The sequence below is a fragment of the Porites lutea genome, chromosome 13, assembly GCF_958299795.1.
Source record: "Porites lutea chromosome 13, jaPorLute2.1, whole genome shotgun sequence".
In the NCBI taxonomy this organism is placed as follows: Eukaryota; Metazoa; Cnidaria; class Anthozoa; order Scleractinia; family Poritidae; genus Porites; species Porites lutea.
In genome coordinates, this window is record NC_133213.1 from 15,884,764 (window position 1) to 15,956,145 (window position 71,382).

At 39.6% G+C, this 71,382-nt stretch overlaps 5 protein-coding genes across 8 annotated transcripts; 2 read left to right on the top strand and 3 right to left on the bottom strand.

Annotated features, from left to right (window-relative positions):
- Nucleotides 1-12,244: 12,244 nt before the first annotated feature.
- Nucleotides 12,245-19,422, top strand: LOC140922454 (uncharacterized). The gene is made up of 3 exons (XM_073372438.1): nucleotides 12,245-12,390; nucleotides 12,508-19,220; nucleotides 19,338-19,422. The coding sequence occupies exon 2, from the start codon at nucleotides 12,688-12,690 to the stop codon at nucleotides 18,949-18,951; it is 6,264 nt and encodes a 2,087-aa protein (XP_073228539.1). The 5' UTR covers nucleotides 12,245-12,390; nucleotides 12,508-12,687; the 3' UTR covers nucleotides 18,952-19,220; nucleotides 19,338-19,422.
- Nucleotides 19,423-24,104: 4,682 nt separating this feature from the next.
- Nucleotides 24,105-26,425, bottom strand: LOC140923474 (beta-2 adrenergic receptor-like). The gene is made up of 2 exons (XM_073373563.1): nucleotides 26,030-26,425; nucleotides 24,105-24,817 (listed from the first exon to the last, which is right to left on the bottom strand). Exons 1-2 carry the CDS (start codon nucleotides 26,386-26,388, stop codon nucleotides 24,202-24,204), a joined length of 975 nt encoding a protein of 324 aa, XP_073229664.1. The 5' UTR covers nucleotides 26,389-26,425; the 3' UTR covers nucleotides 24,105-24,201.
- Nucleotides 26,426-36,303: 9,878 nt separating this feature from the next.
- On the bottom strand, nucleotides 36,304-38,649 carry LOC140922455 (histamine H2 receptor-like). Its single transcript, XM_073372439.1, has 2 exons — nucleotides 38,285-38,649; nucleotides 36,304-37,058 (listed from the first exon to the last, which is right to left on the bottom strand). The coding sequence occupies exons 1-2, from the start codon at nucleotides 38,647-38,649 to the stop codon at nucleotides 36,377-36,379; spliced, it is 1,047 nt and encodes a 348-aa protein (XP_073228540.1). The 3' UTR covers nucleotides 36,304-36,376.
- A 2,068-nt stretch (nucleotides 38,650-40,717) lies between these two features.
- Nucleotides 40,718-52,009, bottom strand: LOC140922847 (adenosine receptor A3-like). Of its 4 annotated transcripts, none has more exons than XM_073372880.1 (2): nucleotides 51,891-52,009; nucleotides 40,718-43,322 (listed from the first exon to the last, which is right to left on the bottom strand). In XM_073372880.1, the coding sequence occupies exon 2, from the start codon at nucleotides 43,305-43,307 to the stop codon at nucleotides 42,303-42,305; it is 1,005 nt and encodes a 334-aa protein (XP_073228981.1). In that variant the 5' UTR covers nucleotides 43,308-43,322; nucleotides 51,891-52,009; the 3' UTR covers nucleotides 40,718-42,302. The 4 variants fall into 4 exon arrangements, with proteins under 4 accessions (XP_073228981.1, XP_073228979.1, XP_073228982.1 ...); XM_073372878.1 differs by lacking the exon at nucleotides 51,891-52,009 and adding an exon at nucleotides 48,197-48,308; XM_073372881.1 differs by lacking the exon at nucleotides 51,891-52,009 and adding an exon at nucleotides 46,280-46,515.
- A 6,104-nt stretch (nucleotides 52,010-58,113) lies between these two features.
- LOC140923139 (monocarboxylate transporter 4-like) lies at nucleotides 58,114-68,867 on the top strand. The gene is made up of 5 exons (XM_073373210.1): nucleotides 58,114-58,481; nucleotides 61,201-61,447; nucleotides 63,077-63,648; nucleotides 64,931-65,300; nucleotides 66,643-68,867. Exons 1-5 carry the CDS (start codon nucleotides 58,422-58,424, stop codon nucleotides 66,825-66,827), a joined length of 1,434 nt encoding a protein of 477 aa, XP_073229311.1. The 5' UTR covers nucleotides 58,114-58,421; the 3' UTR covers nucleotides 66,828-68,867.
- The last annotated feature ends 2,515 nt before the right edge of the window (nucleotides 68,868-71,382 follow it).

Consider the following 71,382-nt stretch of genomic DNA (forward strand, 5'->3'; position numbering starts at 1 on the left):
ATCCATTTGTTGCTAACCAGCCAATTAGCATCAGGAATCTGGAATGACACAACTTTACCAGAATACAAATCAGACAGGAATTCAAGCTTATCATGGGGATCAATCGGAATATCTTTGTATTCTTCTACGTTTCTGCAGGTTGGACTGACGTAAGAAGCCAAGCTTGCAATATTAGTGTCCAGGCCTTCGCAGACACTGGGAAGAACTCCTCCTTCTTTGTACTCCAAGATGCTGCAGAAGTCATCTGTACTCTTCCATAGAGCAGTTTTGTAAACGACAAGAGAAGCTAACGTGGGTATTTTTACATCGTTTTGATCCACCACAGAGGGAAGCTGTTCGTAATTACCAACGATACTGTTAGCTGCTTCCACCGCAGTGGTGGCTCTCATGTAGCTTGCCATGGCCTCAATGAGTTCAAACTGAAAGTCATACACTTCTACATATGATTCAATCATTTTCTGCGCAAGAACTTTTGTTTTGGGGCATGCACGTTCCATCTGAATGTGTGCAATCATTGTCGCAGCAAGGGCTGTATCTTGCCCGAGTATAGTATCACATGTATCGTCAATCATAGTTTCCCACAATGATGTGAGGGCTGTCAACTCTGGTTTCCCCACTTTTGGATCGTACTTATTATAAAGACATAAAAATTTCCGCTTTTTTTCTTCAAAATTGTCCGTGGATGCTCCACTAGCGATACCCTGAACCAAACTGCGGACAACTTCAAGGAATTCAGAATTTTCGTTGAACTTGGCTTTGATACTTTGACTTTGGGTAAAGAGATTGTCCAGAGAATCCTTCATATAAAGCATCTCTCCCAATTCACTGAGAGTGTGAGCCAATTTATTAACACGATCTGCGAACTCATTCAAAGAAGAACTCACAAATACGGCTTCAACAGGATTCAAATAAGCAAAAGTGCTAACTGTTGATTGAACCAAGTCTTCAGCAGCTTCTGCCGAAACCGCCGCAATTGCCCAATTTATAAGTCTCTCTAAACTACTTCCTAATTCGTCGGTTAAAGAGGCGACTTCAGAGGCATAATGTTCCAGTTTTGTACTTGCATAAGCAACATCAGAGTCAGCTTTGGCGCGATTGAAACTTTCTACCTTTTGAAAGTACGTTTTAAGACCATGGAATCTGTCATTAACTTCCTTTTTCAACTCTCCACTCAGCCAATCTGTGAGGATATTCTGAGCATTTGCCTGATTTTCAACTGCTGTAAGGATGTTATTCATCTCATTCAAACTCAAAAAATTTGGATAGTCAATGTTGGTATTGAGAACTTTAGTAACTTTCCCATTTGCAGGAGGCGTACTGGAAATGGCGTAAATTTTCATTTGTATAATAGCTTTCCAGAACACACAAACACTCTTCTTACTGTTTCTCGGAAGGTTCCATGTCGTGTGACAACCGGATTTAATAGTCTTTAAATCGGGTACCAAAGACAACAAATCACGTAGTCGATCTGTTTGCTTGTTGCTAGTGACTTCAAAAAACACCTCCAGGTTTTTTATCATGAGGTCATTTGCTTCGTTGACTTGAGGGTATTGAACTTGTTGAAACTCAGATGGAAAGTTGTACTTAAGCATTAGAAAATGTAGGAGATATGCATTCCATTGAGGACTCGAGTCGCCACTACCTTTCGCAGTTTGGTACGAGTCAACCAGTTGAACAAGTTCTGGCAAAGATGAACAAAATACTTGGTCAGACGATTTCGGCTTTTCGCAAGATCTTCTAATCTCATCTCTAAGAACCTTTCCGCTATTTCCGACTAGAACTTTTATAAACTTTTCAGAAGGCAGAATCGTAGCCGCAGCCGAAGACAATGGTTTCCGTGCATCGAGTAATCCTTCAACTAATTTCACCTTCGCATTAATACTTTTCAAGTCTTTCTTCACATAAGGGAGACATCGTCGCATGAGCGGGTGTAATAACCAAAGTTCCACATAAACCTCTCGAACGTCATCATAGTAGACAGAATTGAAAAACTCATTTCCCATCGGTGACAACCTTTTATAGAAGAGGTAAGCACAAATATTCGGGTCTCTGCAATCTTCTAGTTTAGGAGCCTGAAAAACATTAAATCCTGGGATTTCCATCTCTAGTCTTCTTCCCATTTGAAAAATGGCTTTAAGGATTTCTTGATGAATAACTGCGTCAAGGTTATTCCCTTGATTTATAGAACGTAGATGGTAAAAATATTTACAGAAATGTTCATAAGGGTCGGGTAGGTAGAGACTAGTGTAAGGCTGACTGATGTATTGGTTTCCATTACCGCTGAGACCAGACAACTGACCACCAATACCATGATAAAAGTTTCCTTGGTTTCCACCAAAACCGAGATTCCCGTTTGTAAGCTCAGGTAGCAGAAATGCACACGCCAGTGCGATGAAAATCTTCATAGTTGGGGTATGACCTTTAATTGAATAATAAACAAATTATATAAAGCTCATAGTGGAGCTAAATAGTCTGTGAATAAAATCCTGAAGTTTGACCTTTCAAGTGAAAGCTACTGAACAGTAATTTCCTGTGTTACGGCTGTTTATTATGCTGTACAAGGTGCTTCTTTGTACGTTATTGATCTTCGATACTGATACCAATCGATACATTAATTTAGAAATGAAAAATTATGTTAAATATTGGCATTTTGATTGACAAAAAATCTCTCGTCGAAAATAAACATTGACATTATGTAACTACTAAATTAAAACGGTTGGTTTAATCGCTAAATTGAAGCACCATACCTCGTAAAATATTTACCGTGCGTCAATCTTGCCTTATTTATCCTTATGGTCTGATAGTTTGGGGACACTGGGCGTCAAAAACACATTTAACAAAATTAAATTACAATCTTATTGCTTCAGAAAAAGGTTTGTTTCATATTTTTTTGCCAACAGGAATGTTCATGCCATTCCTCTTTTTATTGACGCAAATATCCTGCCAATTAGCTCAGTCTCTATTATAAGATAGATGGCAAATTAAATCTCCGAAAATAGGTAACGTTTTTAACCCATGAGAGCTTTCCTGACCGTCAGCTAAAATGCTGCATCACGCAAAAGCCTGGAAATTCAAGCGTCGTCTATCGCAAAACGAAAAACTCTTTGGAACCTTTGTTTTGTTTTGTTTTTGTTTTTTTGTTTTTTTTTCACGTAAAGGTTTTTAGGTGCTGTAATACTTCACGAATGTAGAACTTTAGAAGAATCTATTAAATATAGTTTCTTAGTTTGAATTTTGGTGACGTCATGTGAAAACCGAGAAAAACATATTTTTCTCGAAAATAACCCACTACTTCCACAGTAACCGTTGGAATTGTCGAAGTTTTCCTTTTTTCCCCTAATCTTTATTGCCTTTCTCTTTTTCTGAGTAAAAGCAGTAAATACTACTTATTAACCGAGAATGCATGAGGTCCTTACAGAGAAATCTGGAACGCGCGAACTTAATTGTAGTCATATAACAATGGACCTTAAAGCCTAGTAGTCGTTATTTCAGAAATCATAAGTTACAAACTGAAAAAAATAAAAAATTCTGTAAACCAGTTAATTGACTAAATTACTACATGTAGTAATGTTAGATGTGTTAATTTGTTGTTCAGATTTTATTTTGATCAGTAAACTGAATAAAGGCGTGAGCAAAACAGCATTACTTTCCGAAGCTCGATAATTTTCATTGATTTGAAAAATTCCGAAAACCGTGATATAACATTGATCAAAACTTACCCACTCCTTGAGATGATCCACAACTGATTTAAAGAAGTTCGAACGTCTCGCTAAAATGTACAACGTTATTTACTCAGCGGATAAAGTCATGTTACAATTGCTCTGTTGTCTTCCCGAGTGAAGCGTTATCTACCTGCCCCAATGTAAACTGACTTTGTTCCCTGAGTTGTGGAATATGTTAAAAATTTAACATTTTGCAACTATTGTCACTGTTTCATAGACCTTTTTTGCAGAAAATAGACTAACTCCCATTTTTGCTTAAGAATGGCTTGATCTCTTAGCTTGTCACTTATGAAGCCTTGTCAGAGGAGTTTTTAGGATAAGGGATCACTGGAGAAATAATTGAACAGAAAGGAATAATTGACAAAATAAGTTTGGGGATAAAGGCGGATAATTGAAATATTTTTAAACATAATGAATTTAAATTTTGGTTCCACATTAATCATGATCAGATGGGGTCCTATGATGATTTTTCTTTTTCTTTTCCTTTTTTTTTTCACCTCCCGGGTGATTCAGTCTCTCACCTCTCACTCCCCCCCCCCTCCCCCTCCCGCTTGAACACACGCGCATTGTTCGGTTCTCAATCGCTTTCATCATCATATTTCAATTTAACTCACGCCACGTAATTTAAAGCAGCCTATTAGGCCATAGGGCACCGCATTTGGCTACGGGAGCCCGTGTGCTGACACTGATTAATCACGCGCTTTTTATTCTCATCAAACTTATGGACTATTGTGGCTTCTTTGACTTAACATGAAAGTCCTTTACGTTTGGCTTTGGTAAGTGCATCTTTTGTGTGAAATGAGTTGATTTTTCTACTAGGTGAAACTGCGTGAGTACTTTTCTTGATGCGCTCACTCGCTCCTGTACTGATCTTGCTGAAAAACGATTTTTCAAGGAAGTGGTGTGGTGTGTGAAGTGGTGGAGAATTTTTCGGAGCCTGTTCACAGACCTTCTATTTTCTCTTCAAAGTCCGTCAAGCGCGGGTGATAAAATATAAACCGCAGGGGATTTATTGACCGCAGTGCAAGGGGGTAGTGGTGGGGGAAGAAGAAAATAGAAGCGCTTCGCGTTTGTTCTCGCGCGCTCGCTTCGCTTGCGAGCTCGCTGAATGCACAGTGTGTCCAATTCTCACATTGAAAGATTCTCTCGATTGGTCCCGTTCTAACAGGTCGCTTGACCTTTCTGTCCTCACTTCCGCACAGCTGGCTGTGACAAAAAATTCCTAAAGGAGGATAATTTCTCAATCGCTGTATTTTTTTATGCATTCTTTTCTTTTACTAGCCGTATGCAGGCGCTCGCGATTGCCACATGTTCCTTTATTTTGTTTCACGGTCAATTCGCAAATGTCAATCTGCCGAGCTGTCAACGTGGGTAAAATTCGCAACTTATGATTGGTTATTACTCACTCTTTTGGAAATCAGGGTTCTCAGAGTTGATCTAAAAATAACCGTCTAGAGAGATTACGATGGGGATAGGGCCTATAGGGGGAATAACTCTCCGTTCCTTCATCACCTTTTAGATGTAATTTCATTGCTTGGTAAGTATATTTCTGTGGTTGAGCCTTGCTTACTTCTCGGATCACGTCTTGACTGTACCCACGGTATAGTCTTGGATTAAACCTCTAAGCGTTGGAGCCAAGTTCTGTGTGAAATTATTAACTGTTAAAGAGCAAGTTTTAAACAGCTGTAATAGATATCCACTCTCCCGCAGCAAGCGAGTATTCACCAGGATAAAGGCCTTTACCAACGACGTCACTTCATTGAAGGTTTCCTCCGTTTGTTCCATATCTGTTTCTGAAGGCAAAATTTCTTTCCACACTGGTGATGATTAAGTTAAATACCTGTTTCACAGTCGAGTCGTTTTCGGGTTACGGCCCGTGCAAAAATTTAACCGAGATCTTGGCAAGATCTCTGAGATCGGTACGAGCTAGATGAAAGATATTTTGGCCAGACAGATCACTGCGAGGTGATAGAGATCTCGGTGAGAACTCGTCCTCGTCGAACCCAAGGGCCTGTTTACATGGAGGTGGGGGGCCCCAGGTAGGTGAGGTAACCCCCTTAGGTGGGGTAACCCGCCTGTCCATTTAATCTCTCAGTTTAATGTGATCACGTTTACATGTTAGGCGGGGTGACCGTATAGCCGTATTTGGTTAGTGAATGCGTGATATACATACGTGCACTGCGGACATGATTTGTTCTTTGGATAAAAATCCTTTTAGCCACTGATCAGTTGCACATTGGCTTACTCCTTTTTAAGCTGATGTAAAAATGATGAGTACTGGACAAAGATCCCACAAAAATGACATACCGGCACTGAAATTGTACCAGTTATTGGTCTAACTTTAGGCAAAAAAAGGAGAAAGACTTCTGAAATGTACACTAGTCAAATCAAAGCAGATGCATGGACATTTGAAGACTGAGACCAATAATGAGTCATGTAAGGGTAAAACTGAGCTGTGACAACTACCGACAAGGAAAATTTGGTAAGTTCATTAAATCGAAATTCAAAATTCTCACTTGTGTTGTTTTACTGGGACGGTTAAACACAATGAGGGGAATATCAGCAGGGGAATAATGGCAAGGGGAATATGAACATTACGATGAGGGGAATATGAGAAGGGGAAATATATACTGCTATCAACTATATATCTATTGTCTCTGCCTCGTATTCCCCTGTTACAATCAAAACCACCACCAACTTTTCAGACATTTCATATTTGCTTTTAAAATCTGTTTTGATCAGATTTTTGTAGTGGAAATTTTTTTGGGAGCTAGCTTTTAACAGGAGATGCAGTTATGACCAGGCTGTTTTTTCAAAATTTATGCCATGCATTTTCTTATGTGGCTGCCCTTATGATATAACAGCAAGCTGGCAAAAAGCATTCCATTGTTTTAAATCCTTGTAAAACCCATTCAATCAAAAATCACCCTTTAAGTACTTCATCATGCTCTTACTTAAATCTGTGATTTTCTCAACAATTATTCGTATCTACAAATTTGCATAATGTCATTTTTAATTGGCAATCACTGGTCTCCCTTGTCGAGACTAAAATCTTTAAACAATTGATCAGTGTCCTGGAAAATGATACCCGATTCTAGACCCAAGCCCTCTGATCTATATACCCTATCCCAGAGTAAACTGCTTGAAAACCATACCCTGCACAGGGGCATATACATGTACCTTAGCATAAATGGCAGTACCCTCCCCCCTCCCCTGGGGGAAATATGTACTTTTGTATGTGAGATACCTATTTTTAGAATACAGCTGTAGTTCATAAATATCATCAGTGTTACAAAATGATTCGTACCTGCACTGTCAATCATCAGTGTTACTTGCTTTTAAAATCTGTTTTGATCAGATTTTTGCAGTGGAAATTTTTGCGGGAGCTATAGGTTTCAACAGGAGATGCAATATGACCAGGCTGTTTTTTTTTTCCAAAGTTTATGCCATGCAGTTCTTACGTGGCTGCCCTTACGATATAACAGCAAGCTGGCTAAAAGCATTTCACTGTTCTTAAATCCTTACCCATTCATTCAAAAATCACTTAAATCTGTGGTTATACATATTTTGTATCTCAGGAATTATTTTTATCCAAAAATTTGCATAAATGATACTTGTATGTAGTATGTTACTTTGGTTTGTGAGATGCACTAATTTCTAGTAAATAGTTCATAAACATCACCAGTGTTTCAAAATCATTCCTATCTGCACCATCAATCATCAGTGTTGTTTCCTTTTAAAATCAATGTGTTTCGATCAGATTTTTGTAGTGGGAATTTTTTTAGAGGTTTCAACAGGAGATGCAGTTATGACCAGGCTGTTTTTTCAAAGTTTATGCCATGCATTTTCTCATGTGGCCACCCTTTTGATGTAACAGCAAGGGGGTTAAAAGCATTCCATTGTTTTTAATCCTTGCCCATTCATTCAAAAATCATTCTAACTATTATTTTCATCATGATCTAACTTAAATCTGTGGTTATCTCAAGAATATTATTTTTATCCACAAATTTGCATAATGTTATATGTGTGTATATTTTACTTTTTCCCAGGTGTACTTTAGGAATTTTTGGGTAGGTACATGTATGTATGTACCGCTGGGACCCTAGAACCCTTAGCCTATACCAGAGCTAGTTTAAGTGAATTTTTTCTACCCTATACTAGACTAATTAATTCCCCAATGCCCCCTATTTGAGAGTAGCTGTTTTCCAGGAAGTAAAGAGGTCACTAGCACATTCCAGCCAAAACAAAACTGATTCATTCGTAAATCACCCTGATTACTTCATCATAATCTAACTGATTATCTGTGCATGGCTATCCCAATTTACTCTTACCCAAAAATTTACATAAATTATGTTATTTGTTCATATATATTACTTTGGTTTGTGAGATACCTGTTCCTAGTAAATAGTTTCTAAACATTACCAGTGTTACAAAATAATTCGTACCTGCACCGTCGATCATCAGTGTTATTTTCCTTTAAAATCTGTTTTGATCAGATTTTTGTAGTTTCATTGTCAGTTATGGGAGGTTTCAACAGGAGATGTGCCAAGAGTTTTCTATATGTGGCCGCCATCATGATATCACGACAAGCTGAAAAAAAAAATTCCACTTTGTTTTCAAATCCTTACATATTTAATAGACAGATGTGATGTCTTGTTTTACAGCTATTTGAAAGCAGGGGAAATTTTTCACTTTGGTAGCAATCTCTTGCACGTAAGAGAGTACCTTCTTGAGTTTACCCAGTCTTCACCAGGCGAGTTCCTTGCCCTGGGGGGGGGGGGGGGGGGGAGTTCCTTATTTGGCCTATAAGCGTGTGTGCCGCTTTACAAGGTATGGTTTTCAAGGTCTTGAGTCTTACACAGGATATACAATTTTTACTGTTTTGAATAGGATGTTGTTTTGGACTGAAAGCCTTTAAAAGAGTGTGAAGGCTTGCAATGGGCATCCAGTGTCTTATTTTATACCCATCCAAACTTTAACAAGAAAACAGAATTGTTTAGCCAGTACTTTGCTAATGCTACACACACGTGTTAAAAGGTTACTATTAATAATCAGTTAGAAAACTTAACAACTATCAATAGTATGCTAAATTTGCTTTGGTGGCCATTGTAGATGAGACATGGTCATGCAGTATTGCGGGATAGATGGACTGACTTGTGAGACACCATTTTTGGGGAATAGAACATGTTTGGCTATATAAAATGCTTTTTCTAGCACCTTGACAAGCAACACCATGAAAAGAAATTGAAAAGCAGACAACAAACAAAATATTGGACCACCACTGCTATATAAAAAGGTGGTCATTAGTGGAGGTTTGACTATGGTAGCAGTTTCCTTTAACTCAATCTGATAGGGAACAGGGATTTCAGACAAATTATACCTTCAACGAGTTTATAAAAAATTCTTGCTCAAATTACACCCCCCCCCCCCCCCACCCCAAAGTATGTCGCAATCCGGCATATGATATAGTGGATTGTTCGAGAGACGCCAGTACTACATCAGTGCCACAATCATAGAATTAACTTGACTCTTTATTCATAGATTCATTACATTGACTTTTATGGCACGTGGTGAAAAAACTACAACAAAATGGAAGACTACAATAAAAATACAGCTTGAATTCAAAAACTGAGAGGAATAAAACATTGAAATCACAATCACTTATGCTGTCCAACTCCTAGCGATGCGTAAAAGAAGTGATAAAGTGAAAAGAAAAGGCTACTCCAACAAAAGATGAACTCCACATAGATCTCTTAACTCCAAGAGCCTAACCCGTGTGAAATACCTCCATGGAAAATTCTCCATGGAATTCCATGGAGGATTAGGACATCAATTTCCATGGAATTCCGTGGAAATTTCTCCATAGATTTCCATGGAAGATATTTGCATGGAGGATTAGGACATTTCCCATGGAATTCCATGGAAAACATTAGGGCACCAATTTCCATGGGATTCCATGGAAATTTGTGCATCGACATTTTCCATGGAGGATTAGGACATTTTCTATGGAATTCCATGGAAAAGTTCCATGCAATTCCATAGAAACTACTCCACCGATTATTCCATGCATCTCCAGGGAGTTTCATGGAATTCACAGGAATTAGACATGTAAAATATCCAGTGAATCAAATGGAATACATAACAGATTTTGGTCCACTGCAATTTATTTAATCAATTTAAAGACATCAATCAAAACTTAACATGCTTTTGGAGGAAAATTTGACATACTGTAGCTTAACAAATTAATGTTTACTTGTGACTATATACATTGCAGTTTAGAATGCAGCAATCATATTGAAGTAGCTTAAATGAAAAATTTAGATTTAATATAAAGCAAGGAATCTTGGCCTGGTGTTTAAGAAAAGTAACAGGCGAACAGATGCATAATTGAGAGAAAAAAATAAGCTAATACTTGAATGCATAAACCGTCAGTATGTAAGACTTAAACACGGCTTTATTTAATGCGACGAAAAAGGGAACCGCTACTTATTTCCTCGATCAGAACCATGGTATTTAGTTATAGCAAAGTCCTACCTAATCCTTGGGAAAAAACGGCGACAACCACAATTATAATTTATCAGTCTCTTGCATAGTTTTTACGTAGCAGGCATGAAAATTCTAAATATGATATTTCCTCTTATGCATCGAAGCAGTCCATCGAAGTACAGTCTTCGATTTCTAATTCTGCCAGAAGTAGTAATTATTCCAAAGGATTCCAAAGGCAATTTGCAGGAAAGACCACATTCATATCTGTATAAACAAAAGATGGAAACTTCATATTAAAACCGATAAACAGTACCCGAAAACTCACCCTTCTAAATCTAGCAGAGACATAAATCGAGCGGACGAATTCAGTAGAGCAACCAAACACGAGTTGTGTACATATTAAGCTTACCTTCCTCTTTAACGTGCGATCCTGCTGAGTCATTGTTTAATCGAAGTCGATTTGAAAGAAGCCAAATGTAAGCAACCTCACAAATGATATTTCGCGTTGAAAATGACATCTTTTTCGGATGCATTTCATCGCAAAGACAATCCGTTTACACAACACTGTCGTACTGCTCAGAAGTCCGCCTAAAGATTCGAACCAAGAAACTGATCTTCTACGCATTTCTATTGGTTCAAAAGCTCCACGTGATCGCGTAAGTCATTAAGCGGGGAGGCTTGGACGCCAGTTCAAGCACCAAATATGGCGTCAAATCACGGCTCGATCGTGGAGATGTCTGTCTTTAAAGGCTTTAAATTGTGGTCCCTTTCAGAGTTAATTGTACTATTCCGAAGCTGTAGAAGAGTAAAGCAGTGAGAGGAAAATATTGCATTGTTCTCCCAGGTGAGGGAACCTTTTAAAAAGGCAGCAGGCCTATTCATAGTCTGATCTTAGTGTCGTCACGCAACGCTCCCCCCCCACTAAAAACGGCTGTGTAGCACTGACTAGCCTATCCACGGATGCGGCAAAAAACTCTAATATTGCTTGTGTAGGTTCGCCGAAATACTACATACAAAGCAATCTCATCAATCAGGTTCGAGTAATAGGGAAAATCTTAGCTCTCAACCAAAACACACTTCGATACCGAGAAGAGTTATGTGCCTAAGTGGGATCATTTCCAGTACTGGCTATTTAAGTACGGGATCCGTACATCGTCTTGTGTTTGCTATTTATACGGGATTCCGACTAAACTGATTAGATCTATTTAAGCACTGACTCGAAACGGTTAGCCTCTTATTAGGGTAACGGTTGTTGTTATATGAATAAAATCAAACTCCAACTAGCAGCGAGTTACTACTCCGTGGTAGAGTGGTTAGGCTACGAATTATGGATTCTACGCCCCTGGATCGGTTCTCAATCTTGCCACATCGAATTTTTCTTCTTTTCAAAATTTAACACTGAAATTTTTTCCTTAAAAATGGAACAGTGGTTGAAGAGACTTACACTTTCATGGAAATTTGTTGATCAGAAATTTCAAGAGACTTAGAAATTTCATATAAATTTCAAGTAGAGACTTGATCCCGTATGTCATAGCAAATACACGTCGGTGTACGGGTCCTGTACGAATAGGGGCACTGTGCCATTATGAAGCAACTGCATGTTGTTAATAACAGTGATCTTCTCATATTTTAAATGCAACTCTGATTTTAAAAGATAAATGGCAGACAGCCCTACTAAAAAATAATTTTCTATATTTATTTTTTTTCAACAGGATCATTTTTTTATTAAGCACACAAAACATTCCTCTTTATAGTTAGCAATAAAATCTCTTACACTGGGACTTTCAGCGTCGGTGAACAATACTTTTGCATTGTCTGTGTAATTTAAACTAAATGCACTATTTTGCTTTTAGAAAGCTTCCAAATGTTCCCTATTTTTCTATTCAATAAAAAGTGCAGACTTGAACATGTGGTTCACAAGTTGATGAGTTGCTTGATTACTGAATTTCTATGGATTTTCTCATACAAACTGCATGGTATTCTATTGAACTCCATGGACACGCTATGGCATTCCATGGAACTGCATCGGTTGTGACTGCAGCGCTGCGCAGTCAGCGGTATGTTGTAAAAGCTTAGCAGCCGCACCAGATTTTAGTAAGCGGCCGCCATGTTAGCCCTTTCTCGTGTTGTTCAAGTTTTTGGATAGTTATCGCCATCCATCGGACATTATACGGCCTAAACGGTAAGAACTGTTAAAAGAACATTTTACGGAAAATCCCAAGAGAGTATTTCACACGACATTTTGAAGTTTAGTACTTACGAATCACGTATTTAGCCTATCATGTATTTGTCATGTCAGATTGTTATCTCGGGACTCAGGATCCAAGAACTAAGGAGTAAAAAGAATGTGTTGTACCGAGGACCTGTGAATAAACTACGTTTGGGACGTTCGTGTTGATTGTTAGCAACTCCTCTTGTTGTATGTACTACGGGAGGCCAGCCACAATAACAATCGTTTGACGATCTTCGTGTAGCAGTCATGTCCGTCAACAAAGAAGCAAGACCCGAAGACCAGGTCAATGTGGCGCTGGAAGAAGAAACTGATGAATCAAGGAAGCGTTTCCTGACGGAGAAAGGGTATACGTATCAACTCAACTTGAAAACAAGTAACTTGAAAACTAAGAAATGTGAACTGGTGAAGCGAATGAGAGGTACTCTACTGAAGCGAGGTCAGTCAACTAAACTAGTAGAATTTAAGAAAGAATTCAGCGAAGCTCAGATTTTGTATTGCGAATTTCAAGACATGGTTGAAGAGATTAAGGTTTTTGCGAACCCAGATGAGAATGTGGAAAATATTGAAAGAATGGTTGATCAAGTTGGCAGAGAATGGTCAAATTTTGAGTGTGACATTAGATCAGAGATAAAGTTTCTGGAATTTGTCGAACACCACGTGGATGATTCAATCTCTGAAGCATCCAAAAGGTCCAGTCGAGCATCCAAGAAAAGTAGTAGGTCAAAAATAAGTTCCAATGATAATGTTGAAGAAGATAGGTTTCAGTTACAAAAGGAGGAAGCTGCCTTAAAGGCTAAACTGGCCTATATAGAGAAGGAACGGTTGCTGAGATTAGAACACAGAAAGACTGAGTTGACCAAATTAGAACAAGAAAGAAAGTTGGAAGAGCTAAGATTACAAAGTGAACTTGCTCAGAATCAAGCAAAGCTTAATGTATGCATGTCAGCAGATAAAGTAGAACTGTTTGATGATCAGGATCTAAACTCGATTCCCCCCGCTGATAAAGTCAAGGACATGGACAAATTCCTTAATTCAATTCCAGTCACAAGTAAGAGTGATCTCTCTCCTGGTCAGCAAGAACCTATCTACTCTTCAACTCAGTTAAGTGGAGCCCAACCCACTTTCAGTCTTCCGCGTGTAGAAAATGGAGTGCACAGTACGTTAAGCCCCAGTGCCACACCCTTTCAACCACACTCTGTCGTCTTAGAAAAGTGTATGGACAAATTAGTGGAAACAAGTAGTATGTTGGTGGCAGCTACTATGGAGCAGAACCTAGTGAACAGGCAACTAGCAATCTCAGGGCAACTGCCTAAGATTTCAATCCCAGTTTTTAGTGGAGATCCTTTGGAGTATCCTACATGGAACAGTTCCTTCAGTGCCCTTATTGATTCCAAACCAATGGACGCGCAGACAAAATTGAACTTCCTACATCAGTACATCTCAGGAAAGCCCAAACAAGTTGTTGATCAGTATATGTTAATTGGTACTGAAGATGCCTATCAGTCTGCGAGAAAGTTGTTAAAGGAAAGGTATGGTAACTGCAATGTAGTAGGGACAGCCTTTATGAACAAACTGGAGAACTGGCCTAAGATTGGCGTAAGAGATGCGGAGGCCCTAAGAGATCTTTCTGACTTCCTGCAAAAGATAATTGCCGCCAGAGAAACTACTCCTAGTCTTGCTGTCTTAGACTTTGCGAAGGAGAACGTTAAAACTCTAAACAAGTTGCCATTTCAAATTCAGAATAAGTGGAGAGGAATAGTACAACAGTGTAGAGTCTCAAAAGGAAATGGTACTTACCCTACCTTCTCTGAATTTGCTTCATTTGTGAAAGAGTGTGCAGAGAGAGCGAACATTCCCGAACTTGAGGAGCTGTCCAAAACCAAAGAGTTTGTTAGGCCTAGAGGACCATTCAGACGCTCACCAAAAGGCGAGGAGGCCTTTTCCTTCGAAACTCATGTATTGGATCCAAGCAAGAACGTGACTGCCCAGGGTCAAGGTGAAAAGGAGAGACCCCCAACCTGTTCGCAAGGGAGGAGCGAGAAGAAAAAGACCGAAGTATGTCTGTTTTGCAAGGAAGAACATCAGCTAGACGAGTGTAAAAAGTTTGCAGAGAAGCCGCACAAGGAAAGGAAGGACTTCTTCTATAAGAAATTTCTTTGTCTTGGATGTGCCTCTAGCAGTCAACATCAAGTATCCTCCTGTAAGAACAGACTTAAATGTCGCACGTGTTCTGGAAATCACCCTACATGTCTCCATATTCAGAAAACTCCCAAGGAAAGTATTACGAACTGTACAAATGTTTGTACCATCCCAGAGCAAGAGGGCGGCTCGGATCATGCCATGATTGTACCTGTTTGGGTTAGACAAGTTAGCCAACCCAGTAAAGAAGTCTTACAATATGCAGTGCTAGATGACCAGTCCAATGTGAGTTTTGTGTCGCAAAGTTTGTGTGAAAAATTGGACTTGCAAGGCCCACCAACCGACTTGCTGCTGACAACAGTGCAAGAGAGAAATGTACATGTACCAAGCAACCGTATTTGTGGAGTTGAGGTGTTGGATTTTAGAAGGGAGCATGCTGTGAAGCTACCCATGATGTTCAAGCGAGATATCATCCCAGCCAGTCGGTCGCAGATTCCAAAAGCCAGTGTTGCCCGGAAATGGGAACATCTGTGTCCTATTGCTGACGAGCTCATGCCCTACAATCCAAGTGTGGAAATCTCCTTGCTGATTGGCAATAATTGCCCTAGTATCGTTAGACCCAGAGAAGTCCTAGTGGGAGGTGAAGACGACCCTTACGGCCAAAGATCTTTAATGGGGTGGGGTATAATCGGCAAGGTGTGCAAATCTACAGGTGAAGCCAACCATAAGGAAGGAGTGTGCAACAAGGTGATGGTCAAAGAAACCCATGAACACTTTGCCTTTACGACAAAGGTGAAAGAGATTATCAACCCACAGAAGATTATTAAGATTCTTGAGTCAGACTTTACAGAAAGTTCTGCAAATACCAAGCCCTGTTCAGCTGAAGACAGGAGATTCCTCAACATCCTTGAGAATGGTATTGTGAAGAGATCGGATGGGCACTACGAGATGCCTCTCCCTTTGAAGACAGACAAACCGTCTCTACCCTTCAACCGCGAACTAGCTGTCAAGAGATGGCACCAACTTTTAGCAAGGTTTAAGAGAAACCCCAAGTTCCTGGAAGATTATCGCTTATTCATGAAAGATGTGATTGCTTTGTGTGCAGAAGAGGTACCACCGGACCGCCATGGAGTTCAGGATGGAATGGTTAACTATGTACCACACACCGGTGTTTACCACCCAAAAAAACCAGACCAGATCAGGGTTGTTTTTGATTGTTCGGCCCAGTATGAAGGGGTGTCCCTGAACGATCACTTGTTACAAGGACCCGACCTCATGAACACTCTTCTGGGGATCCTGTGCAGATTCAGACAAGAAAATGTTGCGTTTATGACTGACATTAAGAGTATGTTTCATCAGTTTATGGTGTCAGAGGAACACAGAGATCTCCTGCGCTTTTTGTGGTGGAAGGATGGGAATCCTGTAAATGAAGTGACTGAGTATAGGATGAAGGTTCATCTTTTCGGTGCTGGTAGTTCACCTGGCTGCGCAAATTTTGGTCTGAAGAGAGCAGCAGATGATGGGGAGAAAGAGTTTGGTGAAGAAGCTGCTGAGTTTATACGACAGGACTTTTATGTGGATGATGGACTAAAATCAGTCCCTACCGTGGAGCGAGCTGTTACACTGATAAAAGCAAGTCAAGGCATTTGCGCCAAGGCCGGCCTGAGACTGCACAAAATTTCATCAAACAAAAGAGAAGTTCTTGAACAGATTCCGGCCGAAGATCGCGCCAAAGGATTAAAGGAGCTAGACTTGAAGGTTGATCCACTGCCCTTAGAACGTGCCTTAGGAGTAGTGTGGTGCATTGAGAATGACAGTTTTCAATTCCGCATCGAGCTGCGTGACCGTCCCCTAACGCGACGTGGCGTACTTTCCACAATCAGTTCAATCTACGATCCTAGTGGTTTCGTTGCCCCAGTTACCTTGAAAGGAAAACAAGTTTTGCAGCAAATGTGCCGAGACAAGCTTGATTGGGACAGCCCAATTCCAGAGAGTTTGTATACTCATTGGGAGAAATGGCGTCAGGATGTTCTGAATCTCGATCAGCTGCAAATTCAACGTTGTTTTAAGCCGGAGAACTTTGGGCAGGTCAAAGCCAGCGAGTTGCATCATTTCTCAGATGCTAGTGTAGAGGGTTATGGACAGTGCTCGTACCTTCGACTAATCAATGTGGAGGACAAGGCGTACTGTTCCCTTGTCATTGGGAAATCTAGAGTGGCCCCGTTAAAGCAAATCACTGTGCCGAGGCTAGAATTGGCTGCAGCTACTGTTTCAGCAAACGTGAGTGAATTTCTTCGTCGAGAATTGTCTTACACGGACATTAAGGAACATTTCTGGACAGACAGCAAAATCGTCCTTGGTTATGTTAACAACGAAGCTAAGAGGTTTCATGTGTATGTGGCAAATCGTGTGCAGCAGATTCGTGACGTCACTAACCCGAGTTCTTGGTTGTATGTCAGCACTGAACTTAATCCTGCTGACCATGCCTCGCGAGGCCTTACAGCGTCACAGTTATTACAAGGAACCAACTGGCTAACTGGACCCTTATTTCTTTGGAAGAGTGGAACTTTCCAGCCTGAGAAGATAGAAGAATTTCAAGTGACCGAAAGTGATCCTGAAGTAAGGAAAGCAGCCGTTTTCACATCTCGTGTAGAGAGCAGAGCTACTCAAGCCCCTGAACCGTTAACGTCAAGCCGTTTGCGCCACATGTCAAGCTGGCAGCATGTGCTGAAGGCAATAGCTTTGTGTCTACGACTGAAGAGCAAACTGGCAAGTAGAGAAGTGAAGTTGACGAGACAAACGGGTGGTGAGAGCATCAGACCATTACCGAAGGTATCAGTCACACTTACAGAACTTCACGCAGCAGAGAGGGAAGTTCTTAAGGTTGTTCAACGTGAACATTTCCATGACGAGATGCAAGTTTTAAAGGAACTTAAGGAAGTTGGAGAGCTTACTACTAGAAAGATCGCAAGAGAAAGAAATCTAGCCGTCAAGAAGTCTAGTTGCTTATATCGTTTGGATCCATTTCTCGATGAAAACGGTGTTATCCGCGTTGGTGGCCGCGTGAGACGAGCTAACCTTCCATTTGCAACGAAGCATCCTGTGATACTTCCTCGTAAAAGTCATATTACAGATTTGCTGATTCGATTCTGGCATGCCAAAGTGAACCACATGGGACGAGGTATCACCCAAAATGAGTTGCGCCAGAGAGGCTACTGGGTTGTTGGTGGATCGTCAGCAGTGTCAAATTGTATTTCCAAGTGTGTTACATGCAGAAAAATGCGCGGCCCCCTGCAAATTCAGAAGATGGCCGATTTGCCTGTGGATCGAGTTGAACCTTCGGCCCCCTTCTCGTATTGTGCTGTAGATTTCTTTGGACCTTTCCCGATCAAGGAAAAGAGGAGTGAAGTTAAACGTTACGGAGTTATTTTTACCTGTATGGCCAGCAGAGGTGTACACTTGGAGACAGCCAACTCGTTAAGTACCAGTTCCTTCATCAACGCACTTAGTCGCTTCCTCAACCGACGCGGTCCAGTCAGACAGCTCCGCTGTGATCAGGGTACAAACTTTGTAGGAGCGAGGAATGAGCTAAAAGCTGCCTTAGAAGAACTGGATCAGAACCGGGTGCAAGAGTACTTAGTGGAGAACGGATGTGATTGGATACCATTTCAGATGAATGTACCTCATGCCAGCCACATGGGTGGCACATGGGAAAGGTTAATCCGAACTGTTCGTAGTGCACTGGAGACGTTACTTCTGAGCGCTGGCACACAGTTGGACGACGAAGCGTTCAGAACCTTCATGACTGAAGCAGAGTGTATTGTTAATTCCAGACCCTTGTCTACGAACGACTTAAATGACCCAGAGGCACCAGAACCACTTACGCCCAGTCATTTACTTACCTTGAAAGCTAAAGTTGTACTTCCACCGCCTGGAAGGTTCCAGCGAGCAGATCTATATTCCCGCAAGTGGTGGCGCCGAGTACAATATCTCGCGAACGAATTTTGGCTTAGATGGCGCCGTGAGTTTCTTCATAGCCTGCAGGCTCGTAACAAGTGGATGTATCCAAAGCGAAATCTATCAGTTGGAGATGTAGTCGTATCCAAGGAAGACGAAGGACCACGTAACCAATGGCCACTCGCTAGAGTCGTAGAAGTCTACCCTAGCGAAGACGGATGTATCAGAAAAGTCAAAATTGTGAAAGCTGATGGAGAACTTGACAACCAAGGCAGACGTCGAAAGCCATCTACGTTCCTGGATAGACCAATCCACAAATTAGTCTTACTGGTACCCTCTGCAGATGAAGCGGATGTTGGTGATAGCAGCAGGGAGACCGAGGAATTCCCCAACGAGGAGCCAACTACTCAGTGAAGTCGCCCCGACAGGTGTAGAAGACACAAGTGACCGCCTTTATGAACATTTGTTTTGTTTAACTGTCTAGTATGGACATTAACTTAAGTAATTGTTAGGCAACAATTAGGGGAGCCATGTGACTGCAGCGCTGCGCAGTCAGCGGTATGTTGTAAAAGCTTAGCAGCCGCACCAGATTTTAGTAAGCGGCCGCCATGTTAGCCCTTTCTCGTGTTGTTCAAGTTTTTGGATAGTTATCGCCATCCATCGGACATTATACGGCCTAAACGGTAAGAACTGTTAAAAGAACATTTTACGGAAAATCCCAAGAGAGTATTTCACACGACATTTTGAAGTTTAGTACTTACGAATCACGTATTTAGCCTATCATGTATTTGTCATGTCAGATTGTTATCTCGGGACTCAGGATCCAAGAACTAAGGAGTAAAAAGAATGTGTTGTACCGAGGACCTGTGAATAAACTACGTTTGGGACGTTCGTGTTGATTGTTAGCAACTCCTCTTGTTGTATGTACTACGGGAGGCCAGCCACATCGGTACTTCAGGGAACCCCATGGCATTCCATTGAACTCCACGATATTCCATGGAATTTCATGGCATTCCATGGAACTCCATCACTACTTCATGGAACTCCGTGGAACCCCATGGCATTCCATGGAACTCCATGGATACTCCATGGAACTCCATGGCATTCCATGGATACTCCATGGAACTCCATGGCATTCCATGGAACTCCATGGATACTCCATGGGAGTTTCGTGGAATTCCATGGATTTCCATCGATTTCCATGGAATTCCATGGATTTCCATAGATTTCCATGGATTTCCATGGATTTCCATGGAATTCCATGGAGGTATTTCACACGGGAATTTAAGCTATCCTGTTACATTAAACAGTCAGTGAATCAACAATAATTAACTCAAAGGGGAAAGAACGTGACTCACATAACAAAGTAAACATAAACAATATTAAATGTATGGTAAGTTTTATGATTCAGTCTCTCTAATTCTATCAATAATTCAATCTAAGCTTATTGGTTTGCAGCCATGCTAACCAGCAGGCCGGTGGCCATATTGGTGGTCATTACAATAAATATATACCTTTTTACTAGGGAGGTCAATTTCGATGATACATGACATGGAATGACGTATTAATAAAGTTTGTATTTGTGATCATTGATAGGATAGTTTTGGTCAAGCAGTTAAAAAAGGTTTAAACCAAGCTAGCAAAAATAATAGAGCTCTGAAGTGTTGTTAATATATCTGTTTAATTGTTCATTCAAACTATTTTTTTGTTTCTACTGAGCTAAAAATCCCCTGGGTAATTCTTCATACCCAGCCACCATTGACCAGTTTAGCAAGACATACATGCCAATATCAGAACAGTTGAAACCACTATTGTACTGATAATTGAGAAAAAGGGACAGCAGGAGCACGATAGTTCAACTGCTTTGGTAGAGATATTGAAAATGGTGGAGATTCAGTCTCAACTCTTATGTAGAACAAATAAGAACAAATTACATGCCTAAAACAAACAGGTATGAACTGCTATTTGAAGAATATCATTCTGTAATCTAGACTAAACATCCTTTTATGTTTTGAAACTGCCAAAGAACACGAAAATATATTGTATTATGAACATGAAAGCATTATTGCAACTTGCATATTTTATATATTTTCAGGTTTTACCTTGGAACGATTTTGAGTGAATGTTTTGAGTGTCTTTAGTAAGAGTAATTTATGCAGCTTTCAACTGTGCTCGATCTGCATAACACAAAGTAATACAGCTACAGTAGTGACTCCAAACTAAATTCAAATGGACGATATGAAACTCCATTAAGTAACTTTCACTATTAGAAAACCAAAGGTGCTAAGAAAAAGACTAACTAATTTGTCCAACATTATTCAATTTATCAAAGCAAGGTTGTCTATTTGTAAATGATTTTCACTTAAAGAAAGAAAGGAGAGTTTTTGACCACAAGAGTAACAACTTAAAGAATCGACCAACAACTTAAAAGAAGGAAGCATCTTGGTTAGAGGGAAAAAACTTAATACTGTAAAAGTTCAAATTCGGTGGTGAAAAATGAAAAACTTGAAAGGAGACATTAACATATGCTTCCATGTAGCTGTTTTCCCTAATTCTAGTGACTAAATCTCCAGCCCCGCTGTGAGAGTAAATTCATTCACGGGATAACCCATAAGCATCATACTAAAGCAAGTCTGTCCACCCAACTGAAGAACTGGGTCAAGAATGACAAGAATTTAATAAATTGGAAATTGTGCTAAACTCATACAGGAAAAGATCTCAGATATGGAAGTTATGTAGCGGCAATAAATATCCGCTCAAGGTTCTTTTGGTTGTTCACATTGTATATTCTTTGACCCGTAGAAGCAATTTCGAAGATAAAAAATACTGATTGGAAAACCTTGACTGGCCACCAGCCGCCTGTCTGAGAGGAACTTTATACTTACAGTGGGAGCTACCTTGCATGCATAAAGCTTAAACCAAAGAAAGCAAGGAAAATTGTGTAGGGTAATTAAAATTACCAAAAATACAGCCGTAAGTACTTACCTTAACGTGCCGTTTTTTCTTCCATTCGGCATTGAGCTGCTGCTACTGTACAAGAGCTAAAAATAGCGATAAACGGGGTCACTGCACTGATGACTTCACTTGCGAACTCAAAGCAATGTACGAAGCAGTTTTGCTTCGACCTCAGTTCTGATTTCATGCTTGTCTCTCACACATTCACTAATTTAACCGGTGGAAAAATCAGCGTATGGAAAAAGATCTGAAAGGTCAATCCGCACGTTCTAAAACCGTTCATTCCAATATGGCCGCACTCGAACGGGACGATGAAAGACTGGATCCTAGCACCCGTGCTTTGACGGTTTTGGCGCGAATTTCTAAACGCGGCTGCCAAACTCTAAAGATGACGTGAAAAGGCTGAACAGAGAACAATAACAAAAACAAGAGTCTTTTTTTCCGTACTTCGATTTGTCATCCTTTTCTTCGATGAAGTTTTTATTCAGTAAAATAATCGAAAAGGTAAGTCTGTCCTTTCCCTTGATAAATGGGGTTTCTCTTTTTATTTAATTTTTACCCTTTTTGTGGAAAGATGTCGATAAGCTAAGTGTGGTTACAGAAACGAACTACATTTTAGCTAGCCCTTCTTCTTAATATACTAAACAGGTTGATGCTAGATAAATTAAATTTAAGCTAAGGCCTTTATATAGCGTTCGCTATTTTTTAAAAAAGGGAATTGATGCATCTGCAGTGATATTATCAGTGATATTATCAATGCTTTTGAGTTTTTACTATGACCACCGTTTTTCTTAATTTTATTTTTCGTACGTTCATTTGAAGTTGAGCTGTTAATTGTTTTAAACAATACTGCGGCAAAAATCTTGCAAAGAACACTATCAGTTTAAGGTCCATGAATTCACTGATGATTATAAATAATTATAAGGGCTAATCAGGATTGATCGCAAATCCTTTTCTCTATTTATCGTCCTATGTCTTATGGAGCATCTTTTGGTGTTTTAATTTCATAGCTCGATCTCGGAGCGAGCTGAGGCGTGATATCGAAGACAAAGCATTCCGGCTGTTCTGACTTCTGGAAAGCGCCCTATGTTGAGGAGTACTTGTTCCCCAACAAATCTACATTTTTAATAATCCACTGATTATAAACGAATTCAATGTTTTGAATACACCACCGTGACAATGCAGTTCAAATGACAGGCCATTTTTTCAGTTGGATCATGCAAACCTTCCGGTAAGTGATCATACTTATATTTTTTGTAAGCTTAGTTTTTGTCAAATAGTTTCTGAAATGATTGATTTTTTAGGTACTGGAGTGAGAAAGTGAATTCCTAGCTAGGTTAATATTAAGAAAAGGGTTATATGAGCTGCCCTCATGTGGTATTAAAACTTAATCCTTAAACACAGTTCCATCTACTAATAACAATACAGTATTTGCTACAGATGAGGAGTTTTCTTTTCCTTTTTAGCTTCAGTGACGAGCACCTCTGTGCTTTATTTCAGATTTTGTTTTCCAACTTTTTGCAAAACAAAATAGCTACTTTTTTCAGTCACCTACATGACTATAAAAACTACCTAACTTATGTGGTTAAATTCTTTTCTTACGAACAGTAATAAAAACTTCTGTAAAAATGGCCAAGCTGAATCAAGCACTCAATATACAGCATTCATTCCAGTTCATCTGACAAAAAGTTTGCGGTTATTTGAGGACTACTGAGTGTGAGTATCTCTACATTTTTTTAAGTTAAGAAGACCATCATCAGTCAGATCATCAATCAGGTTCTGATTGATTACGAGAGCTGAAGGTGTTTATTATTGTTTCATTTAATCATGTCTTTCAACTGCCTTGGTGATAATTTTTATTTTTTTAGTTTCTGGGGACGAGTTTAAGTCGTTTTAGTTGTGAAAACAAAAATGGCAGACATTTCAGTATTTTCAAGAGTAAGAACTGGGCGAAATAATAGGTAAAAACATGGCAAGAACAGCAAGAAGACAACTCGAGGGGCGACATCTGGCTATTTGGAGAAAAGGCAAGCATGTTTTAGCTATGTTTTTAACTAGGAACTATTTTGAATGAATAACAATTATATATTGAGTTCGGTTTTCGCATCAAACGAAGAATTATGGAGATCTCAGAGGGTGTTATCCGCCCCGGCCTACGGCCTCGACGGATAACAACCTCCTCGATCTCCATAATTCTTTATAAGATACTGCGGCCTCATTCATTAATTGTTAATTCACTGTAACAAGCTCAACAAAACTAAAATATGCTTTCGGCAAAAATATAGAGAGAGTTTAAAAATAGCGGAATATCCACTCCATCAATTGATACGTCTAAGCCGGCGTCTAGAGATCCATATCACTCTTTTAAATCCCAGCATCGATGTCAGAATGCCTCGAATGAATTGAATAATTTTGCTCCTTTTTGCTAATTCCTAGTATTTGGATATTCTCACAGTGGGCGTTTAAGATAGAGGCGTTTATTTGGAAGTGGGCGTACGGTATATTGTTTCAAACTCTGAGGCTGCACCGTCAGGCGAAGTCAGATTCTGGATCAATCCGTTTAGAAAAAAAAAAAAGAAAGAAAGAAAGGGGAAAAAAACTTCCTGAGGGAATGGCATCCATTCCTTTCCTTCTCCCCTGCGAGAGAGTGTTTGTGTTAACTAAAAGAACCAAAAACTCAGAGGCAGTTTTAGTTTTATGACATAAAGATCAGCCTGAGCGCTCTAAAGGATCCGCTAAAAAGATTTGACATCGTTTGTCTCTTGATCTTCTCCGGCTTAAGGCTTTCCGAAAATCTTTCTTACCTAAAATGTATAAACAAGGATTAAGAAACGAAGTCAGAAAGCGAAGCCAGGTTGAGATGTGTGCCACAAGGGGATGTAGATCTCCGTCATTAAATATAAACCGAAGTATGAAGTAAGGTAACCAGCAGACTGTGTAGACCATTAACATGACGGCGAAAATGCTGATAACTTTTCTTTCCGCGTTTTTCATTTCTTCTACTTTTTGCCAACCAGGGTAGCTCTCCCTTCGTATGTTATTAATCTGCCGCGAAACTTCAAAGAAGATTTTTGAGTAAACAAAAGCCATACACACGAGTGGTGCAAAGAAAAGTATTACAAGAGATACTGCGTCGTAGATGATCTCCTTTCGAATTAGCTCGGCTGTTGCCTCTTCGTAGACGTTGTGGCTACCTGGATCGATCCAGCTGAGTTGAATCAAGGCTATTATAGCTGACAGAATCCAGATGAATAACACAACAGAAAGGCATCTGAGGAGCGTTACAATTGACTTGTAACGTAAAGAGTGTATTATAGCCAGATATCTGAGGATAAAGAAAATGATAAATCAATTTCTGAAAGACAATCATATGACAACGTAAAAGAGAACAGGAACTTGATGCCAGAGACACTCATGACCTTTGGGAAGTAAAAGAAAAAAACTGCTTGAAAATTGACTCACTAATTCGCTGCACGCATGGGAAATCCTGTTTCCGGAATCTGGGAGTTTTTTGTTGTGGAATCCAAAATCCTGGGCTTTAGAATCCGGAAGACAGCTCAAGGAATCCGGAAACACACTAACTGGATTGGAATTCGGTTTTCAAGTTCCACTGAAAAAGAAACCGGTATACACTACATGGAATCCGGAGTGTCAAACGTGGAATTCCACTCCATCATTTCACAGGCGGAATTACGGCTCAAGACAAATTCGTAATAGTGGAGTTCACGCTCATAGTTGCATCAAGGGTAATCAGGGCAAGAGGGCGGGAAATTAGAAGATTTGTAATAGAATTTAAAGCCAGATATTTCTTCCTGAGTTCATATATTTGATGCTTTCTCTTTGAAAAAAGTAACTTACGGGTCCAAAGAAACAATACACTAAATCTAAAGTGCAAAGAAGTCCGTGTTCAGTTTTTAGAAAACCTTGGTTTTCCCAAACATTGTCTGTAATGCGACAGCATCAAAATTACCTAAAGATGTATGGAAAAACTGAGGTTTCTAAAAACTGATCACAGACTTCTTTGCACTCCAGATTTAGTGTGCTGTTTGTCTGATCTCGTTAGTTACTCTTTTGAAAGAGAAAGCATCAAGTATATGAATTCAGGAAGAATTAGCTGGCTTTAAATTCTAATACAAATCTTCTAATTTCTCGCCATCTTGCCCAGATTACCCATGATGCAACTGTGAGCGTGAACTCCTCTATTGTTGGACATGGCTGGGCCCAATATATTGTGATTTGTAACTGGCGGGTAACTCAAATAATTCATTTGTGGCAAATCAAGATATTTTGTTAGCTGATGCAATTCTTGTTTCATCGTCTCCCATCGGTAAGCTTGTTTTGTTTGGTAATTTATTAGGTAAATGCAGAGCTGCCATCTTGTTGCTCGGAGGGAAAGATCAAACCGTACATGCGCAGAGGAAAGTCTACAGCACAACAGCTTTTTCGTTATTGCGTAAGCGCATATCATTGTCTGTAGGCACTTATCTGTGACGTAAAGACCTTTAGAACTTTGAGTTTTAATGACAATGTTTTTTACCTGTCCACACTGATAACCAAAAGGTGACAGACAGTTGAAACAGAGGTAAACCGAAGCATCTGGTCGGCAGAAATGCAAAGCCCTGATTGGTGTAAAATACTGCACGTCATGAACAGCGGTATGCTCGCCAATCCTGTCAGAAGGTCAGAAAGGGCCAGGCTACATAGCAACAGGTTTGTAATGGTTCTCAAGTGTTTTTTCTTTAATACCAGGATTAACACCAGTCCATTGACAAGAACAATCAATACTCCAAGTATAATTGGCGGAACGTCCTCCTTTGCACTGAAGCTCAGCGTCTTATAGGACCCGGATGTGTTATTTGACTGGGAAAGAGAGCTGTCTTTTTTGTCGCTACTCATGGCTATGCATTGAAAATTTGCGTAACGTTTCTCAAGTTAAAATACCTAAGGATGCAAGCAAAGCACAAATTCTTAGGGGTGGCCATAGATCCTTTTTAATAAATTCAGTGGTAAGTGGACATACAATTAGATCGATTAAAAGTCAATTGCCGCATAAGAAAATCCTACAGGGGCAATAAAAAAGAACCTGAAAGCCCAACAAAAACACACATAGACAAACATAACAAAATACTACAGCCAATCAATAGGGTTTCCCATTCCAGATTTTGGATTGATGATCCACCCTAGGATAAAGAGTTCAATTTTATTAACGAAATACAGTAGCTCCTCTCAGGTGTATAATTTTTTTCTTTTATTAACAGTAGAGACAAGCTATATGAGTTGTTTCTGCAGTCCGACACCAAACATATTTTCTTCGTTATTGATCCTTCAGTCTCACTTCTAAATAAAGCATAAAAGTGATCTTTTGCATTTTTAGCCCAACCAGCTTTGTAGTCCCCACCGCTATAGACAACGGTAAATGAAAATGTTATTAAATCTTATTTGTTATTTGTTGCGCGGAATATTGTAAAGATGTTTTATGTCTCAATGAAAGCTTCCGCGATCTGGTTAATTTCTACTTGGGAAACCCATGCAATTTAGCCTAGCCTAACTATATTATATATACACGATGGATAATATAGGCAAAGAGATGATTTTTATTTCCAAACGGAAAAACGCTTTCAAAACAATAGAAAAGACATTGAAAGCCAGCTTTACTCAAACAGAAGTACACTAGGAGAAAATCGAGATTTATACAGATTAAAATTACTTTAAATGTTATGAGGAATCGTTGCGTTTCAAAGGTTCCGGCACTCTCAATTTGACTCAGGAACAAGTAATTAAAAAGCCAAAAATATCTCTTACAAGCTTAAAGAAAGTGGCAAAATGTTCACAAAGATCAAAAGGAAAACGATTGGCAATCTTTTTGGTATTCAATGTAAAAAGAAATTATGAAGCGAACGGTCGGCCCGGAGCGCCGCGAATGATTTGTGCGACGAAACAAATATGGACCCTTTTATCCATACAGTTATTCTAGTAAAACAAGTTCTCTTTAACCTCAAGTCTCCCCCAAAATATGATAACAAAGAGGAACTTTTGTTGTTACTGAAATACGACAACGAATACTTACGGTTAATCGCAAATTCGCCACCTCTTTTCCGTCTTGCACACTGAGTGAAAAGAGCCCATTCTTAACTGTAGATGATTTACATGAAAAATTATGGAAACTTAAAGGTAGCAAGTTCTTACGTTAACAAATTTGTTTATGTACAATGTCGAACTTATTTCCACAAAAACTATTAAGTGATTGAACTTCTAAGCGACCGACAATAACAATGCTTTCATCTGCTGCTCACAAGGAAAAAAACTGGCTAAGTTCATCCCGAGTGTAAATTGTATGGAGGGATCAGTAATTAATATGCCTTTTTTAGTAAGTATTCAAGGTTAGCCTCGAGCGGATTAAGTTGCTTTGAATGTTGAATCTGATGAATTTTTTTTTTTTTTGTAAGAATCAGGTTATTCACGTTTTTCAGTTGTGACGTTGATAGTGTTTTATTAGACTCGAAAGCGATTTTAAGGCTACCATTCTTTTTGTATGTTAACAATGATTTTATTGTAATAATTTTTAGTTTTTCACCTTAATTTGAGGATGTATATTACCTTACACCCCACAGCCGAGGTTGAATGTAATTTCCTGAGGTGTGAAAACAGCTGCAGTTTAAACTAATATTAAAAGCGACATCAACGGCTTTTTCCTTAAGTAATTTTTTTCTAATCTCGTACTTGGAGCAAAATCCTTTAATTTTCCCTTTTTACAAAATATAATCAATTTACCAACGCAAAAATTTGGATTTATCAACAGGGTTCGTGAGGAAGGAATTCAAAAACGGATTTTTCGCTACCACTAATTTTTGTACAGTTCTATCTCGCTTAAATTTGTTACTGTTCAATATTTATTTATCAAAGTGGTTTTCCTTACACTCCTCGTGAGTTTGGTTGTAGTATTCAATAACAGTTAAAAATAAGGTCTCATCGAAGTCAGAAATATATAAACTACGAATTATTGATCGCAATCGGTTTGGCTGACTGATATATGGTGCGAAAGTTACTGGCTTTCACACTGCACTAAACTTAATTATTCCAGTGCAAGGCCGTTTATTCATGAGTTGTTCCCTTCAATTAGCTTCGTCCGCCTGGGGACGTTTTTCTGTTTACAAAACACTATTAAGTAGGCTGCATAGTTAACGCCTGTTAAAACGAGTTGAAGGTGTTGATTAGAAATCAGCAAGGGGTTTTCGATTTCGTTGCCAACCTCAATAAACCAGACGAAAAAATCCATAATCTTGATTCATGTTTGAAATATTTGCTTATCATAATAAACTTTCCACACGGTTGTGATGATGAAAATATTGTGAGTCAAATAAGTATGTCGCACGCCAATTCGCTTCAGCCACATTAGAATGTAAATTTACAATGCATAAATCAGAGGATTCTCTGCTTCAGTAACCAAGGCAACCATAAAGTAAAAGAAATGGCGCGTGGTGTACACTGATCATAACTTCCCCTTTTTTACCAGAACTTTTCCCTTATTTGACGCATTTTCCTCTTTTCGGTGACTTAAAAAATCAGCAGGGCTTCTAAACAGATTCTGGAAGACTGTAAGCCAGAAATCCGCATGAGAAGTCTGAGTATGAAGTAGATTTTCTACGAAGCGATTCCAAGGGGAGGACCATGAGTAAAGTGTTGAGGGAGGGAGTGGATTACCTACGGAAGGCCCCAGGTATTTAGATGATCATGAGAGGGTGTGGCAGAGCCCTATTCTTTGGAAGAATTGGGTTAATGTAAAGTAAAATGAGGTCCGTCTGGTGCGTGAATTTTTTTCTTTGGGTTTTGCTTTTTATGAACCTTTTTAGGGACATTTTCTCTTGCAGTTTTTTTCCTTTGTCAGGAGCCCATCACACGGAGCGAGCAACTTCCATGCGCTCGTGTCACCGCGTTTTTACGGACTAGTTTATTTTTAGAACGGTTTTGGCGTGAATTTTGAATATTATCTTTTAAATCCCACAAGCTAGTCAGCAAAACCTACAGACCTGAAAATCATTTTTTGCCTTTTAATAACGTTTGGTCTTCCTTTTTGATATGTTATACTTCAAATGCGCTCATAGTCATGGTGGAGATTCTCTTTTTGCGGGAAAAAGTGCCCTAAAATGTGTCTAAAAATAAACTGCTCCGTAAAAGCGCCGTGACATAGGTCTAGCATGGGAGTTGCTCACCCCGGGTTATGGGCTCCTGCCTTTGTTTATTTTCCCCTACCTCCATTACCATTTTTCTAGTGTTCCATTCCTAATAGAATACTAAAGTGATGACGAAATTTCTGAAACTATGGGATTTGTCAGGATATTCTGAAATTAAAGAACAATGTCCAAGAGGCCTACTTACCAAAAATGAACATTTCGGGGTAAATTGTCTCTGAGATGTTAGCCGGTTAAACTCAGAAAACTCCATACAAACCCTTCTAATTTTTTTAGGGGGTCGACCCAAAAAAATTTAGAAGGGTTTGTATGGGGTTTTCTAAGCATAACTGGGCAACGATCTCAGAGACAATTTGCCCAGAAATGTTCATTTTTGGCAAGTAGACCTTTTGGGCATTGTTCTTTCAGAATAACCTGACAAATCCCATAATTTCAGAAATTTCATTTTTATGACGTCACACTTTAGTACTCTATTAAAGGAAGAGTTAGACTACTGCAAGAGAGAATAATATAATGAGACAGAGAAGGAATCTTAGGGCGTTGATTTCAGTAACTTTTTTTAGAGTTTGTAATTAAACGGTCTAATTCTAAGTCCTGAGACGTCCGTATATTTCTATCGATTGTTTTCAACGTCATCAAGTCTATGCGCGACTGCCTCAAAGCAATAAATGGGGAATGTAGTAATGGTGACTAAAATTTGTCAGAGCATTGGACAACCCTCCCCCCATCCAAGAGCAGACCTCTCTAGTTGTTGAATTCTCTCTTGACAACATTGAATGAAAGTTTGCGGACCTCTCTGAAAACCAACTTCAGATTAATTTCAAGCGTTCAATTGGTCTAAAAATAATATTCCCACACCCATAATGGCTGGACTGGGCGTCTCCGTCTGTGTCTCGTTATTTTCTCTTAAAAGCTGATATTCAGGGATAAGGAATGTAAATGATGGCATGAACAAGAGCTCCCTGTACTTCACCAACTAAAACCTTGGCTGAAGAATCACATTCAGAACGTTTTTTAAAAAAAGGGACAGACACGTTGCCTCTGCAAAACGTAAGGGTAGCATTGGGTCAGGTAACAATAATTCATCAAATGATTGTGGGATCCCTCAGTAAAATAAGGCCTAAAACTCTACTAAACATCTCAGTCTCCGTGAGTCAAGACACATTGTAAAGCAAACAAAATCAAGAGTTAATCTAGAATCCAGATGGAATTGACCTCATTTTCACCATTGCGTGCATTTCTCGACATAAGTGCTTGTCAGAAATAATCCTCCGGGTCCCTCGAAGAAAAAAATATTCTTCGAATCTCTTTACGGACACTAAATTGAGCTGACGACTGGAACGCGTTAATACCGACGTCTATTTTCACCTCGTCATGCGGACTTCCCAGTATTTAAGCTAAGTCCCAAGTCTGACCTCTTTCAATGTCAAATTACAAGTAGATAAGGGCGGATTGTCTTTTGTTGAAACCTCTTCAAATCGTCTTGGATAAAGATATGTATCTTCACGGACGTTTTTGGTTATCCCCGCAAATAAGGTGTGCATACATCTCAGTCGTTCAAACAAAACGTACATGCAAATTTTGAAATTCACAAACAACACTCGGGGAACGCTTGATATTCTAACTAATATACTCTGATGTTAATTTTTAAAAACTTAAATATATTAGCCCCTCTTAGTTAAACATGAAATATCCCTAGCTTCGTTTCAGTGTGACTTATTCCCGGGGGAGTTTTCATGGGAAATATTGCTGGGAGTGTGCCGCCCGGTTCTCCAAATCCTTACCCATTTTCGCACCCGTTTTCGTGTCATCATTACTTAGATTAGAACGCTAAACAAAAAAAAAATTCTTAAAATCCATTTGGAATTGAAACGACAAATACGTCCACACACTCCCGTATTTTTCTCGAAAACCATACCCAGACCAAAATGGGCACAGTCTATAGTCGTTTTCAGATTAAACAAAACGGCGCAAAAGCCATACCCTTTGGGGCGTTACATACCTATATGTCTTCAAAAAGGTTCCTCTTCTTACTTTTTGTGAAGTAATCAGTCTGTCAAATTGTTCACTCTTTCGGCCTAGTACTCAGAGGTTTGCCAGTGAACATAATTTCTCTTTGAGCTATATTCAAAGATTATTGATGCTTAGTTTCATCTGTCTTAATTAATGACCTTTCGAAAATTTTGTCTAACAACAGTGAATGCATCGACACATGCATGGTCCAAGCAGATAAAGCGAAATTACCATTCTGTTGTTTTGATGGGAAAAGTAGTTTGACATTTTATCTCTATCTTTATTGTTATGACTGGAAATGTAATCTTCCCAACGGATCCATTAGTGTGGATCGGGTGTACTTCCGATATAATGGGAAGCAATTTATTTTTAATGCCAAAACCTTACAGATATGCTGCCAGGAAATGCTGTATAATATGCTAACTTTACCCCTTTCACCATCACCATTGAAATTATCAGTATTTTAGCATCGCGCAATTTGTTTTACACAGGCTTATATAGAGAAAAATAAATAATGAGCATTTTTTTGTTAGAATTTAGGCCATTAAACGAAGGGAAAATAACTTCATATTAATCTACCAAATAGCATGCATTCAACAATTAAGACATCTGTAAAATTAAACCTGTCAAAAATGCCGAAAAACCACTTAAAATATATTTAGTTGCTCTCGTCAGGTACCAGCCGAAACTGATTTATTGACTTTGTCTTCCATTCCTTTTCCTCTCTGGCGATCCTTACTTTTCTAACCGTCTCTATTATTTTTATAAAGGAAAGCCACAACAGCTTTGTCCGATACATACTGTGATTACTTGTCCTTCTTCAGTATGAAAATACAAGACCACTTAACTGATTTAAACTGATAAGCTTGAAAGGAAAACAGTACGTAGTGAGGTACTAGAGTCGATAATAGTTACGAAACATTTTAGATGATTATACCTCGGACGAGCAAATATATACCCTCACCGTGGTACAAAGGAAAGGTGCGTTTGGGGAGCAGTCTTGAGATTTTGTAATGTTGTAGCTTCGTATTGCAAAGAATGTGTGATGACGTAAACATTTTGGAATAAATTGCACTGTTGGGGACCAGTGATGTCATTTAAAATGGCTTCCCATCTTGGTTGCCAGCCTACGCATTAAGAGAAGATGAAGATTTATCAAACTAACTACTTAATCAATGATGGTAATGATATTGATAAATTTACACTTTTCACTCAGTAGTTCTTCTAATGTAAGTACTTAGCATTTCTAATTACAATTTACGCGTCGTCTGGTATCAACACAGGGTCCAGAGGAGATGTGTTTGTCGTTAGAACATCAAAAACCGTCAAAAAAAATGAAATAATGGGTTATTTTGATCGCGTAGACGATTACGTTACAGTTTCGTTACACATTCTGTATACCGCAAACCAAGAGACTGAGGGCTCGCAAGATCGGGTTTGTCGGTCGCCCTTCGGGCGACGTGCCGTGCGCCAGCGAGGCTATGGCTTGCAGTTATTGATTTTCAAAATGGCGAACAACAAAGTCGATCTGGGTCAGATAAGAAGCGAAGAAATCGTTTACAGTAGATTCATAAAGATCCCATTGGGCTAATTAATCGTGCTAAGCGACAAGTATACACATTTTTCAAGGTGAGACTTAAATTAAGTAATTTATTAATTCACACAAAACTCCTCCGGGAGGGTCTTAATGGGGTTAACCGATAGGCGTAAAACGGCCAAAAATTTAGTCGATAGCCGTAAAAATTGAAAAATTTTAACCGTTAGCCGTAAATTGGGTAAAAAAAGTTAACCGTAAAAGAAATTGTTCCCTAAATTTGTTACTTTTAAGGAAGGTACTAAACTCACTTATGGTTGCGTTTTTTATTTCGCGGCTAGTTTGGTTCCGTACGCACGTTAGGTAAAGCGCCTTTTAGGTGAAGACCAAGACCCATTTCCATTTCGGCCGCTCTCTCGGGGAACTTGTTTTTTTTTCTATAGCGAAAGTCTGGCTTCTTGCTGGGGATTAATATTTGCGATTTTCAGGAGGTCGTGCCCTCGAAACACTAGTGAAACAACACGAAGAGATCTCACTGTTTGTAAAACAAGTTGCCGATAAACAACATTTCCCTGTTTTTCTCTGACGCTACGGTAGACATTGCCATGCCTAGTCCCTGTACGGCTCTTCCCACGCAATTTCGGTCAAGGCGTTTCGGTGGCGAACTCGCTCGGACCACGTGACCCGAAACGCATTAGCCGCGCGAAATAATAAGGCCTACGGACAAGGCAAAACGGCTGACAGTGGTTCCGTACAGTCCTTCGCTACCATTAAAAACACTGGACACGGGAATTTTGTTATTGGCCGTTTTTACACTAGAGCTAGAAAACGCCCCCTTCCCGACAGACACCCCCTCTCCGATTTTTTTTCTGAGGGGAAGGAGCGGTTGTACACAGGCTATCTGCAACGGATAATCCCGTCTTCAAACTGTCCGTCGAAGTTGAAGGATAAAGTCAGGCGGATTTTTCATGCAAAATTAAAACTATTCAATTTTCAAATTAAGATGTATTACCTATCTGACGCGAATCATCAAACGGATAACCCGTCTCACACGAATAATCCGTCTTTAGTGTGAAAACGGCCATTTCTGTTCTAATGAATGTCGCGCCCCGGCCTTGAGTTAGGCGTTCGCGTGTGTGCTTTGCTTTTTCACAAAGATTATTTTTAAATTGACTATTGACATTTTTATGTGTAAAATAATATTAGAAGTGGAATACTTTATAAAAAGTATGATCTATCAAATGTTAAAATTTTTCAAACGAATAGCTTATTTTATATCCCGAGATGATCCTAAGACCTTTATTTTGCTTTAAAGATACAAAAAGTAGAGGTTAATTAATATTTAACTTTTTGAAACAAAAGAATTTAATTTTTAACTTTTTTGTTAACCGTAACTGAAAAAAATTAGCCGATAGCCGTAAAAGAGCCAAAATTTTTGGCCGATAACCGTAAATGCCACCACCCCATTGAGACCCTCCTCTGGACCCTGTGGTATCAAACGTCTGGACAAAGTCTCAATTCAGGGGCGGATCCAGGATTTTTTTTAGGAGGGGGTGCACTCGTCTCTTGCTCTACTTCAACACCAATAAACCACATAGTTTTTTTTATTTTTTTGCAGAATACCAGTTGTATTAGAAAACCGCAGGTCATCTCAGGGGGTGGGGGTGCGCACCCCCTGCACCCTCCCCCTAGATCCGCCCCTGCAATTGACTAAATCAGGGCCCACGGAGCAGTTTTTAAAGTGCAGGCGGCCGGTGACCATCTCTTTTGAAGTATAGGGGGGAGCGGCAAATTTGGCTGTTCTCTTGTGGCTGTTTACAACTGTCAAATTACTGAACCTTTCTTGGATCATTGCTGGGCGGAGTTATGTTTATAAATTTCAAGCAGTTGAAGAGTACCTTTCTCCTGCTGAGCCAGATTGCACATGCAGGATTTACCGATAGAAGTTTGCAGATCAGGGATCATGATACTAGGTTCCTTTAACGCCTTCATTTTCAGTATGTCATCGAAATGCGTCACATACCACATCATCAGCCGGTATAATTCGTTTTAAGAACCCGTAGTTCCGTCGAGTAGTCTTCAGATTTAATCGAGAACCTTCATCAAAAAAGACTCCACTCCGTTGCATATGCTACATAGCCTTGCTGGTTTGAATTAAAACGCAGAAGTCTAGGACTAAGTGCAAGGCGTTTTGAGGCTTACAGTCGACTCTCTCTTAACGGACACCTCTATAAGACGGACACCTCTGTAAAACGGACACCAAGAGTTGGTCCTTGCCTTTCTTTATTCCCTTTATTTGACTCTCCATAAGACGGACACCTCTCTAAGATGGACACTTGGTGCCGGTCCCAAAGGTGTCCGTCTTAGAGAGAGTTGACTGTACTAGTACGCATCAGATCTAGAACTCGAAACGGACCAATGATAAATTTAGATGCTGGAAGATTCTTATTCCAGCAAAAATACTGTCTATGGAAATGTATATTACAGTCACAGTGCAACCTCTAATTTACAACGAAGTCCTCGGTCTAATTCGAACTATTCTTTGAGGAATAGTAAAATATATGGCAATATTAAAAAGGACCTCGATATAAGCTAACGAATCGAACCTCGTTATAACGAAAATATTTTGCCAGTCCCTTGGCCCTTTGTTATATCGTGGTTCCACTGTACTAAATTTTATTTATATATATTTCAAAAGTGGGCCCCAGCCCCTCCTTCTGCGCGGCCTGAAAATCTACTACCTCACTGGCACTAGCCCTCTGCTATCGATGGTCATCTCACGATAGCTCAAGTTCCTAGCCCCATTTTTCCCACGTAGAAGGCTGAACCTGTCAATATGTACGCGTTGTATGAGTCCTCCTACGGGAGAGAACCCCACGGCAGGAAGTCCATTTCCAAGCAAGTCTAGGATCGACTCAAACAAGATCGAATTTCTCTGAAGATGGCATCGTGCTCCCTGCCCAAATAAACCGAATCAGTTGGAGACACCTTACAGTCGACTGCTTTTCAGTCGACTGATGACGATGATGTTGATGATGATGATTTTAATAGGAAAGGCATCATAAAGCCCTTGCATGGTATCCCAAAGTAACCTAACTCTCGCCCCATAAATTTTTAAGCTTGACATTTATAGGACAGAGTTCCTGTTCTAGATCATGACACCTGATAAAGGTTGCATTGCTATCAAGTAATTTTCTCCTTGAGAAGTTGCCCTGGACCTCCTTGGAACTGTTGGCTTTGAAGTGGAGGTATGACTATTCATTAGCGGGTCACCTTTACAAAGAAAAAGAGATTTACGAAAGTCTTGTTTACCCAGAATATACATACAAGGATTCAGCAGCGATGCAAGGAACCTAAACCAATAGATCACATATACCAAGGGTAAGGGAATTTCTGAGTAATCTACCCTCCGAAGTGCAAAATAAGGAAGCCAACAGATTATGTACACACACAACATGGCGGCAAAAATTAAGACCGCTTTTCTTTCATGACGTCTTTGTTTCCGCTTGTTATTCAAACACGGCACGAATTGTTTCTGAATGTTTTGGCCCTGTCTAATGATTTCAGCGAAAATACAAATGTATGTAAAGCTCATGAAGATAAATGGAAGTCCAAAAAACAACACGAGGAACACAATGTCGTAAATAAGTTCGGCTGTCATGACGTAGTCAGTTGGTTCTTCATACAGATTGTGGTGGAATGGGTCGAGCCAAGCGAGCTGTACTAAAGCAGTAACCGCTGACAACAGCCAACTGAGCAGCATAACCAGGATGCACCTGGGTCGTGTAACAAACGTTGTGTAATGGAGAGGATATATTATGGCCATATATCTAAAAGAAGTAAGACAAGTGGAATTCACAAACTAACTACTTAAACGTTAGGTGGGCTTTTCCCTCAAAAAATGGGTGGGGCGGGCAAGAAATGAAATACTGAAAATATCAGAAGAGTCGAGAAAGCAGACTTTTCCAGTACAGCCTTTATGCATGTACAGTTTGTCATTTATGCCGCTCTATAAACAGAAGTTTTACAAATGTTACTCGCTGTCCCCTTCATAGAAATCGGAGGAAAGCAAAAAAATTACCATAGCCAGTATCTGTGACAAAGAGGAAATCTTGTAAAGAAGTTAACCGCGGCAGGACTAGCTCAGAGCGGGAGGTCGCGGGTTCGATTCCCGGGGCCGGACCAATACTCAGGGTCTTAAAATAACTGAGAAATGAAGGTACTCCCTTTGCCCTGCAGGCGGCTGGACCTTCGCGTGGCTCGGATGATCACGTAAAATGGCGGTCCCGTCTCTACTAGGAGACGTAAAAATATAGTGCCCCCAATTAGCACTTTCGTGCTAAATACATTGACACTCAAATTAAGTGCGTTTTTTTTGTAAAACATTTCGTTTATCGTCAAGAGATATAAAAGGTCGCCCAAGATCCGGGCCAAGATCGCGCGCTGTGAGGTTACGCATAATTGTAGCTTTTCACATAGCACTAATTTATTACACCCAGGATTTTAGGGTGTACGAGGGGACATGTGACCAGCCGATGCCAGGGCCTTTTCCGTCCCCACCCATTTTTTGATGGAAAAGCCCTGGGGACGAGGTTGGTGGGCCTGCAGACTGATAAAATCCTAGTTGGTTACTATAATTCCAAACTAAATTCTTCAGTAGTACTTATACAAGTTACTATTTCTTGTAACATTTACGCCTATCGACGAAATCCTATGATGAATCCTCTTCAGTAGCACAACCGGTAGCAGAAAAGGTAAAGGTAAAGAGTCTTAATTTATTTTACTTCGGTGTGGCTCGAAATGGTTATCTGACTAGCAAACCTGAGGCTAACGGTGCGTTCATTTTACACTCCCCCCCCCCCACCCTTCTCTCTCCCTTTCTCCGTAAGAGTGTTCCGTTGTTGACGGGACCTGAATGGTTCTAACTGTATATTTATTATTGTTATAAGTTTTTTTTTTAATTTCTCAAGACAAGGATAAAATCTCAAGTTTTGTCCTCATTTTTTTCGCCATTTTTGGAAGACAAATGATTATTTGGCAGAAATTTTAATTTTACCTGTCAGTCGTAACAGACAGCAGGTGACATACGATCGACGACGAAATAAAACGAGACATCTGATCTTGAATGATGCAAACCACTGATTGGCGGACGATGTTACACGTGATAAAAAGAGGCACCGAAACCAGGCCTGTTAAGAGGTCAGAAACTGCCAGGCTGCAAAGCAACAAATTGGTGATCGATCGAAGGTATTTCTTTCGTGCCATTAGCACCAGAACCAACCCGTTGACGAACACGATCAACACAGCCAGGAAGATCGGAAGGACATCTGCTTTCGGATCAAAAGAGCCTTCGTAAAATTCATGCCGTTCAACAGCTTTGGTGATAGAATAAGAAAATATACTTGTCAAAGAATTATTCATTGCTACTGTCTGTGCTGTTTACTTTTCTTAAACAGATTTTTCAATTTTTATCAATTCTGTAACACTCCTCCTCTACAAAATATAGCCCTTATATCCGAGGTGCAATCTAATCTTTTAGCTGATTGGACTAATCTTAGGAGTCTGTTTTGATATGTTCTTCAGATTTCATTTTTAATCTATACATTTATTGCTTTTTATTCCATTTCAAAGCTATTGTATTAGCCGTGATATTTTATGGATTTCCTAGCCTAAAGGCTTACCTTCGGACGTGTTATCTTGAGAGCTGATATGCGCCATGACGAAGTAATCTTTCGGCAAATGTCGGGGAGCGGTCCAAGTTGCATTAACTTCCCGTCTTAAAATAACAAAGAAAATGGAGAATGACGACCCGAAAGCAAACAAAAAAATAAAGTCAAATCAAGATATTTAGTCTACTTATAACAAATATTAAAAGAAACTATGAACTCAAAGAAGAAAAAAACTCAAACTCACTGCGTTTTCAATGCTGAATACACCAGAAGCCTAGTAGAACTTGGATTCAAAACAGTAATGAAGCGTTATGGCTTAAGAATGTACTGCTTGCTTTCAATAGAAGATGGCTTTCCTATTCATACGCAAAAAGATTTTGTTCAATGTGAGGCGATGTTGAATCGGAATCAGGTATTAATGACATAGCAACAAATGTATTTTCCATTAGTTTCAGTTTTGAAGCATTTTTAATTCTTCCGGAGCGAAAAGTGTACGCTATATCCAACAGCCAATGAAATCAACTTCTTGCTTTGTTAATTAGACATTTAAAATATGAGGAGCAACAAATTGCTGACCACTTTCACGTTTAATTTAAATAACTAGAACATATCCATTAGTTGCACTTTTACAAAGAATGGCTCGAGTAGGTAAGAAGTAATTATGTAAAAAAGAAACCAGTTTTTTATGGCTCATACTCATTTTTATCCCTACTGAATTGTGCTCTACATAGGAAAGAGAACTTTTTAGTGAATGAAATACAACGTAAGTTGACCGCGATATTAGTCTGCGTCAGCTGAATCTTAATTAAACCGCATATGTCATGTAACGGCTTTTAAAACAGCATAAATAATAAATAAATAAATAAAATAACGTACTTGTGGTAAATAAAGTAAGTCCAACAGAGTACTTTCCTAGCAAATTTTACTTGTTGCTGTTAGTCTCCTTATATTCTTTGATCTAGTAGAAATTAATTTTTTAATATGCACTCCTTTCAGTTTGCGAATACAAGTCATTTTCCATTAGCACTCTGGCACGAATAAAGCAATTGCTGTTTTGAAAGCTGACAGTGGATATAAACTATGTTGTGTGTTACTATTTATTCTAACACAAACACATCACTTATACCGGATAACTATACTACCACCTCGGCATCAGGCCTTGATTTGCCAAAAAATAGGTCCCCCTCAATTCGCAATCGCAATTCCATGATCCCCATGCCATGGCCATTCTGCCACCACCCGCTCGCTTTGCATCACGGTACTGAATTTGCAGCACGCCGAAGCACGCTGAGCTTATTCCGAGAACTCCGTAACGAACAGTTATACTACTGGGCCCGGTCCACACGTACCCAGGAAGTTTTAAAAACGAACATGCTTTTCCTCCTTTTTAGCCTTCCAACTACACTTAAACGGCGTTTTCAGGTACCAAAAACGCAGGTTTTCTAAATTTTTTCCCAATTTTTTTTTTTTTTTTAAACACTGTCTTACAGTTTTTGAGTACAACTGATGTCATACTAGTCATACGGCGCATTGCTTGTAAGGGATGCAATCATATTTCCATTGTTTCATCAGCGTTTTCGAGTAGTGGACGTGCGAAAACGATTCGAATACGGTGTATAGACACAAATTTTTCGGAAAATGAGAAAAAAATCTTTGTTTTCAAAAAAAATTCGAATAGGTACGTGTGGGTGAGGCGTAAGGATACAAGTAAGGCTAATACTGTAACCAAAAAGGCTTATTTACTCCAAGTAGTGAAATAGATGTCAAAGAGTACTGCGGCCACATTAAAGCTAATTAGTAAAGAAACCTGTCAGAACTCATCACACTTTTTTCCTTTTTATTTTTCGTTACTGAAAGACATGCACAATGCCGGTCAAATTCTAATTTACGGTTAAATTCAATTTAGGAATGTCATCTTTTACTCATCATTACGAATAACGCAGTAAGGAGCTTGGACTTTATTTATAGTGCTCTACTTAGATAGGCACGAAATAGCCTGGGCAGATAGAATAAATACTTAGTCAAGGGCTTTGGGGGGAGGGGGGTATGGGTGATTTCGGAAAAAAAAAAATTCTGCAGACTGATTTCGAGGGAAAAAAAAAGGTTGCAAGGATATATACCTGACGAAAACAAATTCCTATAATAGTGAAAAAAAATTCTTACTCCGTTTTATGTCAGGAAAAAATTCTATCACCAGAGGTTTGGGAAAGAAAATTTACCCAAACCAAATCAAAAGTCAAATGGTGAACGTCAAAGTCTACAATAATGTTCTTACTATGACTTATGAGCAACATGTAAGACCAGTACTGAACAATATTCTCCGATAATAGATGCCGTATTTGAGACTACAGAAGATATTTTAAAAGGCGTATCAAATGGAAAAATTTTCTACATTTTAAAAACTTTATCCGAAATAATCGATCTTAGCAAGAAACGATCTTTTCACATGGCTGTGACGTCATAGCAGTTCATAAGAGACAACTGCATGGCGAACAATGCATTGTGACGTGACTTAGGAGTACATGCACTCGCTCTGGGGGAACTTTTCTACTATTGCATTCAAAAGACTTTAGATTCGAGGACGAGAGCGTCTACGAGTACGAGATTTGACTGAAAGGTTTTTCGCGTATTGTCAAAATATAGACATCCCGGAAAGCTTCATTTTACCATTTTTCACTAGAAAAGTTAAAACTGTTATCTTTAGTGAAGGAGGTTACGCCTCCTCCAGATCGAAAAATGACAAAACTTCTAACACATGACATCTTGTTCCCGCCACTTCGACATTCTCGCTAAAACTCGTAGTAGAGTGACGACGGCTAACACGTTTTCCCGCCAAAATGACGCTGGTTCACGCGCGAGCACTACTTAGTTTTGAGAAAATTTCGTACTCGTAGTCGTACTCGTCTTAGAGTCTAGTAATACGGACACTTTTTGTGGCTCCTTCATTGTCCGTATTAACGAGATTTGTTATCAGCACCAGCAAGAGAGGATAATGGAACAGAGGAAACGCCTAGTCTAGCCCTTGGGACATGTGAATTTCACCAAAGTTATTTTGGACCAATTAAACGCTTGAAAGTTCGGAAGATGGTTTTCGAAGCGAGAAGTCCGAAACCTTTTTTTCAGGGGAGAATTCAACAGTGACCGTTACAATTTTCTGCACCGTTTGCTATGAGACAGTCGCGAGTGAACTTGATGACGTAAAACAGTCGATTAACATGTGCGGACGTCTCAAGAATTAGACTTCCTTTTAATCACAACCTCTAAGAATAACTTTAGTGAAATTCACTTATCCTGGCCAACGCCCAAAGATTCCATGTTTGTACCATTGTTCCTTCTTGGCACCAAAGGAGATGTGTGGAAAGAGTGTGAGGAATGTGTATACTAGTATTCAGGGCTTAAGTCGTGTTAAACAGTAGTTGTCTTTACAGATGAGTGCAGGGAATTTGATCTCAGCCGTGTAAAAAGGATCCTTCGTGAAGCACTGATCGCTTGACGAAAGTCTCGTTTAGCAAGAATAAAAGCACATGGATTAAATATGGAGGTAAAAAACCTCAGATAAATAAAAAGATAAAGAAGTATGGGGGGAATTTCAAAAATGTCGTAACCAAGGTTATCGTGAACGCGAAGAGCAAAGAAAGGCAACCAGCAAATCACAAACACAAGCAACATTATAGAAAATATGATTACTGCTCTCCATTCACTGTGAGTTCGTCTCTTAGTCTCCAGCCATCCGGGATTGTTGTAACGCTTTATGTGACGATATTGACGCAAAATTGCCATGAAAATGTCGGCATAAACAACTGTCATGATCACAAAAGGCAGCAAGAAGTATAGTATCAGCAAAGTGACGTCATAACGGATTTCATGTTTCATGATGTCATCATCCACCTCATCGACATCCTCTCTTTTGTAGTTTATCCAAGCGAGCTGAATAAGAGAGGTGAAAATAGAGGAACACCATATGAAAGCTGAAGCAATGAAAACTCTCCGTTTGGTCACAACTACGTTATAGCGCAGCGAGTGCTTTACACCGATGTGGCGGTCTATGGTGATGGCAAGCAAGTGGGAGATTGTAGACACCGATGTGAACCTCATCATCAGTTGGGACGCAACGCAAACTGGAGTCTTCCTTATGATGTCACAAGCTACGTGTGATGGTATGCTAAGTAACCCGGTGAGGAGATCGGAAAAGGCCAGGCTACTAAGGAGGAGGTTCATGTTTGTCTGTAGGTTGGGAAATGTTTTCACCAATGAAATTGCCCATGCGTTTAATCCAATGATAATAACAGCACATATTAGTGGTGGGATGTGATACACAGGGTCGAATATCCCGGCATATTCATCAAATTCTGTGTCGTTATCCACAGTATCAGAAATAGTAGTAAACACTGTTGTACTGTTCTCGATCATTCTGAGTTTAAACCTCTGAAAAAAAAACGGAAATAATAAAGTGTTTAACGATATCCCCGGCTGTATCGTATGTTGCTGAGAACAATTCCTGTACGCTTTAACCAAATTTACATGGCTGATGGATTGATAGTGACACACCAAAAAAATAACTTACTAAAAACATTGAAAAATTAAAACAACCAAATAAAGTTACCATCTGTCGGCAAGTCAAAGTTTTATGGAGGCCCGTTCTGGTCAAAATTAATATAATAAAATAGCATCACAAGTGACTTTTTTGGCCAGTGCAGCATTTATTATGGACCCGTTGTGTATTTTTGTCATCACTACACAGGATTTTTTTAGTGTGTTGCTAATTTTTTTTAGCTGCATGAATTATTTTTTATTAAGACTGTTTACTTTTTTTATGTTGTTGTATGAAAAAAATTTTCATGCGTACTACAAATAATTTTTCGTGGTACTGCGAATTATTTTTTATACAAGTATTGAGAATTACTTTTTCATCGTGCTGATAATTATTTTTCTCTGTATCGCGAATTTATTTTTGGACCTACAATGCTTTGCGGGCCTTGCAGTTAAATTAGCGGACTGGTTCGAGTCTTTAACTTCCTTGGGCGACCATTTTGAAAACTTTGAAGTGGAGGAGTGCTTTCAAAGAGAATGCCAAGGCGAAAAATTGTCAGGGAAAGAAACAAGGGGTTTTCGTCTTTCTTACAAAATCTGTCAGGAGCCAGTAGTCTGTGCGTTCGTGATGAGGTTTTCTGGACCGAAGATTTAATAGAGGAGACTACGAAGCGACTTCACGACGCGTATCCAATTCTAACCCTTATTAAACATGACATTTCGGCCCGATTGAACAGTTCTCTGCCCAATCTTATACCTCGAGTCTTCGTACTACACATGCTGGCTTTCGGAACGAAGATGCTGTGAATGAGAGTGCCCCTTACCCTGAACTTCAGGAAGGATCTCCCGATTCTAATCCTGACGGGCGGGCATAAGAACTAGAAGAGCCAAATGGTTACGAGGTAGAAGATCTTCGCAGAGTGCTAGTCAGAGTAGACCTCTCTCACTAGCTAACATGGGGAACTTGCTCGAGTGCCTTTACGATGGCAGTATAGTAGTTCACGATTTTTAACATTATGTTTGTAATATTCGGAGATGAACGAGTCTGTCCAACGTCGGATACCTGAGATATATAGCCAATAATGCCATAACATAAATATTGCATAATTCAATCGAATTTGCCAGTTAGTGAGGTCTACTCTAACATAGCACTCAGCGAAGGTCTTCTACCTCGAGTCCATCTGGCTCTGCTTCTAGTGCTCGCCCGTCTGGATTAGAATCGGGAGCTTCTTCCTGAACTTCAGGGTAGGGGACACTCTCATTCTCTGCGTCTTCATTCCGAAACCCAGCATGTGTAGTACGAGACGAAGACTCGAGGTACAAGATTGGGTAGAGAACAGTTCAATCGGGCCGACATGTCATGTTCAATAAGGGTTAGAATTGTTTTCGAGTCGCCGGTGAAGTCGCTTCGTAGTCTCCTCTATTAAATCTTCGGTCCAGAAAACCTCATCACGAACGCACAGACTACTAGCTCCTGACAGATTTTGTAAGAAAGATGAAAACCTCTTTCGTTTCTTTCCCTGACAATGTTTCGCCTTGGCATTCTCTTTGAAAGCACTCACCTACACTTGCAAAGTTTTCAAAATGGTCGCCCAAGGAAGTCAAAAACTCGAACCAGTCCACTTCAAATGCAAGGCCCGCAATGCATTGTAGGCCAAAAAATAAATTCGCGATACCGCGAAAAATAATTCTCGGCCCAATTAAAAAATAATTCTTGATATACATTAGAAAAATAATTCGAAGTACCACTGAAAAATAATTCATAGCATGAATGAAAAAAGTGTTCCTATAATTAAAACATATAACTCTTGTTGTTAAAAATAATTACAAACACGCTGAAAAAAGTATTGTTTAGTGATGACAAAAATACACAACATGTCCATAATATTTGCTGCAGTTGGATTAAAACTGTCTCGCGGTGCAATTTTATTGTCATGATTTTGACCAGAACGGGCCTTCATAGAGTTTCCATTTTTCATTAACACCCTTTTCGGCGTGAAAATATGGTGACAAGCTGCTTGATGCCAAAGAGGAGGGCAACTTTAAAGTGATTTTACAAATTATGAATTACTTATCAACGCCGCATTTATTTCTGCATGCAAATGAAGAAATAAAAATAAAGACTTCTTTGCGACATAAACTGGAACTATTCGGCCACTATTTTACGGAGACCGGATTTTAAATGACTTAGTTTTCCATTAAAGACTACGTTACTGACTTTCGTGTTTGTTTGTTTGTTTGTTTGTTTTTTTTGTCGTTGCCACGTTAACATCGATTTGGAGAAAACCTCTGTCTTAGCGAAACATCCAACCAAAACAATTTTGAGGAAAAATACCGTGTCGACATACCGGATATATATAGCGGATGTGGAAAATTCGATATGGCGATTGAAAAATGTCCATTACGGTCTACCAGAAACCGTATCGAAACATCTTAGGTAGTAACTTCCCTATTAAACGTTTTTATTTTCCTGCTTCAAGATAGGAGAATTTTAACCGATATTTTTATTCAGATGAATTTATCGGTTTTAGTCCGGTTAGGTTTACTACTTCATAGGCAACGAAACGTTTCCTACTCCATGTTGATCGTGTTGTTTTTGACTGATCAGCCCAGTTTTATATTTTTACTGTCAGTGCTTTATCAAGTCCTGCGCGCTATATGATCTCACCCAAAAAAATCGTTTGAAAATTTTTAAATTAAAAAAAAACAGTTTTACCTTGATAATTTTCCTGCGATGGTCTAGTGTTTTGAGACTCTTGTGTGCAGAACAAAATGAAATGAAAGCTCCTCAGGATCTCTCATTAATAAAAGTAGTTCTTAACTTAGATAGCGTCTACATAATATATATGCACTGCTAAAGATGTCTCCGGCTTGTGCTAGAACGCATATCTGCTCTGTTTACATACTCAGATTGAGGTTTTGGCACTTGCTTCTTCCTGCGGCGATGTTTTCTTCTAAAGCTGACGTAAAGAGCTCTTGAAGCGTTTTAGTATGTGGACACATCCAGCAATGTTTACTCCGGGTGATCATTTTACCGGAGATGCATTGATTCATGTTCCGTTAAATGAAACATTAAACTTAAGCCTCAAGGAAAAATTAATATTCGGTCGTCCCCAAAAGTGTGCTTGAAAGAAGGCTTTTAATGAAGGCGCGACAAAAATTACCTTCAAACCAGCTGCAATGAGCGCGCGATACATGTCGTTTTCGCGAACAGAAAAACAACACAGCTATTGAAAGGATTTGTTTCCATGTACAGTCCCATATTATTTAGGTTCAAAAAGCTTCAATGTCCCAAATTTATACAATTATGACTTCAAGCAAAACAAGGGACGTGTCCCTTCAGAACAACATTCTGGAAAGTTCGCGAAGTGAATGAATGGGACGGATGGAAATTTCCTCAAAAAAAAAAAATTCAAAAAAAATTAATCCTAGCAGCTGGAAAATGATTTTTTGAAAGAGAGCCATTCAAGGGAAAACTCCACAGATTGCGTTTGTAAAATCGAATGAGACTAAGTACGTCTTCCGGGAGGAGTTTTTCGGAAAATGGGCGATCTTTCCTAGATAGAGACATATTCGTCGTAAATTTCGAGAAGGCGTAAAAAAGCCGTGTTCCAGTCGCTTCGTAATCGAAGCGGTATATTAAATGTCGTATGGAAAGCACTTAAGGAGTTTAAATTGTCTTTTACAAACAAAACACTGCCTAAACCTAAAAAATTGTTTCTTTAATTACATTTGCGACATCATATGCTGAAAAAGGCGAAACACACAAATACAAAAAAACTCCTTTCCATTGTGCATAGTGAGTCAGTTGACACTGCAAGTATTTTTTAAGTTCGCGGCCAGGCTATCATGGTAAGCGAACATATATGTTTATAGCGATCTTTGAAATTCCCGCAAGAGTTGTTTATAAATATCGAATATTAATCAAAGTGAAAGTGAATCCAGTTTTGTATGTTCTCTTTCTGACAGAAAGGCTAAAAACCAAAAACCCGTTTTTTTTAATTTCATCGACAAAAGATCTAAGCCTTTTGCACGTTAAAGCCAAAACAATCTACTTCAACTTTCATAGCCCGTACTACCAATTGAAAGTATAAAACTAATATATAAATCAAGGTCATGTTAATAGCAGGAATTGTTATTATGGTTTTGCGGTAAGACCAAACTTCTAAAAGCCTATAGTTTCTTGTATATTTTGATATTTGTTCCATTTAACTGTCTACCGTCTATTCATTATCAGAGACCTTTCCGTATTATACTACTGACAACACATATAGCTACAATTAAATGACTTATTTTCGATGCAAATCCATTATTTTTTGGTTACCTTTCTAAATGTTCCCTCAAGTGTTATTTAAAGCGGAAAAGCTGAAAAAAGCATGTACGTGCCTATTGAGCGAATCAAATTGGTAAACTTTTAAATGAAAATTTACGTCGTCCGTTTGCGTCATTCGAGCGGCAATATATTTTCACTCTTCATGTCAGTTGGCATGATTATACGAAACTTATTTTCACATTCAACAGTACACGCTAGACAGAAATAGGCTAAAATTCTTTTTAGCCCAAGGCAGCCTGAAACGTCTAAATTCAGTTTCCCAGTCAAAAACCTCGCCGTGAAAGTACGAAAACTATACAGCCAAGGAAGTGATATCGATTACTTTGTTTTTTAAGTGTTTTTTTATCTAGTAATAATCAGCAAGAAAAAAGTATGGTTTTTAAATAAAGAAAAGAAAAACCAAATATTCTTACATAGTATTATAATTTCATCTTACCAGCAGATAAATTAGCTTTGATAACTCAAGATGTAGCTTTCGGCTAGCGGCTGGCTTAATAACATTCACTGAAAAAAACATACAGCGAGCATCTTCCCAGGGCCCCTAAAATGGCAGGTAGATAATGCATCGGTGTCACTTGTGAAGCCGCCTTTGTCAATTTTGACCTATTTTCAAGTTAAATCGATATCCTGCAGCGTTTGAGTTTCCACTTATGTAAATTCAGCCAACATTGTCATAAATATTTTGTAATATTCGATTCATTGTGCACACAATGCTCATTATTTTATTTTTTCCGAGGAGTTGGAATGAGACATTACTTCGAAAGTTGCTCTCCTACACAATTTGCCAGGAAAATCTCCATTCACTTTTATCTACATGCATGTTAGAACTAACGCTGGATTTAGTTCAAATTAATAAAGTTGTATTGTCTTCGATTGAGTTACATTTGTGCGGTTTTAATAATGAATTTACATCTGAATCCAACCTTTATTTACTTTAATTTGTAAGTTCTGTTTGGCAGGACTTCAACTTTTAAATCCTGCAGATAGTAAACATAATCTGATACTTGAAAAAAGTATTTAGAGTTTACCCAATTTCACACTTAGAATAAGACAGTATAGCGGGACGATTTCTTTATCACTTTAACTTTTAAATCTGTTCTGATAGCAGTGTAAATGAAACCTCTTTCGCAGAACGTTTGAATAGTATTTATTACAAGATTTTTTTTAAACAATTTTTATTTCTATTTTTTATCCTTTGGCCGCTATATTAGAGGTGAAAGGGTTAAACTAGTCTTCTTCTTTTTTACCACCAACTGACATTTATGTTTTGGGGAAAGTCTATGGGTTTTCACACTTTAAATAATTATTACGTACGACTATTAAAGTAAAGTAAGAGAATAGTAATTAAAAAAATATTCCATTTTCGAAGCTAAAACACTGTCTTGTTCTTAACTAGTAGTGGGTGATTGTTGTTTTTCAAAGGAAATCTATTTTCAAATCAAATCAAGTATTAATGCTAACCCAATTATTGTTACAAGTTTTGTAGCGGATATCAAAGAAATAAAATATGTTCTTGTATTTTGTTTGTTGCTGTTGTTGTCTCTTTTATCGAAGTTTGACTAATTGTTTTCCAAAAAATGATACGTCAACAACATTTGTGAGCGATATTAAAAAAAACTGTAATAACAATGTCGTGTTTATTTTATCATAATAAACACAAGCAAATTTAGTTTCCGCAATTTTTTCATGTTTTGAAGACTGGGTATAAATTCGTGGTATATTTAATAACGTAGCTATGTCCATTAGTTTCCTATGCACAAGCTTAATATTTGTTTGCAATTGTTACAACATGATAATTAAAAGTGATTCAAATAGTAAAATTGTTTGCTTATTATTTACAGATATGAAATATGTTTGATGTACATAATTTATAAGGAAAGACGCTTTATGAAACAATGTACTTTCCTACATAAAAAAACGACTACCCCCAAAAAAAATATTTTAAAAAAGGATGAACGTTATCCACACCTAACGCATATATAGAGCCCGGTAAGTTGACGTTAGTACACTCATGCTGCAGTTCAAGGCATTCGATTATTTTTACGCCCTTCTTCAGTTCATCAGTTCAGTTCCGTTAGCAAGCCAAAGCTGTTAACATTGATATAATGAATATCATATACTAGATTATGGTATCAATACGAGAAAAGACAAAATGTTTCTATTAAGTTAATATAAGTTTAGAGTCGAAACATGTATGCATAGTAAATGTATGGAGCTCAGCTGCACAGAAATCTTACCCGGTTTTTAAACTTGATCACGGTTCTTAACTTGTGTTCAATTCTGAGTTTCGTTAGGATTTTCGAGATACGTATTTGTAATATACTGTATGCATGTATTCTAGGGGATTAAATAAATCCTATGAAGTAGTCAAGACAACGGTGTTATCTTCATCTGATGATGATTTCACCCTGTTTTTTTATTATTTATTTTTTAGATATTATTTTATTATTGTTTTTTTCATGATTCAAAGGCTACGAAAAGATTGAAAAAATGTAGTTTTTTGAAGATGAAGAAAACGGTTTGGCGATGCAAATCACAGTACGCCAGAGGACCACAAGCTATTCTAAATTTACACGGCAAAACTCAAAGTAAATAATTATGCGCCCCGTTTGTTTGTTACAATAAGCATATCGAAACGTTTAAATCATTTATTTAAATCCGCCTATTAAAAGAAAATTGTTGGAAGTACTAATGAAACCACAATTTTTACTTTTGTTGTATTTCTTTTATCTATTCAACACGTCCAATACCCTCATAACTGCGTAATTAATCAACTGGTGCAGTGAAGCTTAATGAACCTGCAGTTCCCATTCGTCGAAAACAGTTCAGAATTACTCGGTTCGCAAAGTAAAGCCCGCAAATATTCCTTAAAGCGGTTAGGCCCATAAGGTCTTTAATGACGTCATAATCTCAATGAAGATCGCGCGCATTTCTTGAAGGAGCCAATTACAGCTTAGCCCCAGAAGGAAGGCATTTACAATGCACGTAAAAGGTATGATGAATATTCATTAATGTAAAAAATGACCTGAGTGTGTCCTGTTTGGGCTTCCGAACAGATCATTATCGCTGCTTTAGACTTAAAGCATCGGCGTGGCAAATCACTGTTTTGCGGTGATCACAACTTCAAGTTTAACACAATACTGGAAACTTTGTAATGCCACTCTCTTGACCTGTGTTTCTGATTCACAAGTCTTTTGAACAAATTTGTTTGTTTATTGCCCTATTCAAAACTCGAGAAATGAAAAATTTCGCTAAATAAATGTTGAACTCTAGCTAAGGAAGAAGATTATCTTCAACCAGTGAGGTTGCTCTTGGAAAATGAATTAATTACTTCAAGGGAAAATCAAGGTTTCGTGACATTGAAAATTTAAGCTCTTTGACTAAAAAACACTGAGCATATACTCCGCCAGTAATAGCCTATATCTCACACATGCACACAGCTGCATCGCCTCGACAGAAGCATGCACCCATAGACACCTTTTCTTCCCCGTTTAGACTCTTCTGGGGTTGAGTTACGTCGCTCGTCGTTCTCTTCGTGCCCCGCACTTTCGGTGCTCACGCAGTCGACGTGTGGCAAGTCTAGGGTAGGGTGGGATTTTGTGTCTTGTGAGCAACAATGCTCTAAGGGGTACTCCCCCCCCCCCCCCCCATCGTACCCCACGGAAGACCCAAGAAAGCTTGTCTGGAGTAGCGTTCAATGGTAGTTGTTAACACACGCCTTCCTTATCCTTAAAAAAGAGCGACCTCCTGGATTCTTCCCCGTGAATTATGGGGCAAACCCGATAACCTGAATTATCATGGATCGTATCTACGTGATCTTCATACGCAGTTATAAGCCGCCAAGCGCTTGTTCCTAGCGGCAAAGATGAAAAACAGCCGATAGAGGAGAGTGATGCCTGGTTGCGTGCGCCAATTAACTACGCCTGCTGTTATTGTAGAATAGTAACGCAGATGTAGAGTTTAGTGGTTATAACTAAACGTTAGCCTTTCAGAGGCTAAAGATACCAAATTGCATGACACGAGATGTAACCAGATATATAAAAGCAACTGGGCAAAGTGAACATGCAGTATCATGAATCTAAATAAGGTAATCCACAGCAGAAATTATAGAACAGGCAGATCAAAAATACCTGTTCTTGCTTTTTCGACCTTCCAGCTCTGTCGAATTGCAGTTCGTGTTCTGTAACAACCAAGACCAGAAGTTGGATAGGCTCGTCTTGATAATGGGGAAAAATACATGGCAGGTAGACCAGGAATGTCTGGCCTGTTTTTAAAAACAGTAATGTCAGTACGTGATGAGTAAGACGAAAGTAATGGTTAACGCTAGTTAATAATTCCCACCAGAATACGTAAGGAAATAATCCGACCGGAACGGACTACAGTATTACCCTCTGCACGCAGGAGCCCACCATGGAGTGCTGTTAAAGTGACGGAGATGCTCGTCGTCTCGCTTAGGGTTGTAAATTGTAGATTTGGGTCTCACTTGAGTCACCATATTTGCCCAGTCACGTATCGCTTCTTAATTTGATCCGAAGAAATCAGTACAAAAAAAATGCGGTGACATTGATCCCCGGGGGTACTTGCTTATATGGTCTGGAGAGGATGTGCCGCTGGACGGGGTACGGTTTTTGACCCAGTCTCTGTCCTAAACAGGGTAAATAATTTCGTGTGAGTCTGTACTAAACAAGGTATATAATTTTGCCGTGAATTTGTCAACATGATATTGGCTGCACGATTGATTTGATTTGCTACGTGAATTTTGTTTCTACAATGTACTCCAAGTATAGAAAAGCAATGATATTGAATTTGCTCTGGCTTGCATTTTGTCCTTTGTCCTAAACAGGGTCATAAAATTGAGGGTGTTGCCGTAAACAGGGTATGTATTTTTAAAGGAATTTTTTTGTCCTAAACGGGGTCAGGATTTCAAACCCTCAGCTGCTCCCCTGGCCTCCCAATGCGTGACGAACGAACCCGACAGGACGTCTGCGGGGAGGCTACTGCTCCCCTATACCAAGAGAGATCATTCTCTCTTGTCTATACCCAAATACTGGTCGAGTACCCCCTCTCCCCACCCCCCACCTCCCCCCCCCCCTCCTCCAGCACTGACATAAATCTCACATTTATAAAAGGAAAGGCGCGACATCCCTGGCACAGTAAAAAACACTTCACTATAGCTCTTATTTAGATGTCTGTGTATTAGTATGGTCTCTTTTAGGACAGGTTAAACTTGAGCCACACCCAGGTTTGTCTCCCTTCGGGATTTCATTTTCATTTTCCGAGGAGAATCTCGGACACTTTTATATGATACCATCATCATCATCATCATCATCATCATCAATCTTTATTTATACACGAAATCGTATCATTTGTGCATGGTCTTCCTAGGATTCGTGTGTAAAATCAAATAAACTAAAATGCCTCTAAGGAACTATTTGACTATAAAGGTAAAAATACAGAAACTTATATTATAATAAGAGTTACAATGAGTCATAGTGTATTACGATAATCTTTCCTATGAAATGAAGTTTTAAAAACATTTAAACTAGGCAGGTTTCTGATCTCTGAGGGAATCTTGTTCCACAGAACAGAGCCTATGTAGTGTAGGCTCCCCCAGTTTTGCAGACTCAGTTCTGGGTGTGGGGACATAATAATTTAACTCAGAATTTCTAAGATTCTGAGTGTGCATTTGAGGTGTCGGTAAAGATCCGCCTCAGATAGGACGGGGAAAGATCATTATGGATTTTATACATTGTCACAGCCAACTATTTAACTCTTACATATTCTAGCCTTTTCCAGCCAAGCTCATCCAGCGAACAGTCCCCCCGGGCTTACTGGCCAACCTGTTTTTCTTACTGACTCTCCCTCCTTTATTCTTCTCCTCCGCCCCCTACGAGGAGCTGACCGTCTCTACTAAACCCCGTAAAATTCACTTAGAAGAAATTACATCTGGGCAAATGGCTCTTGATCTGGGCCAAATCAAGTTCATGAAGAAATCGTTTGGCCTCGATCCAATGAAATTTTAGCCTGCGAAGCTGCAACCGCCTCTCCGGTGTCCTGGCTTCTCGTCGCAGAGTTGCCCTCCGAAAAGAGTTAGTTTGTTGCTTATTTAAAATGCTCATTTACGACCTCAAAAGGGAAAGAAATGTTTTTGTTTATGTGTTTTGTTTTGTTGTCGAGGTTGTTGTTGTTGTTGTTTTTTTTTTCGACGAGCATCCCCGTCAGGGAGAGGTGAGGGGGGGGGGGGAACTCCATATTTTGAGAAAAGCGAGCCGGGCGGTATCCTGGGGATGGGGAAACACCGATTTTTCTTTCCTTTTTCCCACAATGCGGAGCCTGGTCCCAGGCTAATTTTATTCATAATCCGCAGTTACACAGTCACAAATTTGGCAACATGGAATTTGAAGCACCCGATCTTTGGCTTCTCACTCGATCACTCCTGACCCACGTTTCTCCTCTCAAGAGCGTTGGAAACCTCACCCAGCCCCTCCCCACTCAAGAGAATTTGACCCTTCATTCATATTGACATTGCCTATAAGATACAATGACAGAGAGTATTTCCTGTTTTCGTGTTGGAAGCCGGCTTTCAGAAAAAACACACTCCCAATTAGCAAAGGACTTTGAACGATAGTTCTACTTTATATTACATAACAATTCAAAGTAGACAGACTGCAAATTATTTTAGTTGCTAAAAAATAGATATCTACGTGTCGCAACTGTTAAGATTTCAATTTTAACGTGATGGAGCCCGACAGGGTCAAAAATTATTTCCACTGGTTCGAGTAAAACGACCACTGAAGAAAGGGGTTAGAGCATCCTCCCCCTTAAAACAGGCACTTCAAAACAACATGTTCCAGCTTGGCTGAAAGTCAAGTAAATGTTTTGCCTCATTTCGTTTTTCACGTTAGATGTTTGGGCGCTCCAACCCTCTGTCCGTCCCAGACAGCTGGATGTATTTTGCCATTTTGTTGTGTTTAGTTATAACATGGCGGTACAGTCGGCTCCCGGTAACTCGAACCCTTCATAACGCGAACCTCCCGCTGACCCGAAGCAATCATTTCCCCTCAAATAGTGTGTCGGTCAAATCGAAGCTTCAACATGCCCCCCTCCCCCCGGGCATACCCCGGGCATTTGACACCTTTGCCGTCCCGGGGAGGAGGGAATTTGATTATCAGAATCTTCTAGGGGGTGGGGAATTTGAACTGCACCATGTAAAATCTTTGGCGTGGCGACCTATCATGGGGGACGCGGTGTTAGAGGATTTTCGTGGAAAAGATTGTGCCTTTGTGGCCAATTGTTTACGAGGAAAGGGCTTAAACAAGCTTTGTGCCGTATTTGAAGTATTTAAGTTTTAAAATTTTTAATATTAGATTCAGGCTTTGAATGTATGAATGTATTTTATTGTTGAGTTCACAATGAAATACAACACTTATACCGGCGATTCAATACAACAAGATAAAGTAAAATAAAAAGCTCAGGTCAACTACTTTTACCTACTGTAAGTATGTTAATTAATAAGATGAGCGATGATGCATGTCAGTGAAATGGTCATGATGTAGTAATCTCAATAGGTGGGATCTTTTTTTATACAACGCTTTGTATGTTGCATGACGAAGAAAAGCTGAGCATTCAGTGACCTTCTCGCAGCGATTTCCGCCGCTTTGCACGAGACTTTTGTTCGTAGTAAAGACGCTAACCGTGTTTCTCAGTTTTTGTTATATTTAAAAAGATTTTGTTCGACAACTGAAGGCGTTTCCGCCGTCCTTCTGTCATTTTTTTGCCTGTGAAATGTCCCCGGGGTGGGGGCATTTGATCACCTGAATGGACCCTAATGTGGGGCATTTGAACGGCATTTTGGCTCGGGTAGGGGGGAATTTGAACAAAAATTTTCAAAAAAGTCAAATGCCCGGGGGGTTGGCCGGGGGGGGGGGGCATGTTGAAGCTTCGATTTGACCGATACATAGTTTTCTATATGATTTTACCCTCGATAAGTCGGACTCCCGATAACTCGAACTTTTTCCTATTTCCCTTGAAGGTTCGAATTATCCAGAGTCGACCTGGAAGTCGACTGTAGGTAGGCTTTCGATCCACACATTTCTAATAAAGAAAGCTCCGACATGTTACCACACTTAAGTGACACGTGATTTGACAAGTGTCAGTGGGATGTTATTTCCCTCGCACGTGCACCGGCATTAGTTTACGTGTAAGCTCTCTGGGTGGGGACCCTCTGGTGTAGGGGAAGAAAAAAACTGGAAGATCTTGCAGCCCCCTCCTCCGACCCAAGACTAGCCTGAGTATCAGGCGTTTCTGTTTCTCCCCCCTCCCCCATAGGAAGGCCTGATACTCAGGCTAACCCAAGACTAAGAGCCGCACTAGATCCCCTCACCCCCGCCGCGCCACCCACAAAAAAAAAAATAACAGCAACAACAAAACTAACAACTTCCAGACATCAAACGGACAAAGCTTGGAGATCAAGATCTTACTTCAGAATTCAAAAGTGTAATAAACAAAGTCAGATCAAATTACTTTTAAAGAAAAATAACGTGTGGCACGAGATTTTTGCGGGTTCTATTTTTTGCGATTTTTGCGGTTTTTCTTGCGATCCGCAAAAATAAGTTCCCGCAAATAAAAATTACCGCAAACATTTTTCCCGCAAAAATTTACTTGAGAGTAAATATTCGCTACACAAAAATACAGTACACTAAGAAATCGTGTCTGACTTGTCTCTTTCATTCAGAAACAACGAAATACTGGCTTATTGCTTGAAAATATGTTTTTCTATTGGACGTACTCAATAAAAACGAAAATAATACAATACTGGGTACTTTCTGAAAATCGCAAAAATTAATTCCCCGCAAGAAAAACCAACCTGTTCTAATCGCAAAAATTAGTTCCCCTCCTTCTTCCTTTTCTTCCTTCTTCCCTCTCTTTTAAGCACCCGGTACCCCCTTCCCTCCCCCTTTACCTCATATAGACAGATCCGATGTTATTTTAATATTCTCCTCTACCGCGTTCTGAATGCAAAAACATGATCAAGAGTATCATCTTCCCTAACATTAAACAGGATAACTTTTTAACCTCCGTCCACGTGGTGTGCATAGAAAAATTTTCATCAGAGTAATCATGGTAATTTATACTTCCGTTAAGATTCTACAGTAACCTAGCCCCTTTGTCCTGTTTTCCATTACCTCTCAGTAAATAAGTCAATTTTTAAATTGTTATTGATTATCAAAATGTACTATGACTTCGACTCGATCCGGGGAGAAATCCTGTGATGTAATTAATTAAAGTACCATTTGTTTGTTAGTAGTCTTCTACAAGAAATTTGGAATTTCTCGTGAATTTTTCCACGATTTTTCTTTGTAAGTCACTCGAAGGGTCGATTGAATGTTCTCTAAGTCAATTTCTCATGCAATGGGAAGGGGGGGAGGGGGGAGGTACTCCCTGTAATGGCCTATACAGGGAGGCTCCTCCAGAAAGAGGTGCCTTTCAGACTTCTGATCCATAGAAGGGAAGCAATTTCATTATTTGGAGTATATAAAAGTGTAGGGAAATCTGTCACGTCTCTAAAAGAACCAAAATTTTAAAAGACGCATTAAATGGGTGTGAAAGAGACAAGAAAACTTAATGATTTAGTGATTCACTCAGATTAAAATAACGGTGCATTTACAGTAGTTTATACTGAGGGACGCATCGCTCTAAACTAGGCTCGCGAAAGGAGTAAAATTTGTCAGTAGAAGTACGAAGGGATACTTTTTCTGTCAAAAATGGTGTATAAAAAATAAGGCATTGGACCTCTGAGCAGAGCCTCCCGGTATAAAACTTAGTTTAGTACCCTCCGGGGTCTAAAGCTGGTTTGTTTATTCTAGTGTCACGGATCGTTTAGTATTTTTGATCGAGTGGCATCGCATAACATGACCCATAAAACAACAAGGGACTCTTGAGAAAGAGCGCTTTTTGAATGGATCATGGCCAGTTCGCAGACCTTTTATTTTCTCTTTAGAGATCTTCGAGCGTGCGTATGAAAATAAAAAAGCGCTGACGATTTGTTAGCCCCAGTCGCCCAAGAAGCGGTGGGGTAAAAGAAAGAACGTCTGGAGCCGGGATAAATCATGAAATGGCACGGATTGAGGACGGTATTTCTCCTTTAGTTTCGGCTTAAGCAATGCGTCGAGTGTTCTGATCGACTCAACTGTTCGCCCTTGCGAAAGCTACATTGAAGCGTGTTCCTTTTGCCGGAGTTACGTGGCCACTGCGTCTCGCAAGCAAAGGGCAGGCATTTCATCCAGGTCAAATCCGGCTTAGACTATTTGAAAGCCACACGTGGCGTTCATTTGATAAAAACGACCAAAACACGTCTCTAGTTCTTTGTGAAAATTTCCATAGCTTGGTAAAATTGAAGGAAAGTGAAGGAAAACGTGCTCCCGCGTAAGCGGACCATCTATGACGAGCTGGTCCAGAAGCCCGCTTTTTCTCTCATGCCACTTGGCTATCCAATTTCTTGTTTGACCTGTTTGAATTCAGGTTTTGCAAAACAGGCTCGGTAACAGAAAAAATTATTTAAGGTGTTCCTTTCGACTCTGATCAGAGGCTGCAAAGAGACAACAAACCTCTGCGGATTCTGTCGAAAGTGCACGCCGGTAAAACTCGTATTTTACGCTCCGATGACGCCAACCGGAGCAATGAGTCAAAAGGCAAAGCCGACGACGTTTACCTGCTGCTTGGTGAGTTTCGCATTTTTAAGACACGTTTTGGTAACCTTTCGTTATTATATAAACCTCTTGCACCACGATTTCAACTAGGCGCACGACTTTTCCTTCGTCTGCACTGTGTGTCTTGAAGGGAGAGCAGGATTTAACGATGCAAGCCTGATTTTATATGATTATTCCGGTTTTTGTATGCTGTGCGGATCTATATTTCCAAGGAACAAAGAGCGATCAGACTTCGCCCACGCGGATCGATCGCCGGAGAGCTAAGCGATCGAGCGAGGAAAATCAGAAAACCATTTCCATCTGCTGAGGTTTTGCTAGCATCCTTTTCCCATCTTTCTCTAAAACGAAATCGAAAGCTGGGTCAACTCAGCTACTTTGTTTTTAAAATAATTTGCTCTTGGAACACATGCGGCAAAATAAGGTTATTTATGTTAAAATACAGACATTGTTTACTTTTTAAAAAGCATTTTTATTAGCCGCAGCATGCGGCGAAGGATTTCCATTGGACTGCACGGTAAAAAGTACAAGGGCATAATCGAGCTGAAAGGAAATGCTGCTGTTAAGAGCAACCAAGCTGACAAGGACATTATTCCCTTGGTCGCTAAATTAATTTGCTCTCCCGGTTTCCTGGGGTATTTAAGAAATTATGCAAATTTTTTGTGTTACCTCGAGTGGACAAATATAGATTTGTTACATAAACATGACAAAGATAAACATCTACTGTTTATGCGAAAAGACATAAGTACAGAACAGAAAATTCGCTGTATTGAAGGCGAATTTTAATTACTTTCTCGAGGTTTCCCTTGAGGCACACGGCTTTCTTTTGCTAAAAACGTTGCATTTGAAATCCTACTTTGCTCTACTTTTTAATTTTATATTTTATATTTACTCCGCGAAGGCAGCCGCAGCCCGCAGGCCCTACGTTGAGGTATATCATTGCACTGCAAAGAAAGATTAACTTTTATATATTCATGACTAGTGTTGACACCAAACGGAAATGCGCTTCACTTTGTGTGGCTAACGCACGTAGCTAGCTGAAGTTAAGACCAAGAACTGCAGCCATATTGTTTTAAAATACTCTCGGGGAAAAAGGCGAAAACGGAAAACGAAAAGAAACAGCAAAAAAAAAAAAGGCAAAAAAAAAACAAAACAAAACAAATCGGGGAGCGAAGCAAGCCGAGCGATGGCCTACTTCTGCTCGCCGATTCTTTTCTTTCTTTCTTTCTTTCTTTCTTTCTTTCTTTCTTTCTTTCTTTCTTTCTTTCTTTCTTTCTTTCTTTCTTTCTTTCTTTCTTTCTTTCTTTCTTTCTTTCTTTCTTTCTTTCTTTCTTTCTTTTTTTGGGGGGCTTCTGCCCCAGGGCAAAGGGGAGCCTCATTGTCCCAAAGGGCCCCACCACCAACTGTCCCTATCGTTGATTTTATTGATCGGGGCCCCGGGGGTAAATAACAAAGTTTTATACGGGGAGGCCCTTCCTCGAGGTTTAACCCCTTACCCTGTAATATACCATTTTAACAGAAAAGGTACCCCTTTCACATACCAAGTTCAGAACTTTGCATCCTTTTTTAACTGCTGTAAATGTACTTTCTTTTAAATATGATAAAATATACAAAACCAGTTAACCCTTTTATCCTTTTTACAGACCTACCTGACAGATTTCCATTCCCTTTCATATACTTCAACTAGTGAAATCCCATTCCTACCCTTTCCTATAAACTTGAACCTTGCAAAAAGTGCCTTCGGGCGGAGCCTTTTTATATAGGGCATTATAAGGAGTGCACCCCGCCCCCGACCCCCCCCTCCCCTCCCCCACCCCCTTCATTATAGGAGGAAACAGGGTTCTGTCGGTTCTGCTTTTCGATTATATTTCGGTCCAAGATTTTAGTTAAATTTCTTGTGCTTTTCCTCGTAACCTTAATTTACCCACGTTCGGGCTTTGGTCGTCTTGAAGAAGCAGAAGAGAAATTGACAAATACGGCAACGATGCATTCTAGTGCCAGCGTAAAAGCCCTTTTTTCTAGGTAATTTCGTTGTTGTTTTTTTGTTTGTTTCGAGGCGATCAATCAACGATTTTCCGATTTCATTAGTCACGGGATACTGATCCACCATGGCTCCCATGTGGACTATTGACAGTTTAACCCTAATCGCAACAGTTCCTAGCTGAGCCGGTTCGAAACAGCGGTAATTCTCAATCAATTCTCCTCACGTTTACACATGTCATACTGTAGAATAGCTTTAAATTCAAGAACAACGAAACCAACAAAGGGCGCCCAAAACACCTGTGTATATCTACCGCGTATAATGATAGTTTTTAAATTCTCGAAACACGCGCGTTGTGCAGTTGTAACGCAACCTTACACAAGGCACGTGGGTTGCACGTGCGTTCAAAACAAAGTGTACATAAATTACGGAAGCACTCTAAAAATGATGATTTAGGCCCATGTCATTTTTAGCTAGCCTGTTTCAGATGGACATACCTGTAGCCCGCATTACTTTGTATAATTTAACTTTTGTCAATAGTGATACTATAAAATATAGGGAGGTTGCTCCTTTAAAGATACTTTTTTTTACCTTAATGGCATTGAAGATTGCATGCAAACAAGAATTTGACCAATATTGGAAGAGGCGAGTCTTTTCTATCTTTAGAAACTCTTTTGTTTACTGGCATGAACTGAGGAGACTTTGCGCACAAGGGAGTTTACAACTACCTTACTAGATTCTGTTGCATTGCAGTTAGACGATGCTGAATTGGCTAAACAGAGTTGTCAAGCAGTATTGCAGTCTGCAAACAAGAAGGAAAAGGCAGCACAGATTGTGGTGTGCAAAGAAACAGTGTCAACTGGGCAGGATAGTTGTTGGTCTTGGGTGGTGTGTTTTGCGGCTGTTTTTTCAAATGTGGTTATTTGTGGGTTTACCTACAGCTATGGTATCTTGTTTCCAGCTCTCCTAGACGAGTTTCAGCAGGGAAAAGCTAACACAGGTAATGAAACAACATAGAAGAGCACCTCATATGAGAATTGGCATCCTTTCGGGAGGAGGCCTGGGGAATACTCCCGCGAAACTGTGAACGTGCGGGACTGATTGTTGCCCGTTTGTAAACTGAACATTTTGGTATCACTCAGCGTGTTCAAGACGAAGCAACTTTAAATTTTGCCCCTTGCATGTATCTCTTTTTGATGGGAGTGCCCCCCCCCCCCCGGGGGGGGGGGCTGGTATCGCGTGCTTATTTTCGAACTACCTCTGTCAAAAACGCAGTTCCTTGCTTATCTTATCACTGAATTAAAACATTTAGATTGGACTGCAAAGCGGGTTTTTCAAATTAATTCGTTGCTTTAGAAAACCGCTTGGAGTCTCTTTATCTTCTAACCTGCAGCTAGAAGAAATGGGTGATCTAAGTATATAACTTACTATAATTCCCTACGTCTTGCTTGTTAATGATCTCGCACTCAAATCTACAGGTCTCATATATTTCTCTCTAAATCTCGAGAGTGCACTACTCAGCTTACCCACTTGAATTGAGCTTCAATATCAACACGAATGTTTTTACAATGTTATTTATCAGTGTAGTTCTTACAGCATTAGCAAAAAAGCAAGCGATATTTAAGACTTTGGAGTACAACGTCGCAACGCAGTCGTTAAAAGATGTGTAAAATGTCTCCAGTACCCCCAGAAACTCAGATCTTTGACCATTATCAAGTCTGTAAAATCATGATAACCTTAAATCTACTGGTAACTAACTCACCTCTCTGCCTGTACTTACACATGGTGCTATTTGTTTTTCAAAATTTCACATGATGAAATTTGGAAATTTGGTCAAAATTTGCTTTAGGCTAAATTTGGCGGTGATTGGAGAAGGTTCTCCTTTATAAGGCATTGTTTAAGGGATCAGTTCCATAAAAATTAACTATAGTAATCGGCTCCTGACCTAACAACTCACGCCCAAGTTCCCTTTACCGAACACCTAAGCGGGCAGTCATGGTCCCAATCAAAACTACTAACACTGTATTCTAAACCTTCCTTTACGAGGACGCCCCTCTCCTTAGTCGCAGGGGGCATCCTCTTTCGGAAGGTTCTACTATTGCTTCTAAGTACGTAAACTCCTCTTTCCTTATTTCCCCTTACTTCCTTTATGCTTTTGTATTGAACGCTCACGTCAGGGTCGCCCCTTCTACCTTTCTTAGGGACTTTTTTGTACATTTCTCTGCCCGTTTTTGCACGACTACGACGTGAACATGCCTAATTTCGCGTTTTATGGACGACGTAAACAAGCAACGAGGAAATTTTATTTCTCTTTCTGTACTTGGATATGGTGCCGGGTTCGCCTACATTTGACAAAGTAAGTGGGTAGGAATAATTGCGATACTGAAAGAACGTAAATCCACTTTTTAAGCGACGTTCTCATTGCCGTCGCGTCGCTGGATCTTAAAGTCCCTATTGTAACATACTTCGGCCGCTAACTAGCCTGCGAGCGAGCTCTACATCGCCCCCGCGTCTTCTTTTGCGTGCGGCTCTCGCGTGACTTCTCGCGACTCCCCCAACAGGAGAGCTTGTTCGCTTGCTAGCCACTTACGAACATTAAAGATATTTTTCCACTTTTGTTTTTCATTAGCTTGGATAGGTTCAATTGCAATGGCAGGTGTTGGACTCTATGGTCCTATCATCGGAAAGGTCTACCATCGTTTTGGTGCTCGAACTGTGGCGTTTTTGGGATCAATTATCTGTGTGATTAGCCTCATAGCGACCTCCCAAGCCCCCAACCTCTATGTCATGCTTGCCACGTATGGAGTGTTATTCGGCTTTGGTGCCTGTAGTGTATATATGATTACGTTTATGGCCGTGCCAAGGTACTTCGTTAGGTGGCGCTCTCTAAGTTTGGGACTAATAGCAATGGGGCCTGGTGGAGGACTATTTATCATGAGCCCTATTGTACAAGCTCTGTTCGAAAGGTTCGGCTGGCGAGGAACATTTTTAGCTATGGCTGGTGTCGTTTCTCTAGCATGCGTAATGGCATTTGTTTATCGACCAATCACCCTGGAATCTGACAAAGTGGAACTACACAGTGACAGCAAAGCGGATAGTAAGTTCTGGGACTTATCAATCGTCAAACATAAAAAGTTTATGCTTTGCGTAACTGCAGGAGTAGTTTTTTACCTGGGTCACTATACACCAACAGTACATATGGTAAGTCAAACACCCTCCCTTCACAAGTAACACATGCCTTCACATGCCTTGTTCCCCATACCCCTCTGCGTAGCTCATTGCATCAAAGCAACCTCCCGGTATCTAGGTGTTCATGGGTCAAAATTTCGTCCGGGTTCGGATAGATTTTGTTGTTTGTATCACGTCGGTACAAATATTGCATATCAATACCCCTCCCTTTTCCCTTTCCACTCCAGAAGAGGCCTTTGTCTAAGGAATGATTACGCGGGGGGAGGGTACTTGGGTCATTTTTTGCTGGATATGTGTCGCTGGCCTCTCAGAACCCCTACCCCTTTATGGTCTATTCTGTGGCCAGTTAAAGACCCCATCTTAGTCACTTTTGGGCAACTGTAATTTTCGCTATCCCAACTTAGTCACTTTCTATTTATGTATCTACTTTATCAATCCTTTAAATAGGTCACCCTCAAATGAATAGACCCTTTTTTAAATTGAATGAAGAAAACCTTACTTTTCAGCTACAATACAAACATTCTGGTACGTTTGCTAACTGTAAATGTGAAGAACTTTCTAACCCCAAAAATCTGAAAATGTGCGACCCCATTCTAGTAACTCTATTGAAAATGCAACCCCGTTAACGTTATAGTCAATCCATTCGTGAAAATGCGACCCCTTCCAGCAGCACATTCCCATTAGCCTCTTTTAAGGACGTAGCTTTCCCCCCCCCCCCCCCCTTTCGGAATGATTTAAGACTTAGGGTGGACGGTTCAGTATTTTAAAAAGTAAGTAGCAAACGCAAGGGCAAGCTTTTCTTCATTGCAAGATCTTATTTTAATTATTTTACTGACATGCCATTTTAAGGAATCACTTTAGACGGATGCTACGAATGCTATGAAATAGTAGTTACAGATTACATGTTTTGTCTTCCCACTGTGAGTCATGCAACATGACGCTAGAAACGGGCTAAATTACTACTACTACTACTACTACTACTACTACTACTACTACTACTACTACTGCTACTGCTACTGCTACTGCTACTGCTACTGCTACTGCTACTGCTACTGCTACTGCTACTGCTACTGCTACTGCTACTGCTACTGCTACTGCTACTGCTACTGCTACTGCTACTGCTACTACTACTACTACTACTACTGATGATGATGATGATGATGATGATGATGATGATAATAGTAATAATAATAACAATAATAGTAATAATAATAATGATAATAATTAAGAGAAAAACGGGCTAAATAATACTATATTTAAGTGCATTTGTAACATGATCCAACTTACTTTACAGGTTCGGTTTCTCGAAGACAGAGGATCCTCTGAAGTGAAAGCCTCGCGACTGTACATCTACAGTGGAATAGCCTCGTTGCTAGTCCGTCCCGTGATTGGTCGAGTGAATGACCTCACGTGGGTTAATCCGTGCTACATATACACCGTAGCAGCTGCTCTAGAAGGCGTGTTTACCATCCTGTTGCCTTTTGCCTCGAGGCAGTTTCATTTTGTAATATATTTTGTATTCTATGGATTGGCTGACGGTACAGTGGGATGCGGCATTAATATTGCTATATTAAACAGTCTCCCGGAGAGGCTAAAGCCATTGGGATTTGGCATTTATAATTGTCTGTCATGTATCACTTCAGCTTGTGGTCCGGCTCTTGGAGGTATATATTTTTAAAATGAGTTATGTAGTTTCTAAACGTCCCACTGATCTAAAACTAATGTAGTTTCACACTTGATATACTTAAAAAATGCTGAGAAGTAGGAGTTAATTGAAAGTGGACAACGCGCATGTACAAGAAAAGACTTAAGGCGGGGTAGATTTCACTCGAAGCCCCTTTCACCCTCCTCACACCCACGCATGCTCAAGGTTTTATATTAGTCTCTTTCAGCGGTTAACAATAAAATTTAAGCACAGAACGTGAAAGTAAACAAAAGAGCGACATCCCTTTAAAAAAATTAAAACTATACTGAGATCACGTGATGCGATTTAAATTTTGAAGGCTATCTTTATAACTGTAAAATTGACCGCCAAGGAACTTAACAGTACATAATCTACTCAAAGGCAAATTACAATTATTAAAATTTGAATGACCTACATGTATGTAATGAGGATAGCCTATATTTGGTTACACTGTCTGCAATGTCTATTTTCTTTAATAGCAGTGTGTTGACAAACGCTACTTACCGCTAGCAACATGGTCATTGTTTCAATGTTCTGGGACAAGTGTACTCTAAGATGGTCGTGAAAGGCTATAAAATTCTTTTTTTTCTGTTTTGTTTTTTTTTTTTTAACTTCCCTGATCCTCGGAGCCAAGCATGAAAGTTATTATTATGCATTCAAAACAATTCACCGTTTCTGATTGGCTCCAAAGCCCCAACTTATCGTTCATAACCAAGTGGCGTTTACCATATTTGAAAAATGGAAGCATTACTTGTATACCATCCATTCGACGGTATATTTGAATTGGAAACGAGGTTGATCGATAGTATATTTGATTGGAAACGAGGCTGGTAGGGCAATAGACCATCGCCAAGCCGCCAGGCTGTTTATTCACGAGTGAACTAGAACAAATGGCGTTCACGGCTATCCGAAGACGAAATAGCTGATTTTTTACTTAATCTGGACGGGAGAACTACAAGAATACGCTAAACATATCGCCCGATGGATTTCAGCTATTTTTTGACGAGTACATGTATCTGCAAGGAAAAACATCTGCTTTTGAAACCGTACCGAGAATTAAGCCAAAGGTTTGAAGAAAGTCTATGAGTAGGTAGTCTTGTTCAGAACTTAGAAGCATTTTAAATAATTAAAAGAATAATAAAGCAATTATCGAATTCGGCTTTCGTAGGATGTGAAGAATTATGCAGATCGATCTCGGAGGATGTTGCCTCGGTGGATAACATCCTCCTCGATTTGTATAATTCTTCACATCCTACTCAGCCTCATTCAATAATTTCTAAACATATTTTTTCGTTTTTCTCATTTATTTGTTCTCTCTTCAGGATTGGTTGCAGATATTAGTGGATCTTACGTTCCAGTATTTCACATGGTTGGAACCATCATGTTGGTCGGTGCTGCCTTGCTTCTTGGCGTTTCTTGCATCAAGAATCCAGACAAACTGAGAACAGAGCAGGACGTAGATTTATGGGAGATGCTTCTGGTGGTGGAGAAGTGTTCCGTTGTGTGAATGGAATTTTAAGTCAACACACCCCGTATTAAATGAAATCCATTAAATATGGGTTCCAATTTCTTAAAAGCTACGCTCTTAAAGGGCGCTTTCCAAGGAGGAAGGGAGGGGTACTCAACATAGTTTTATACGGGGAAGCTCCCCCCCATGGTCCAACCCTTTACCCCTATATATACTATTTTTGATAGAAAAAGTATGCCTTTCAAATACCTAGTTTAGAACTTTGCATCCCTTTTAACAGGTGTAAATGCACTGTCTTTTAATTATGAACAAATCATGAATCCAGTACGTTTTCCCGACTTTTTCAAAGCCATAAAACGCATCAGTTAGCCTTATTAGGCCTTTTACAGACCCAAATACCAGATTTTCCTACCCTTTCTTACACTCTAACTAGTGAAATCCCTACCCTTTCCCATACCTGAAGCCTGAAATATGGACTCCTTTCGGGCGGAGCCACTTCGAATAGGCCATTATACAGAGTACCTCCGCCCCCGCCCTCACCGGGCACTTTCCAAAGTCAGAACTGGCCGGCTTCTAGGTCAGCCATTTTGAAAATAAAATAGTACTAGTGTTTTCTCCATCGCTGCCGTGTATTCCACTGATTAAGAAATTAACTGATCTCGCTGAATAGTCCAGGTTAGGATTGAAATCTTCCTTACGACTAGACTGGTGTGGCCAGTCAGTTCTGATAAATGGTAAGCTCCATCAAGATTGAGTAAGACCCCATGATTTGACTACCGAACTGACAGGAAAATCTGGTCGTACGTGATTTCCAAATAAGAAAGACTTAATGTCACTTGTAGGTCAGAATGTTAGTATGAATGGATGTAGTCGTACTATTAACGAGGCTGCCGAAAAAACGTGGTGGTCGTTACCCATTTAAACCCCTTATTTCAAAATTTAAAGTATTCATTGTCACCCCTATACATTTCAGTCTTATGTGGGGGGGACCTGGGCTAGACCTTGTACCGCAAACTCTGAAGTCTGGACTCTGGACTTGGAACTCCGGAAATTAATAAGATTTTTTTGAGGTATTGTCCTTCTTTAGACAATCTAGTATAGCTCAGTTTCCTGTGAAACTCAGAAATCAGTCAGTGAACACCAGAAATAATTATTATGAAGTACATTGCGTTGCGAGGCCAAAAGCCTATAAGGCGCGAGAAAACTAAACCGCGCACAAAACTGAAAACGCAACGGTAAAAATAGTTTGCACTTGCCACGGGCTTTCTTGTGATTAGTTACTGCACAGTTTACGTGCCTGAAATATTTTAAGTATTCGTGGTTTTCTGAGTTTGATATCAGGGACTTTAAAGGAGGCGGTAGCAGCGAAAACGTCGCTTAAAAAGTGAATTTGCGATCCTGCAGTCTTTATCGCGATTATTCCTACCCACTTACTTCGTCAGTGAAATAAAATTTCATCGTCGCTTGTTTACGTCCACTTTACAACGTAAAAGTAACCATTTACACGACGTAGTCGTACAAAAACGGCTAAGAAATGTACAAAAAATGTGTTGCACGTGCAAAGTTGTTATTTTGCTCACTAAACCTATTGTTTTTTTGACGTTCTCGTTGCCGACGCGTCGTCGGGTCTTAAACTCCCTAGTAAGGACGTACAAGAAAGTATTGTAAGAGCATTGTGCACAACAAAACGTTTAGTTTTCTTCGAAAAAATCGATTAATACTGATTATCCCACCAGCCCCACACTCCAAAAAAGTTGTTTCGTTGTGTTTTCGAACTCGTGCGCCATACAATGTATGACGTTGCCATGCCAACATGATGTTTCGTATGAAACCTTAAGGCACTTTGGCTGAAACTACTATTTAATTTTTATTATATAGAGAAAAACTTTAATAGAGAATTTAACAGCAATTTATTGTACATTATGTTTTAAATAATGTTACTATAAAATACTAAATTATCTTGATTTACTCGTAACTGTAGTATTACCTAAATTCTATTTTGTGCATTTATCAGGGTTTGGAAATGTGCCTGATGTAACAGTGTTCAAACCAAATAAATTTAAGATCAATGTTATATAATATTTATGCACTGCTTCCAGTGGGGACCGAGAGAGGATAAAGACTGGACTGGTTTTATTTTCTTTTGGTGGGGACTTGTAAGCAAAGAATTTTTTTCGGGGGCAGTGGTGTTTGCTCAAATTTCCGGGCAAATCATCTCTATAACAGTAAAGACAGTCAGCGATATGATCCATTTTGACGTCAAGAGATAGCAAAAGAGTATCACAATTAGATAAGCTGCACGACAAAATATCAACAAGAAATACACGACTGTGTGAAAACAAAACAAAAAACGACCAATGCGCATGTTTGGTACTAGTTTTTATTCTGTTCTGAGAGTATTCCCGCCACAAAATTTAATGTTCCTCATCAAGTGACGCCGACGCCCCCGTACGGTCTTCGTTACAGGACACTACTGCAGTTCACAGACGTAATGAGTAGTTTTGCATTTGGCCGGGTGTCGACTGCTTCCAACGTCTTTGCTAAACGTTCACTTGCTCACTCGTGTTGAGGCTTGCTTCGCACGGCACGTACATTGGATATAACGTGAGAGGGCCAAGCCACCGCGGATGTAGCGTGTTTACCGCCGGAATACATCCTTTTGCAACAAAATGTTCCACGGAAACATTAGAAGGCGTAAAAACATTTATCAAGATCAAGATTACCGGAAAGTGGCTTAAGAGTGATGAAAATGTATTAAATCGTCCAGACGTTTACACGCGAAGAGCAGCCATTTGTAAAAAGTGTTTTTAATACATTGGTCCAGTATGATGTAAAAATGACACATTATATCTAGCTTATATCACGGAAAATTACCGTTCCAAGAAAACGTCTTGATAGCTAAGATTATTTATCGAAATGTAAATGACAGTACCGGTCTCCTGACACTACTTAAATGCATCCATTTCCTCTTCGAAATCCGTTGCCAAAATGCGTGCAGTGCGTGCCTAAAGTGCTGGAAACATATATTTTTATGTTTCCTGACCGACCTGACCGCTAGAAATAAATCTTTGGGGTATTTCGAATTACTTCAGATTACGTAACATTGGACTTTGAGTAGTTTTGTACAAGAGTTATACGTCTTATACCTGGTCAGATTTCTGCATTACAACACGTTTTGCCCCAATTCCACGACCTTGGTGACACGTAACACACGCTACTACTTAAGAGACAATTTCCTGACTTATAAGCATTTGGTGGTGGTATTCACGTACTTTTAAAGAAAGTGAAATCACTGAGACAGCTAGGTCGAACCGTTAGTTTACACCTCTCCCCTCACCACCACCCCTCCTTTTTTTCCTGAGTCCCCCTTACAAAGCCTCTCCCTCTACCCCATCTCTGTTGAACCTGATACTCATGGTCATATCGGGTTAGATTTTGCAAGGGATCGAACTGGGGAGAGTGACGGATTTGCCACAGAGAGTGCAGACATGAAAGCCTGGAAGGAACTTTCAAAGTCAAATTATTTGCTTCAAACTCCTTTCGGAGAGTTTCAATATATCCTCAAAGAAATGAACATAGCACGAAAATAGCCTATTTGGATAAAGAGAGGTGCCCATTCACTTCTCTCTCCCGCCGCTTTTCTCTTGTTTTATTCTCTGTGTTTCTGAGACTCCAAAAATAGTTTATTTTTTAAAAATTACAACGTTAGACTGACACCACTTTCAATTTTTACCTTTATTTTAAGTAACATCCTTTAATTTAATCAAATGGTCAAAATGACCACAAGGTATGAGCCGTATAGACTGTATGTTGCCTAATCTGCAAGGAAAGTATACTAGTACTCTACAACTGATTTACACCAAATTAAAACCATGTCCTGGAGTAGATTAAGCCTCTAAATCGCACGGATTGTTCAGAAACAAAAAGATACCGCTATCTCAACGCTAATGATTGCAGGCACCTAATTATAGTTGATTCGGCGCAATTTCCTCTAGATTACTTTAATTTTAGTTTATCGCAAATTTTACACGAGCTGTTCGAATTTAAGCGCGGCAGTATAAATTGCAAGCTTAAGTTAACTTCCTTTAAATTAACACTTTAAACGGCCAATTTTATACTGCGCCTCTATGGCGTCCATTCCGGCTGTCGGTGAGGTCCAGTGGCCATTTGCGGGTTGCAATTATACTTCCTTTTATAATTACAAGTACAAGAGCATTTGTTTGAAACACTTGTTATATAACGCTTTTATTAAATGACGCACAAGTCAGATAGACGATTAGCAGGCGACGAAACAACACTAAACGCGTTATGATCACAGTGAGTCACGGCAACAGCCACATATATATAAATAAGTTCTTTTTCAGTTGTATTTATGAAAGCAAGAGCTCGTTGTGGCTACATCTGTCCAATATACCTGCAAGAGCAACCTGAGTTAAAGTTTAAGTAATAAAGCAAGTCATTAGCACACGTGGCAGAATAAAGTTTTTTTTAAAAAAAAATTCTTCCTGTTCTGGAAAATTTGTTATTGGGCTCGCGGACCGCCTTAAGCAACAACCGTCCACTACCAACGTAAACAAACTTGAAGTGACTCTGG

Bases quoted from the DNA above. Each gene is read 5' to 3' on its own strand.
- LOC140922455 (XM_073372439.1), bottom strand. From the start codon at position 38,649: ATGAATAATTCTTTGACAAGTATATTTTCTTATTCTATCACCAAAGCT. The intron at 37,059-38,284 runs GTAAAATTAAAA...TACTTCTTTTAG, and splicing joins CTGTCTGTTACGACTGACAG to ATATATGGCCATAATATATC.
- LOC140923474 (XM_073373563.1), bottom strand. From the start codon at position 26,388: ATGAGTAGCGACAAAAAAGACAGCTCTCTTTCCCAGTCAAATAACACA. The intron at 24,818-26,029 runs GTAAAAAACATT...CTTTATCCTCAG, and splicing joins TTGGTTATCAGTGTGGACAG to ATATCTGGCTATAATACACT.
- LOC140923139 (XM_073373210.1), top strand. From the start codon at position 58,422: ATGACGCCAACCGGAGCAATGAGTCAAAAGGCAAAGCCGACGACGTTT. The intron at 58,482-61,200 runs GTGAGTTTCGCA...GTTGCATTGCAG, and splicing joins CGACGTTTACCTGCTGCTTG to TTAGACGATGCTGAATTGGC. The intron at 63,649-64,930 runs GTAAGTCAAACA...CTTACTTTACAG, and splicing joins ATACACCAACAGTACATATG to GTTCGGTTTCTCGAAGACAG.
- LOC140922454 (XM_073372438.1), top strand. From the start codon at position 12,688: ATGTCCGTCAACAAAGAAGCAAGACCCGAAGACCAGGTCAATGTGGCG.
- LOC140922847 (XM_073372878.1), bottom strand. From the start codon at position 48,277: ATGTTTTTTTCAGTGAATGTTATTAAGCCAGCCGCTAGCCGAAAGCTA. The intron at 43,323-48,196 runs GTAAGATGAAAT...TTTTTTTTTCAG, and splicing joins CAAAGCTAATTTATCTGCTG to AGGTTTAAACTCAGAATGAT.